Here is a 72,089-nt window from a genome sequence, read left to right as displayed (position 1 = left end):
ACCGACGTGAATCTTTGCTCTATTCCCATTTGGTCGCACCAATCTTGAAACTTAATGTCTTCAAAGTGTTTTCCATTGTCGGATATTAACACTCTTGGCAAGCCAAATCTGCACACTACACCTCACCAAAAAAAATTTTGGACGCTGCGAGCTCTTATTGTCACTAAGAGTTCCATCCACCTAGTGAAGTAATCTACAGTTAACACCAAAAACTTTTTTTGCCCCTTGAATGGTGGGAAGGGCCCCAATAAATCTATGCCTTATTGTGCAAATAGCCATGGGCTGGTCAAGTATCTTAGGTCGGCAGCAAGTTGATGTAGGATGTTCGCATGCCATTGGCACTGTCACATCGCTGAACCAGCTCGACTGCATCTGTTTTCATGGTGGGCCAGTAGTATCCTTGTCATAAGGCTTTCTGGGCAAGGGCCCTGCCCCCTAGGTGCCCTCGACAGAGGCCCTCATGGATCTCGTGTAGAATTTGGTTTGCCTCAACTTGTCTTAGACATCGTAAGTAAGGCATCGTGAAGGATATCTTGTAGAGGAGCTCGCCTACTATTATGTAGCGGGTTACCTATCACTTTATCTTCCGAGCTGCATTTCCTTCTATTGGTAGCATGCTGTGTTTCAGGTAATTGTAGAGTGGGTCAATCCAACTTGTCCCAGCAGTAGTAATGTTGGCAACCTCCTCACTTGCTTTTTTTATTGAGGGCTGTAGTAATTATTCTATGTAGATGGTTCATTTTGTCAAGTCAATCGTGCTCACTAATTTGGAGAGGGCATCAGCCTACATATTTTCTAATCTCAAAATTTGTTGAAGATACCATGATTCAAAAATTGGTAGGATTTCTCTAACTTTGGTGAGGTATGCCATCATAGAGGAGTCTTGAACCTCATAGTTCACATTTACCTAGTTTATGATGAGTTGTGAGTCACTGCATATCAGCATGTGTTTGGCAACTACTTCCCTTGTTAACTCCAATCCTACCAGCAGAGCTTCATTATTTGATGCTCGGAATAAAAACCAAAGTGCATATTCCAACTTTGTTCTGCGGGGTCTGTATAGTATTATCCCAGCTTCGCTTCTGCCCCAATGAGACAAACCATCTATGTGAAGTATCCAGGGCTCCTCATCCCAGCTTGCTATCTCGTGGGGTAGGGGTGCCACACTAGATAGGGTTTCCATTGTTAGCACCATCTGCCCGGGCAACGGCGAGCGAGAGGTACACTCGGCGATGAAATCTATCAAGACCTACACTTTGATTGTTGTGTACAGCTCAAATCGGATATCATATTCACTAATCTCGATTTCCCATTTGGTGAGTCTTTTCGAGATCTCTAGCTTTAGGATAATTTATTTCAGTGGCTAGTTTGTTAGCACCACTATGGAGTGTGCTTGGAAGTAGGGTTTCAACTTCTGATCGGCTAACACTAAGGCGAAGGCAAGCTTCTCATTGTTTGGATACCTCATTTTGGTGGCCTGGAGTACTTTGCTAACATAGTATACTGGTAATTGTATTTTGTCTACCTTCCTAATAAGGACTGAGCTTACCACTTCATTACTTGCAAATGGGGCGAGCTAAGGTATTGCTTCAATTCATCGAAAGCGAGTTGGCACTCCTTGGTCCACTTGAAGTCTTAGTTCTTTTTTATGGCCTTGAAGAAGGGAACACACTTCCCAGCTGATTTGGACATAAACCAATTCAAGGGCGCTATTCGTCCTATTAATCTTTGGGTTTCCTTAACTGTCTTGAGTGGTCTCATGTCTAAGATCACTTGGATTTTTTTCAGGTTGGCTTCTATGCCTTGCTAGCTGATGATGTAGCCCAAGAACTTTCTTGAGGTCACACCGAAAGCACACTTGTTTTGGTTTAACTTTAGGTTGTGTTTTTGCAAAACTTCAAATAGAAGATTTAAATAAAAAACCAATTATTTTGAAAATAGAGTCTTTACAACCATATCATCTACATAGCATTCAACTTTATTACCAATTAATTCTGAAAAAATAAAATTCACTAATCGTTGGTAGGTTGCTCTAGCATTTTTTAAACCAAAAGGCATGACCTTGTAATAGTACAGGCCTATTTCGGTGGTAAATGCAGTCTTCTCCCGATCTTCAGGGTCCATCAGGATCTAGTTGTATCTTGAATAGGCGTCCATAAAGTTGAGTAGTTTGAATCCTGAGGTTGCGTCCACCAAGAGATCGATGTTGGGTAGGGGGAAGATGTCTTTTGGGCAAGCGCGGTTTAGGTCCATAAAGTCTATACACATCTGCCACTTGTCATTTGTTTTTTTCACTAAGATTGGGTTTGCCACCCAGCTCGGATACTAGAACTCTTCTAGGAAGTTCGCAACTAACAGCTTCCCCACTTCTTCATTTACTACGTCCCACCTTTCAAAGGCAAGGTTTATCTTCCTTTGTCGGACTGGTCTAACTATAGGATCCACATTAAGTTTATGAGTTATTAGGTTAGGGTCTATACCAAGCATTTCAACTATCGACCAAGACAAAACATCTAAATTTTTTAATAAAAACCTTACCAATTCAGATCATAGAGGATCTTTTAGGTGGGCTCCTATTCGTAGTACTTTTTCAAGATCAGTTTTGGACTTGTGCTGGTACCGTATCTTTTAGGTGGGCTCCTATTCAGATCATAGAGGATCTTTTATGACTTGTGCTGGTACCGTATCCTCGGTCAGGTGAGCTCTTTCTTTAGTGTTTTCTGGTGGGGGATCCAGGTCGATGTCGACTATCGTTTTACCCTTAGCTTTCAATGAGGCCATGTGGCATTTTCGAGATCCTAGCTAATCACCACGTAGCACTCCTACGCTAATGTCTATTGGAAATTTCAGTGCTAGATGGTAGGTGGATACCACAGCTCACAATGCAAGTAGAAGTGGTCGTCCCAAGATCACATACTACTAAGAAATCATGTTCCAAGCAAACTGTATAAGAGGGGGGAGCCAACTTTAATTGGTAGTCTAATCCTACCAATCGGGCGAGCTACTTCCCCGCTGAATCCTACTAGTGGTATATCAATGAGATGCAAGTTGGCCTTACTCAGTTCCATTCTCTTAAAGGCCTCAATGAATAAGATGTCAGCCAAACTACCTAAATCTACCAAAATCCTTTTTACCTTGAAATCATTGATGAGCAATTTTACCACCAGGGCATCATCATATGAGGGTATTGGATCCATCACATATCATCCTCCGTAAGATAAATGACCTCTTTTATTCGGGGGCATTTGTGGGGTTGGTCATCCTCTTGTTCTAGCTTGCATATTGTGTTTCTCCCAACGGATGAGGTGCATCCTGCTATAATGGAGCCCCCTATGATTACGCTGATCATTCCCTTAACCTATCTCTCTGGCGCCTGTTGAATCCTCAATTTCATTCTTCAAGTTCCAATAGTTCTCAGTGTCGTGCCCATAGTCCTCGTGGAAATGACAATACTTGTTCAAGTTCCTGGTGCTAGGGTCTCCTCTCATCTTGGGAGGCCATTTTACATAATCATTTAACTGGATATGCATGAAAATCTCCTTCTGGTGAGCATTCAACGGTGTAAATACCCTACTGTATGTTGGAGGTGTTCCTAGTTGCTGTCCTATTCTTCTGTTTGGCGATGTGATGTTTTGACGCGATGAGCTGCTACACCTTCTCCTGGGGGATCTACTTTTATGAGGTGATTTACTCCTTCGTTTGGTTCAGTTGGCTTCCTTCTTCATCTGTTGGTTTCCTTTTTCCTATTGTCTCAGTCTCCCTTCCTACTACTTCTTCTGCCCTAATGAATTCATGAGCAACTGTGAGGAATCTTTCCATAGTAGTTGGAGGGTGGAGTTCTAGCTCTCATTTTAGCTTTCGGTGCTTAACACCCTTTTTGGCTACTATCGGTTGTACAGAGGGGTCCAAATCAGGGATCTACAATCTTTCCATGTTGAAGTGTTAGGTGTATTATCTAAATGGTTCATTAGGATTCTAGACTATGTTAAATAAGCGCATAGCTGACTCTGAATGTGGTGTGCTCGTGATGAATAGGTTGATGAAGAGTCTGGCGAATTGGTCCCAATTTTTTATGGATCCTGGGGCCAATCCCAAATACCATAACCAAGCTTCTTCTTTAAAGGTGGTGAGGAATGCTATGCACATGCTGGCGTCATTATCTCCATGAAGGAGCATTAGAGCTTGAAAACTATAACATGTTCCACTCAGTTTGATTTCCTTCGGTAAGATTCCAAGGTAGGTGCCCGGAAGTTTCTAGGGCATGGAGCTCTAAAGATTTCCAGTGCAAGAAGGGTTTCCCTAGTAAATCCTGGTTGTTCAAATAAGGTGATCATTCTCCCTGTTGTTGCGCTACCTTCTCCTAGTCAAGCTTCACCCCTTGCCCGATCGAGTTGTATCTTTCTTCTTGCAAGATGCATTATTTTCTTTCTTCTGGTGCCTTTGGCAGAGCTCACCACATTAGATTCAGTGGGGGCCTCTGCATGGCTTTCCGTTGGTCCTTGTTCATTCGGGGCCATAGTGTCTTCTTTGTTTGGAGTGTGGATTTAGCTATGCACTCATGATTGGGGTAAACCTTCTTGATTCAGATGGTCGGATTGTGGGGGCTGTTGGTTGTTATGAGGCTAACTGTCCCTAGGTGCTGGTAGTCCAAACATTGCTAGGTGTTGCGATGTCTGTAATGAGAAGAAACCCTTTGTTGATGTTTGTAATTCTGTTTGCTGAGATTGTTGGTAAGATAGCTAGGACTGCTGATGGAGCCGCTGTTGAGGCTGTTGTTGATGTGGCTACTACTGGCGTGGTTGATGTTGGGATGGCTGCTGTTGTTGTTTAGTGATAAATGCGAACCGGTTCTCCCATGATCGCATTTGTTCAATCATGGTATTGACACACCATACCAAGTCATTAAACTATCGTACATCACTACTATAGGAGGTGCTGCCGGTTCCTCAGATGAGAGGTTTTATTCACATTTTTCGCTTATGGCAATGGAACATCGATTTGACCAAAGGTGATGGTTGGGATCTGGCCATTGATGTTGATGGTGGAAGGATTTCTTGAAAGTGCCATTTAGAAGGTTCTTTTTCTGAAGTAAGAGATGGTAAAATAAGAGGGAACACTAGCTTTTTCGCTGCATTTCCCATAAATGGCGCCAATTGATGAAGCTGACAATAGGCCCACCAATAGATGAGGTACAAAATATGTTCACTCCCTCGGATCTGATGAGGTGGCTTGGATTGAGTTTAGTTTGCGGCATGAGTCGAGTTGTTGTGCCGAGCTAGGGGTCCGAGCTGAGAGCTGAAAGGAAAGAGAGGTTAGAGTGGCTGGGTAAGTCTTTACCCAGAAGGACACTCCAATGCTTAAGTTAGTGAATAGTTCTTCTAGAGAGAATGTGAGAGAGAGTGAAATCTTATGTGTGCCTACCTTTTGGAGTGATCATGGGGTCTTTTTATAGCTACATGAGGTTCAGGTGCTATTGGGCAATGTCTTTGAGCCTTTTACGAAGCTATTTCCTAAATCTTGGGGTGTACGGGTCAGTTGTTTGCTAGATCCATGCAGCAGTTATAGGTCATCTGCTGGTCTAGAGGTGGTCAACTCGGTGTATTGTTCTCTATGCTGCGGTTACAACGTGTACATAGGTGTTGTCCGCGGGGCTCTTTCAGGCGAGCTGGGGCTATTGGAGGGTCGAGCTTACCCTAGCTTGACCGCATATCTGATGCTGAGCTTGCTCTAGCTCGACTTCATACCTAATGTTGATTGCCACATGTCTAGCTGGAGAGCTATTTTGCTTAGTGGGAAACTAAACCACTGGCAGCATCCATGTGTCCATCATTAAGTGGGTTGACCAAAATGCCCCTCATCAGTTTCATTTAAAGGTCATCTTTGGGAGTGATTAAGTTAAAAATAAGTGCTTATTGAATAAGTGTTTAAAAACAAGTGCTCATTCAAATAAGCATTTATTTGCATTTGGCACCCAACTTTTTCAAGTGCTTAAAATAAGCACTTATTTCATATTGGGCGTTTGGTAGTTTTTTTTCTCTAATAAGCACTTAAATAGGCATTTGTGACTATTTTGTCCTTCATTTTCTTTCAAATTTTCAAAATATACCCCTTGAAAGCACTTTTGTTAAATTACTTTTATAAAAACACTTTTACGAAAGTACTTTTATAAAAATACTTCTATGAATACAAAAGCACTTTTATGGAAGTACTTTTGTGAAAGCTCTTTATAAAAGTACTTTTGCAAAAGTACTTTCGTAAAATTGCTTTTATAAAAGTGCTTACATAGAAGTGCTTTCGTAAAAGTGCTTTCATAAAAGTACTTTCATAAAAGTGCTTTCGTAAAACTACTTTTGTAAAAGTGCTTTCAAGAAAGTACTTTCGTAAGTGTTTTTGTAGTACTTTCATAAAAGTGCTTTCATAAAAGTGGTTTTATAAAAGTGATTTCATAAAAGTGCTTTCGTAAAAGTATTTTTATAAAAGTGCTTTTGTAAAAGTTCTTTCATATTTTTATAAAGTGCTTTAGTAAAATTCAACTAGGGATAATTTTATAAGTGGTATTTTAAAATTCAAATAGGGATAATTTTGAAAGAAAAAATACAATAAATGCTTATTGTATAAACACTTAAAAAAAGCTGGAAATTTGGACTTAAAAAATAAGCCCTTATTTTTGAAATAAACATTTATTCCAGACTTATTTCCCAAATACCAATAAGTGCTTAATGGCCCAAATAAGCACATATTTTGAATAAGCACTCCAAAATATAGCCAAAATCATTTAAGGGAACCTAGAATCCTATTTTGAGATAGCCTCGCCTGGCTATAAACATCAAAGCATCCCATCCTATACAATGTCGATAGGCTTAGCTCAAAAAATAAAAAGGGTAAAATACAAAAACCTCCCCTGAACTTTCTGACAATCATAAAAACCTCCCCTATAGTTTTAATTTAGCAAAAACCTCCTTGCTATTTTTAAAAAATTGACAAAACCTCCCTTCCGTCAATAATCATGACGAAAAACGTTAAACCCATGATCAAATATTTTTAAATACCTATTTTACCCTTTCATACGTTAATGATTTTCCTAATCCTACTGAGACTGACTATAATTTCTATTTATCCAACTATAAAGTAGGTAAGATCTGTCTCACTATCCCCACCATCTTGGGCCCCAAAGAATCATTTGGATTGGCTACAGTCGGCTCTGCAGATGAAGAACAACATCGGCAACAACCTGTGTTCGTGGTTCCAGTCAATCTATCAACCAAAGTTTGCACTTCATTGGAATTTTGTCTGAAGGGAGTGAGAGCCATACATCAATGCAAGACTTGTGACAAGACAGTTCTTGTGTATATCTCATCAGAAACTAGGTGGATGTTCTAACCCATAAAGCTAAAATATCAAATTAAAGAGACTTAAAAGGAAGTAATTATTTTACAAAATCATTAATTTAAAAACCAACCAAAATTCCAAAACATGTATCATAGTCAACTCTTTCACCACAACCATTTTTTTAAGAAAAAAAATGAAATTACAGAGAACAAAATATTGTTCTTCCTTCTCCAATCATCCAATTCCCACCCCAATCACAAAGATATTTTAGAATATCTTAGAATTTTAACACCCCCAATCCCAAAAAAAAAAGATGAAAAACAAAAAAGAGGAGAGACAAAGAAAGAGATAGAAGCTACCACCAGCAGTGAGATCACAGAGTTTGTGATTCACTTCGATTGGTAATAGGAGTTCAGACTGGCATCAATGTGATCACACAATTGGTGATGTACACTCTGAGTGGTGCTGGGAGTGCTAGCGGGCTCTATTCTTCTCAGCATGAACCCCGCCGGCTTCTGTGACGGATCATTGTCGTGGTAGACGTATGCGAAGCCGCCGTGCCGAGTCAAATCCATTCCAGCCATCTCATCCGCACCAGATATCCTCAGCAAATTCAATCTATATAGCACATAGAACAGAGGACCCATGGTGGCACTGACCCACCCAATGATCACCAAAATCTGAATAATGTGAGCTGCAAAGACCTCCTCGACATATGCCTTCCTTGCAAACAAGGCCATGAATATGATCCCCCAAGCTCCACAACCACCATCAACTGCGCCGCCTCAAGTGGGTAGTTGTATTTGTACTTCTCAGTGAGCCTATTTCATCCAATCAAGACCTAAGTAGCGACGAACCTGCAAATGATAACAGCCCATGACTCGACCACTAAGCAGCCGACGGTGATGGCCGCGAACCCACCAAGCAAGCCACTGCAGATGTCGGTAACATTCCAGTGTCCGAGCTGGTCTCGCTTCTGTTGTTGCTTCTGCTCCAGTTTCCCAGGCCGTCTATGATCTACTGTCTCTTTCAAACAAGCAAAACTGTAGCGAACAAGCTGAGGATGAGGCTGTAGAATAAATTGCACTATGCATATTTGCATTTGTACTCCTTCCAAACAGATTCTAAGGCTCAATTTGGAAAGAGTACAAATGTAAATATGTACAGCTTAAATACATACAAAATAATACAAAATATAAGGTTTTACACTCTACATATTTGCATTTCTACTCCTTCCAAACAAAGCCTAAAGAACAAAAGCTTTTTGAATGCAAATCAAGGCCGTCTGATTCTTGGTGGTGGAAAAATGTCCTAAAAACTCAAGAAGATGTTAAGTGGTTCTCTATGCTGGATAATAAGATCATGAAATTAGGTTTCAGCCTTTCACGACCCATGGGTCCCTTGGCTTTCAAATAATTAATAGACCAATTCTCAAAGGAGTTCAAATTCCTGAAGCCTTGGCCTCCCTAGCTAAAAGTCAAAAGCTTTATCACATATGAAGGCTGCTAGAATGTAGATCTACTTAATGAGTTTATTTTTTTTTTTTGAAGAATCCTCAGTCATGGCCATCACCAATATCCCTCTCTCCTACATCCATTGTGAAGATAAGTTATAATGGAAGCACACTTCAAATTAATGGCTTATTTCCGGTCGGATCTGCTTATAGACTTTTTAGTAGATCATCTTGTGAACCGGTCTTCCTCACCAATTAAGTGGACTAATTTATGGTCTCTTCAAACCCCCTTCAGATGTCAGCTCGTCAACTGGAATACTTCTGTTAGGTGCTGTCAAAACCAAATTAAACTTCTCTCTAGACTAAGAGAAGAGAAGGGGACTTACAATGGACCTTCTGCAATCAACCAATGGAAACCCAAGTTCATTTGTTCTTTGAATGTAATTTCTCCAGAGCTGTTTGGATTGACTTTCAAGTGGGTTTAATCCAGATCTCTTTGGTTCAAACAATTCGGCTAGCCATCCATCAAAGCTTTTGGGACATGAGAAATGATATTCTATATAATGGAAAATCTCCTGATTTAGGAGAGGTCCACAATAGGACTGATCTCTACTATCCTCTGGATCCCGTTAAAGCTATATTGTTACAGAATTAAACCCTTCCACATGAGCCTAAACCTCGATGGTTCTCAATAGTGTTCTCATTGGAGAAGGATGCTTTGTTTGGCCAACTCAATAGCTGAAGCTGAACGCTGGACAGTCATTAGAAGCTTGAGGAAATTGATTTCCCTGGGTAGATGCTAAAGAAATTCTTGCAAAGATTAAGGGAACTTCTAAAAACATCAACCAATTGGAGTGAACAACCTCTTCTAACTCAAAACGAGAGGTGGCTAAAGGCTTTGTCATATAGTCAGCAAGCTGATCTCGAGAGGAAACAAAGTGCGCAGTGAGATAACCCTTAGAGACGAGGTCATGAACAAAGTGTATATCAATCTTAATATGTTTTCTTTGGGCATGCAGGACTGGGTTTGCACTAAGGTAGGTAACACCAATACTATCACACCAAAGCACAGGGGAGGACCTAGGAGCATATCCCAATTCCGTAAGTAAAGATGTGATCCAAAGAATTTCAGATGAAGCAAAGGCAACACTTCTGTATTCAGCTTTGGTGTTGGAGCATTAAACAGTTGGTTGTTTCTTAGAGGACCAAGAGGTTAAGTTGTGACCGAGGTAAATGCAATACCCACCATGGACTTATGGTCATCAAGGCAACCAGCCCAATTTGCATCACTAAAGGCATGGAGGCAGAAACCAAGGAAGGAGTAATTGTAAGCCCATAATGAATGGTAGCTTTCAAGTATCAAAGGATGTGCTTAACAGCTTTCCTATGCTCAATGGTGGGAGCACTCATGTACTGACATACTTTATTGAATGAATATGCAATATCTAGGTGAGTGAGAGAAATGTATTAAAGAGCTCCTACCCCGTGGATCTTGTTTAAGCCCATATAGGGACTTACGCAAGAGGCATACATGCTTTGGATAGGTAGGGTCGAGGAAGCCTGGGGGTTGTCACATATAAATGGTCTCTTGTAAATCACCATGTAAGAAAGCATTTTGGACATCCAATTGACGAATGGCCCATTGGTATGAGATTGCAGTAGAGAAAATAACTCGAATAGTCGTTGGTTTGATTACCAGGCTGAATGTCTCAATGTTGTTGATACCAGCCTGCTATGTGAAGCACTTGGCAACAAGCCAGGCTTTGTAACAATTGATACTACCATCTGAGTTCCGTTTAAGATGAAAGACCCACTTGTACTCTACGATGTTGGCATCTTTAGGATGGGGAACTAGATTCCAAGTATGATTTCGGGTAAGGGCTTCATATTCTTCATGCATGGTGGCCTTTCATTTGGGGTGAGAGAGGGCTTGATGAACAGTAGCGGGCTTAGAAAGCAAATCTGGGAGGGGGTGTGTAGTAACATGATACAAGGCTTTGGGTTTGAAAATACCGTTCTTAGAACGAGTTGTCATAGGATGCAATGGTGGATGGTGAGGAGGGCGGTGTACACCATGTTGGAGAGGTGTTGGTGGGACAAAGTTGTTAGTGGGTGCAAAGGTGGTTGGGACATCATGCACATGTGGCAACAAGGTTGAAGAGGGGGAGCCAACACTAGTGGACCATAATGGGCCTAAACTCTAAAGAATTCTGTGAAGGTTCAGTATTAGATATGCTACATGAAACATTCGCTAATGATGAAGTGCAAGTTGCAATGGGCCTAATAACTGAGGGCATGCCAACATCAAGAGGAGGGCCAACATTATTTTATGGTGTTGACCCAACAATAGGTGGAGCACCAATAGAAAGCCCATTAGTGGCAATAGAAGTAACAGAACTTCCTGAAGAGACATGAGATGAAGCAAATTGGAAAGATAATTCATCAAAGACCACATGTCGAGATATATATAGACGCCCAGTAGCAATGTTGTAGCATTTGTACCCATAGTGTGTTGGACTATACTCAAGAAAAATGCATGATTGTGATCTGAATTGAAACTTGCGATCATTATAAGGTCGGAGGCAAGGAAAGCATTCACAGCCAAAGACCTTAAGAGTGGAGAGGTCTAGCATGGATTTGAATAGCAACTCCCAAGGAGATTTATAGTCCAGAACTGATGATGGTAGTCGATTGAGCAAATAGACAATCATTTCGAAAGCATCCCACCAAAAATGTCGGGGTATAGATGCATGGGCAAAGAGAGTGAGGCCCATATCAACAATAGAGTGGTGGCGGTGTTCAATAGTACCATTTTGTTCTGAAGTGTGGGGGCAAATGAGATAATGGACAATCCCATGTTGCTCAAGAAAGGGCTTGAATTCCGAGAATTCCCTCCCTCCATCAGTTTGGAAGGATTTGATGGTAGTACCCAATAAAATTTTCACCATTTGTTTGAATTTCATAAAGGCATTGAGAGCATCTGATTTAGCATGAAGTGGATATATATAAATAAATTTATTGAGACCATCAACAAACGAGATATAGTATTTATATCCTTGCAAAGAAGTAAGAGGGGCGTGTCCCCATAAATCAACAAACACTAAATCAAGAGGACTGGTAACACTAGACTTCTTAGAATGAAATGGCAATTTATGGCTCTTGCCAAGCTAACAAGCTGAACAAAAGGCCAATGATTTATTTTCAGAAGACAAAGGTAGTTTATTTGAGAAGACTGCATGGTGCGCGACACGTAGACAAGGGTGGCCTAACCGGTGATGCCATGTGTCAATAGAGAAGCATTCTCCAACTAAGGCAAAAATGGAGCTAAATTGAGGAAGCCCGCCTAGATCAAGTTGATAGAGTCCTCCTTTATTCAAGCATCGAAGAAGTATCCTCTTGGATTGTAGATCCTTCACAACAAAGGAATCAGCATAAAATTCAAAGAATACATCATTATCGGAATAGAATTGGCCAACTGATAGCAAATTCTTTGTGGTGGAGGGAACATGTAGAATATCTTTCAAAACTAAAGGACACACAGGAATACTCAAAAAGAAAGAACGAGTATGGAGTATAGGCAAACATGCTCCATTTCCAATCTTGATTTGATCAGTGCCAAGACATTCGATGTGTCACTTCAAATTATTAATGTCCAATGTGATATAATTTGTGGCTCCCGAGTTTGGGTACCACACTGCATCATTGTTGGAGATTGTTGTAGATGTTGCATATGCCACCTTATGTTCATCTGTCTTCTTGCTGTAACGGTAATAGCAGTTAATAGCAGTTTGATTTTTGCGCTTACAGATTTGGCATGGGCCATCTAAGCATTGAGAGGTAATATTTGATTGGTGTCCCCCATTTGTGTTCTTCTTTGAAGGAGTGTTCTACTTGTATTCACAAAGCGGTGTTGGTCTTTCCTTGATACTTTGACTTCGCACAACGACATTTGCATTAAACATGTTTGCCTCTAACCCTGTTCTATAATACTCATAGTAAAGCTCATGATTTATAAGCATCCCTTGGAGCTCTTTAGTAGTGAGCTCTTCAGATCTAGTGCTAATAGAAGTTACAAAAGCCTCATAATTCGGGCCTAGGCAGGTTGAGATCATTTTTAGAAATAAGAGCTCCAATTTCAAACAAACTATCAGCAAGTGACTTTGCTTTTTGAAGGTAATCTACCATGGGAAGCATACCTTTTTTGAGAAGTTGAAGTTTGAAGTTAAGTTGCATCATCTGAAGACGTGATCTAGATGCAAAGAGTCTTTCAACTATTTTTCATAGTGTGGCTGATGTAGTGCATCTGATCATTTGTCCAAGAACTCCTTCTGTCATCGTGGACACAGCTAGCTTAGTAGAAGAGCATCTTGTTTCTCCCATGTCAGGTAATCTGGATTGACAACTTGTTGCACACCAGATCTAGTACTAGAAGAGGTCTCTTCAACGCTTGTGAGAAATCATGCAGGGCATGGGTATGACCCATCAATGTAGCCTAGCAACCCTGTACCCTTGAGTGCATTATAGACTTGTGAATACCATAGCAAGTAGTTGCAACGATCCAATTTACAAGCTAAGTAATAACAATACTAGGTAGCTTTGGAGTTTGGACATGTTAGGAAGTTTGGATAAACGTAGATGCATTGCTACTTGACATGGTGGGGTTGTTTATTGGCTCTGATACCATAATAGAGAACACTAATCTTGGGAAGGAAATCTCACACCCTCGATGATTGAGAGAGGGATTATTTATATTAATGAGAAGGAGAGTTTGGTTACAATACATAAAGATATTGATAACAATAACATAAAGAGATATAGATAAGAGAAGATAAGGAAGCCAACTAACAAATAGGCATAGGAGTCCAGGTTAATGAGCTTGTGTCTCTTACATGGGTACAATCCTGGTAGTGTTATCCCGAATACTTACGAACCCCAAAAGATCTTGGTCAGGACTAAAGGCTACAAACCACAACCATATGACCCACACCTAACCGACCAACCGTTGAACAACACTAGGAAGTAAGATTTCACATTTTTATGCTAATGTTTACTTGTTTAGGATACAGAATTAGGGGTGCAAATGGATCGTGATCCCATCTAATCCGAAATCCTGTCCTATTTTGTTAGATTCGAATATACATCAATTGGATTTTTGGATCAGATCGGATAATAACATCTATACTACTTTAAAAGTATGAATAGCCTAATGTATTTTTGGAATTTTGTGATGACAAAACTTACCCTTCTATATTTAAATTTATTGATAAAAATGAGGGAAAATAGGATAATTAGTTATTGATATTAAATGAGTTGAAAAGAGTTAATTTTAAGATATTCAATGCATTCAATTATCTCTCATTAAATCCAACATTTAAGGTATTAATTTGCATTCACCTTCATTGAACCATATATTTAAGGCTCCTTTATTTCTTTTCATCATTAAATTCTATAATTAGATACATACATAATAAATTAACAATTTCAATAACATAAAAAAATTATACTTTTAAAATCTACCTAGAAAAAATAGTGTTTTCATCTAGGTAGTGGTAAGAAATTAAACCATTTGGGTCAAATGAGTCAATCCATGTTGCCACAATTAAATAATAAAATAAAAAAAATATAGAAACTAAAAAAATGGGAACATTTTTAACGTCATATTTTTTACATATTAAACAATAATAAGTATGATAAATAATGTTTTAAAAACCAACCCGGAGGCAACCCGCTTTTGCTGTCAAGTCACAGGTCACCAGTTCAACTGTCAAGGTCAAATTATGTTTCTTAATTCCATTTTAAATTTTTTATTTATAAAAAATATTACAAATTGTAATTTTTTGCAAAAATAGCAAAGCAAGGCACATAATGCCCTTGGAACATATAGATTTTGAAAAGTTACTTAAAATAAGAAAATGATAACCCAAGTCAAATATCAAAGTGCAAAGTTATGCCTTCCAAAAGTTTGCACCTAATTAAGTGAGCAACCTGCAACTTTGTTACTAGATCGAACACGTCAATGGTTGAACCGCCCAAGTTAGATAGTTTTTAACCAAAGGGAGAGGGGTTCAACTGAAGCAAACCTAGAATCAAGGCTGAGTGATGACTCAAATGGTTTAATTAATCGGGTAGGTCAATAACAAGTTGAAAATATTGACTATAAAAAGAATTGCGCATATAATTAATATCATATATTCATTATACTAAACAAAAAATAAGTATGAAATGTAAGAAGTACTTTTGTAAATGATGAAAATAAAATGTCAAAATTAAAATCAACATAGAAATGAAATGATGTCATAGTCAAATAATAAATTAAAAAAAAATACAAAGAATCACAAAAATAAATATTATACATAGGATATAATTTTATCAATAATGAAAATGTAATACAAAATTTAATGTCAACCTAGAAATCAAATTATTTTTCTTTTTGGCTCATAGGTTAGTGGTTTGGATCAAATGGATTAATCAATGATAAAATAGTTGAATAATAACTATTTAAAAAATAATAAATAGTACAAGTAATCAAAAGAATTTATAAAAGTTATATATTAATTATGTGAAACAAAATTTTAGTGTGATAAGTAAAAATTATGTATATTATGTAGAAGAAATATATTATTTAAAACTTATCCAAAAGCAAAGCTATTTTCTTATTTAAATACTGAGTCAATGATCCAACTTTTCAAAGAAATTTATGATGTCATAATTGAATAATAAATATTTAAAAAAAAATAGAACACAAAAGATAAAAAAGTATAGAGTTTTGTCAAAGACATATTGAAACATTTCTAATGTTATATAAGCATCATATTAAATAAAAATAATTGTTAAAATAAAAATTATTTTTATTTAAAACAGAAATTGAATACAAAATTTAGTAGTAGTAGTAGTAGTAGTAGTGGTAATAATAATAATAATAATAATAATAATAATAATAATTAATTATTATTGTAATTTAAAATTTATGCAGGTGCACATTTAGTACAAGTGTTTAAGTTTATTAATTTAATAATAATAATAATAATAATAATTAATTATTATTGTAATTTAAAATTTATGCAGGTGCACATTTAGTACAAGTGTTTAAGTTTATTTTTAACCATGTTGTTATTTTTATTAATTTTAAAATTTATCCTAACTATGATATATCTAAAATTAAAGTAATTAATATGAAAAAAAACCAATACGTGCAGCGTACATGTTTAATTACTGGTCTTATTAAAAATCAAATCAAATTCATATCACCCTCCTATCATATCGAAGCCTCTCTGTTTTCTTTCTATTGTTCCAATCGTTATTTTGGGGAGTTTGAACATCCTCTCTGTTTTCTTTCTATCCATCTTTTCCTCAACGATTATGAAAGTTTCTCTAACGACCCTCCCCTCAATTATTGGAACACCCAAAAAAACTAATTTTTTGCCATCTAAACCTTGATTGTCGGATTACAAAAAATGCACTGCACTTGATCTCATTTTCTGCAGTATTTTATATCTACTCTAGTGCTGTTAACTTGGCAGAATCCCACATCGGAATTAGTCAAATGCTGTGAAGGACTTATTCCCAGGAACTCAGAGAATGTAACGGGAATTAATAGGAGCTAGCATATCGGTGGACACGGGTTTCCGCCATCTTCTGATTTCGCATTATAGGATATGGTTGAGCTCTTGAAAAACTTTACATTTTAGTGCCCAGAAGTTGTGTATTTTTTTTTAACTCAAAAGGTGCTGAACTCTAGAGTGGTGAGAGTTGCAATTAAAGACACAGATCCTTTAAATGTTGAGCTCAAATGCGTTTTCTGTCTTCTTTTGAGTTCGCATCAGAGAAATGTGGATACCCATTTCCACCGAAACACAATTTTCATCATTGCTCGTTTACTGTTGATTCGGCACTAACAAAAGAAAGATTTTGTGACCGAGAACTTTTTGGATGTGGGGCAGTCATCGAAACCGTAAATACAGTTCTAATAAGAACCGATGATGATCGGTTGCTGGCTTACTGCATTGCGAGGTTGTAACCCTTGTATAAAGGAATTAAAAGATCATGATTAGTGATTTGGCCCGACCTCATAAACAGGTGATATGTGTACATGACTCGACGCAGATGACAATTCAGCAAGTATCAGCTCACCACAGAATGAGCTCGGGTATGATAATGTCTCGAGCTGAAGGTACTTCGGCTTGAGTTCATCCCAGTTCACAAATTAAAACGACAGCATCAAGTTCATGGCAGTCTAGACCCTAGCGTGGGCCACCTCAAAGATGACTCACCTCGGGCAGAATCACCTCGACATGCCACCAGCAGCTCGTCACAAGTAGATCACCACTAGGTAGCTCGCTACAAGGTTGCTCGTCATCAAGTAGTCTAGCGTCCCGCGAGAAGCTTCTTGTCTGACAACCGTACATGTCAACCCTGAAAGTTGCACCCACATCCCTTGTTTGGCGGCACATTATCTGCCAAATCTGAGGACTGTGCTCATTGTCTCTTGCCTGGCGGCGTCGTGCCTACCAACCCCGGAGGTTGTCTCCTGCCTGGCGGGACCGTACCCTACAATGGTCGCATTAGCCCACCTGTTCCCCAATCCTAAAGACAACAGTCAATCACTCTGAAACATTACCTGACAATAGACTACCGCGGCAGAGATTTGGAATCAGTCCCACCAAACCTGCCAGAGTGTTAGTATATAAAGACTTTAACCCCCCCAGGGGCCAAGGTATCGCATATTCATCACTCTCTAGCTTTCTCATCTTCTTGCAAACCCACTCTCTTCCAACTTGCAATAGAGTACTAACTTAAGCATCAGAGTGTTCCCACCGGGTGAACAACCCCGGGTTCCTTCGTCTTTCTCCATGCAGGTACCTCTTGCCCGTCGCCAGCTAGAAGCACAATCACTTCTAGCTCAGAGTGGTCGGATTGCGCATCATCAATTGGCGTCGTCTGTGAGAATACGTTTTGAAAGGCCTTTCTTACCAAACTTTCACCAGTATCAATGGTGTCTTCTAGCAACGCCGGGCAAAACAACGAAACAAACGCTTCTGGGGGGCACCTTCAGCTCCAACCGTGCATATCAGTTTATTGTACCCCTTAGCACCTTCAGGATCCCCATGCTGGACCTGCCCCAGGCCGCCAAGGCGGTAAACACCCCATTCCCTCCTGCAGTGAACACCACCTTCATTGAACCCTCCATTGTTCCTCCCGCCGTGGGGCAATACCAGCTGGGTGACCTAGTACAATGCGTGCGGGCCATTCAGGCCCAGATGCAACAAGTCCAGCAGCTTCAACACTACCAACAGCAAGTCCTGTGTCATTTCTATCAGCAGTAGTTCCCAACGCTACAACAAAGCCGACAGCCAGCCCAGTCACGGTGCCCAATAACGAAGCAGAACCAGTAGCCACTCAACCGCCACCAAAGTAGCTGTCCTCGCCGAGGTGAAACCTCCCAAGCCTCGTCCCTTAGCGGGAGAATGCCAGTAGCTCCCACCGCCTCCCGACTACAAGGCAGATCAGAAAGCGCTTGCCTCACCAAGGCCAGTCCGTCCCAGCACGTGCAACCAAAAGCCTCACTGACGGGCAACCGATTCGAAGTCTTGGCCGCGAGCTCTGAACAAGACCCTTCGGTTCACGGAAACCAATACCAGCCCGATTCTCACCAGGCCAAGACCCAGCCTGACAGCACAGAAGCAAGCAGCACCCACACGAATTCCACCAAGAAGCAACGAAGGCGGCGGCCCAAGGCTCACCACGCGATAATTCCTCAACAGCTCACAGAGCCTAGTCAACCCGAGCAACCCAAAGGTAAGACGGGAGCAAGCCCGGGAGTCGCGAAGACCACCCCTCTTCTCTCGGTGGCATCTCCCCTCTCTCCTGATCTCCTGGCAGCTCCCATGCCAAAAGACTTTAAGGTACCTCCTCTAGACAAGTACAATGAGTCGTTTGACCCAAATGATCATGTGGCTCCTTCCAGTCCCAGATGCACATCGCCAGAGCCAGTGAAGCCTGCATGTGTGTAATTTTATCCACAACCTTTAGGGGAGTAGTGCGCACGTGGTATCGGAACCTCCCATCCGGAGCAATCCGAAGCTGGCCGCAGTTCGTACAAGCATTCACCTCGCACTTCATTACTAGCAAGAAATGTCCAAGGTTGTAGGAAAGCCTTCTTAGCATAGTCCAAAAAGAGGGAGAATCCATATGGAGTTACATCAAGCGCTTCAATGACACCTGCCTTTTGATCCCGAACCTAGATCCCTCAATGAGACTTGCCACAGCAAAGAGGGGAATCACTCATCGGGAGTTCAAGTGGCACGTAGTGGTGAACAAGCCCAAGGACATAACTGCTTTCCTTAAGCTCGCTGACCAATTCATTGAGATTGAAGAAGAAATGAATCAAAAGACTGGAGCTCCAGTGGAGAAGAGGAGGAGAGACGATGATCGGATGCATCATAGAAGCAGAAAGAGGAAGAAGAGTGTGTCCTCGACTAGGGGAGACATCAAGTCAGGTTGGCACCCCCGGACTCCTCTGCCCGAAAGGACAAGTTACACCCCTCTCAACATGAAGCGAGGGGAAATCCTAATGATGATTATAGATGCTCCATTTGTAAGGTGGCCACCCCGGATGAAGGAGGACCCCGCTACCAGGAATAAAAATGTATATTTTCATTAACATAAGGATTGCGGTCATAGTACCAAAAATTGTAAAAGCCTCTGCGATGAGATTGAGGAACTTATCCGTTGCGGATACTTAAAAAACTTTGTACAAAAGAGTAATAAAAGTCAAGCTGATCGACAAGGGAAGCAGAGGAGAGATGCCCCCGAGTCCAACAACACGATTACTGGTGAATCCATCGTCACGGGTTGCACCTCGACAGGTAGGAAGACCTTGGTCTGCGAACTGGAGCGTGAAGGGCAGAACCCGCCGAAGCGCCCACGGCCCATGGACCCCATATCCTTTACCAAGGATGATGCGCGAAGAGTGCAGTACCTCTACGATGACGCGCTGGTCATAAGGATGAAAATCAATGACTTTGAAGTCAGACGCATCTTGGTGGATTTAGGAAGCTTGGCCGACATCCTATTCAAGAGCGCCTTCAACAAACTACAGCATAGGGAAAGTGACCTCCAGTCCGCAAGTACCCCCTGGTGGGCTTCAGCGGGGAAGAAGTTAGGCCCCTCGGCCAAGTCTCGTTGCCTGTGGAGATTGGAACTTGGCCCGGCATTGCGAGGTTTGAACACGCCTTCTTAGTAGTTGCGACGCCTTCCCCACACAATGCCATCATAGGACGGCCCATCACCCACCGCGCTTCGTGCGGTGATATCAACCTACTACCTGACAATGAAGTTCCCCACGGGCTTCGGGATAGGGGTAGCCCGGGGCGACCAGCTCGAATCCCGGACGTGTTACATCGCAGCCCTTAAAGGGAAAGCCAAGCTAGCGGAAAGCATTGAACTCGAACGACCTGTAGAGTATCTTGAAGAGCGAGCTACCCCGACCAAGGGAACGATTCTCATCCCAACTTCAGAAGATGATCCAACCAGGACAATCCAGATCGGAGCAACAGTCAAAGAACCTCTTCAAACTCAACTGGTAAGTTTCCTACTAAAAAATTTAGACATATTCGCATGGTCCGCGGCAGAAATGGCCAGCATAGACTCAAGAATAATAACTAACAAGTTAAACATTGATCCCCTAGTCAGGCCCATTAGACAAAGGAAACGCAACCTCGCCCCAAAACACTGGAGGATAGTCGACGAGGAGGTCAGGAAACTTCTCGCAGTCGACTTCATCAGGGAGGTCCATTACTTGAGCTGGGTAGCTAACCCCGTTTTGGTAAAGAAGGCCAACGGTAAATGGCGCATGTGCGTCGACTATACCGCCTGAATCAGGCCTGCCCAAAGGACTGTTTCTCGCTCCCCAAGATTGATCATCTAGTGGACGCAACCTCAGGGCATGAGTTGCTGAGTTTCCTAGACGTGTACTCGGGCTACAACCAAATCAAGATGGACCCCGCCGATGAAGTAGCATCCCAATTTTGACTTGACCTGAGGAGGGTGATGTTTTAAAGCTGTACCTCTCCGCGAGTGACAAAGTGGTCAGCTCGGTACTAATAAAGGAAGTAGATCGGGTCCAATGACCTATCTACTACATGAGCAAAGTTTTGCAGGGAGCCGAAACTAGGTACCCAGAGATTGAGAAGTTGGCATATGGGCTGATCACAACAGCTCGAAAGCTTCGGCCATACTTTCAAAACCACACAGTCATCGTTCTTACCAACCAATCCTTGAGGCAAGTCCTGTTCAAGCCTGAGCTATCCGGAAGACTGATGAAGTGGGCTATAGAACTCAGCGAGTACGACATTAGGTACGAGCCCCGAACAGCATTTAAGGCCCAAGCCTTGGCTGACTTCATGGTAGAATGCACTTTCAGCACTATAGCCTCCGAATTGATGGAGATCGAGCACGTGAAGGAAGCCTCAACCAGCACAGAACCAATCTTGATTAGAACAAAGTCGACTTGGGACGAGGAGCCCTGGATCCTTCATAGACGATTCATCGAACCAACAAGGAAGCGGGGTCGGAGTCATCCTGTACAGGCCAGGTAGTGCAGAATTGGAATACGCACTCTGGTTCAAGTTCACAGCATCCAACAACGAGGCAGAATAGGAAGCACTAATAGCTGGGCTCATGCTAGCAAGCGAAGTACAAGTGAAGCACCTCATCATCTACAGTGACTTGTAGCTCGTGGTCAACCAGGTAACCGACGATTATGAAGCTCGCGACCTCACCATGGCCGCCTATCTGGCCAAGGCTAGGGAAGCTCTACGCGGCTTCCAATCGTACTTCATCAAACAAATTCCAAGATCTAAGAACGTAGAGGCTGATGCATTATCCCATTTAGCCAGCACAAGCAGTAACTCCATGAGGACCGTGTTCGTAGAGAACCTGCCTCGGCCTAGCATTCTTGGGGGGGCAGAGGAGGTAGCTCTTATCGCACAAGTAGAGTCGAGCTGGATTGACCCACTTGCGAGCTACCTACTACACGGGACCCTCCCTGTAGATCGCAATGCAGATAGAAGGGTGGAGCGACAAGCAGCCAAGTACGTCATGATAGACGGACGACTATACTGAAGATCTTACACGCTCCCCTACTTACGTTGCTTACGACCCTCAGAGACCGAGCTCATTCTCTGCGAAACTCATGAAGGGCTATGTAGCAGGCATTTGGGGGGCAGGGCCCTTGCCCAAAAAGCATTACAACAAGGATATTACTAGCCCACAATGAAAGCAGATGCACTCGAGCTCATCAAGAAATGTGATAAATGCCAGAGGCACGCCAACATCTATCATCAACCCGCTACCGACCTGAAGTACCTCACCAACCCATGGCCCTTCGCACAGTGGGGGATCGACATTCTTGGACCATTCCCACCAATGGTAGGACAAAGGAAATTCCTAGTGGTAGTAGTGGATTACTTTACAAAATGGGTGGAGGCGGAACCCCTAGCGACAATCACAGCTCGAACAGTACAAGACTTCTTCTATAAGAATGTAATATGCCACTTCGAACTACCCCGTGTACTTATCTCTAACAACGACAAATAGTTCGAAGATGTCAAGTTCCAAGATTGGTGCGCTGAGATGGGGATACAATAAAACTTTACTTCGGTGGCACATCATCAAGAAAACGAGCAAGCGGAAGTCATGAACAAAGACTTACTCTGTGCACTGAAAGCCCGCTTAGCCCAAGCTAAAGGACTATGGGTAGACGAGTTGCCCAGCGTACTATGGGCCTATCGAACTACCGTCAAGACCGCCACAGGTGAAACCCCCTTTAATCTCACCTACGGCATGGAGGCAGTAATTCCAGCCGAAATCGAGGTACCTACATTACGGCTGGAAGTGTACGACAAAGAAATGAACGATGACAAGCTCCGCACTAACCTCGACCTGATAGAAGAGATATGGGATCTCACGTATATCTGGATCACAGCCTACTAGAAAAATGTAGCTCGGTACTATAACAACTGAGTCAGGAAGTGGCACTTCTGTGTTGGTGACCTGGTCCTTCGAAAAGTAATGGTGCTTGAACCCGACGAGGGTAAGCTCGAACTGAATTGGAAAGGTCCCACCAAGTAAAACGAGTGCTCGGGAAGGTACGTACAAGCTCGAAACGTCGGAAGGAAAGCAAGTACCTCGGACTTGGAACATTAGCAATCTAAGGCAGTACTACTACCTGTGACCGTTGAACCAAGGAGGCAGACTAAGAGTCACTTCCAGAAAGCCTAGGAGTGGACGAGTCGCTCCCAAGGTCCAAGGATTAACAAAATCGTCACTATGCAAGTCCTAGTCGCCTCCTCAACATGGGCACCCAAGTCCCAGTCGCCTCCTCGGCATGGGCACACAAGTCTCAATCGCCTCCTCGGCATGGGCACCTAAGTCTCATTCACCTCTAAGGCATGGGCAAAGCTTAGGAGTGGACTCCGAGTTGCTTCCAGAACCTAAGGGCCAATGTGCCGAACTGATAAAGACCTCAGCATCGTACAAGAAAACCCTAGTTGCCACTTCGGCTTGGGTGAAATCTAGGAGCAGACTATGGGTCCCTCCCTAAGCCTAAGGGGAAGACTCCAATTGCCACATCGGCATGGGTGAAATTAAGGAATGGACTACGAGTCCCTCCCAAAGCCTAAGGGCCACAAAATGCCAAACTGACAAGGACATGGTGATGAGAGTAGAATTTATCATGTTTTTATCCCCAATTATTCTGTCTTTTATACTAAATTAGCATCTAATTGGACTCATATCTCTTGTATTTTGGTCCAGGGTATGAAAGAAGGCATCAAGAGCAAAGAAAGACAAATCGGATGATTTTTCATAGTTTCGACATCGTTCAGTGATCTAGGCCTAACTCGCATCTCCGAACTCCGAATGGGCTGATTCAAAATTCACTGGAAAGATAAGAGAAAAAGCCACAACTTTCACATTGGGATTTTGCAGATTCGGCCTGCATCAAAGTTTAATCTGGGCCCGAAGTCGGGGCAATTTCGTAGGAAGGCCCAATTCCCAGCTGAAGCCCAACTCGCAGAAAAGCCTGGCTGAAGCCCAATTCGCAGAGGAGGCCTATTACGAATCCAAGAACAAGAAACTAAGAAAAATCCTTCTAGATCTAAATTCTTGGTGTAATCTTAGAGTGAAAAGGGGATTGAGTTCAAGAAATAAAGAGATAGGGTTAGAATAAGGATAGGACTTTCTATTTCTTGTAAAGATCAACTTCAAGAGAAAGGAGGAGACCACCCTCTCCCCTTTAATCTATAAGAAGGAGAGGGTGGACCAGCTAGAGGTATCACTTGATCACTGAATCACTCAATTTCGGATTTGAATCAAGAAGCATGGAGCAATCAGTCAAAAAGGGTTCAAGAAAGGTTCAAGAATTCAAGAAATCTCAAGAATAAGGTGGCGGCAAGAGGAGGAGATCTCAGCACCATGGGCGAATTCAAGAGTTCTTTCTTTCCCTTTATTTGCTTTAATTATTCTATTATGAACTAATTTGTTTCTTGCTAGGGCTATGGAAAGCCTAACCATGTTAATGAATATATTTTTATCTTCTTGATTTATCCAAGATTGTGATTTTCATATAGTCTATGAATTATTGTGCTTAATGCAATTAAGAGCTTGGCCACCTCTTAATTGATGTGAGTTATGTGAATGAATTGAGAGAGAAATTCACATAATTGATAGAATAATTCATAGTGTGAATTGAATGGTACATAGAGATATATATATACATGATTCATCTGAATTTAATGGTTTTCTAGGACTTAATGCACTTCCATCTTGAGAGCTCTACTCGAGAGATCGAAGGGTTACCTGATGGGCATAGGTTTAGTATATCTTGAGAGAGAATATTAAATAAATTTGGGAAAATCTCAGTTTATGGGAATGACAATTAGTCTTGGATAATCGGATCCATCAATATTCATTACATTGGTTAGGTGGACCAAAAGTCCTAGCGATTTTATCATTTGCATATTCGATTAGTGATCACCCTTGTTTTTTATTTTCTTTTTCTAGTTTTTATTTTCAATAGTTCTTGCTCAATTCTGAAATTTGATTGTCCAAATAATTAGGGAAGACAGTGATTCTAATACTTATTTTGTTAAATCCCCGTGGGAATGATATTATTATACTACTTGAAAACTAGTGCACTTGCTAGGGTTATATATTTATAACTATCAAGTTTTTGGCATCGTTGCTGGGGATTTAATCCTAAAATAATATTAGAATTTATTAACCTTGATTAATTTAGACATTTTATTTTTGTTACTATTTTCTTTTATTTGTTTTTATTATTTTTATTTATTTGTTCGAATTCTGCTGGTTCAGATTTACTAGTGCATGACATGCACTAGACAGGAAGGGTTAGCTGAATTTGATCCAGAAATTGAAAGGACCATTCGCTTGTTGCAAAGGGCCAACAAAGGAAAATCAAGAGAAGAGGTTGTTATTTGCAAACCAGCCATAGAGATAGAAGGAGAGATGGTAGAAGGAAATCGCACCCTCTTGGATTATGCTTGTCCAAACATTGATGGGGCGACATCCAACATTTGCAAGCCTATCATCCATGCAAACAATTTTGAAATAAAACCTGCAATAATTCAAATGATCCAAACAAGCATTCAGTTTAGTGGGTTACCAAGTGATGACCCTAATGCACACATTGTTAACTTCCTTGAAATATGTGATACATTTAAACACAATGGAGTTAGTGATGATGTGATTAGGCTAAGATTATTTCCTTTTTCATTGTGTGATAGATTTAAAGATGACTCAAATCACTCCCTGTAGGAAGCATCACCACTTGGAATGATTTAACCCAGAAATTTTTGGCTAAATATTTCACACCCTCCAATACAGCAAAATTAATTAATGATATTACCACTTTTGCTCAATTTGAGAGGGAGTCTCTATATGAAGCATGGGAAAGATTCAAAGAGATGCTTAGGTGTCCTCACCATGGGATACCAATTTGGTGACAAATACAGACTTTTTATAATGGTATCACCCCCTCTAATCGATCCATTATTGATGCAGTCGCAGGTGGTACAATCATGAGAAAAACTCCAGAGGAAGCATATGACTTAGTGGAGGATATGGCATCAAATATCTACCGGTGGAGTAATGATCGAACCAATTAGAGGGGAGTACACCACATTGATTCCTTTGCATCCTTATCTGCGCAAATAGCCAATTTAAATAAAAGACTGGATAATTTTAGTATTGCAGCCATTAATACAACACCTAGCATCTCATGCGATTTATGTGGACAAATAGGACATGCCAATTCTGATTGTCAATTAAATAGTCCTTTTGTTTCTCATGAGAATGCTAATTTTATCTCTCATGCTGGCAAGACAAATTACAACCCATATTCAAATACATACAACCCAAGGTGGAGGAGTCATCCCAACTTCTCTTGGAGCAACAATCATCAAAAGGCACCCATGGGATTCCAACCACAACCGCCCCCACAAGAGAAAAAGAGCAATCTGGAGGAGATGATTTCTAAGTTCATCAACACTGCTGAAGCAAAATTCCAAAGCCATGAAACAACAATTAAGAACTTAGAAGTTCAAATGGGATAGGTTGTGAGCATGTTATCAGAGAAGAAAGAAGGAAGGTTGCCCAGCAACATAGAAAAAAATCCCAGAGAACATGTGAATGCCAAAGCCTTAAGAAGCGGGAAGACAATCGACGAAGCCCCAGAAAATGACAAGGAAGCTGAATCGGCCAATTTGAAAAAGGAGAATGAGGGAAGTACCCCTAAACTAAATTTACATGAAATCCAACTCCCTATTCCCTACCCAAGAAGAGTTTTGAAGGCCATATTAGATAAACAATTTGAAAAATTTTTGGAAGTATTTAAAAAGATTCACATTAACCTTCCTCTTCTTGATGTGTTATCGCAGATGCCCAAATATGCAAAATTCCTAAAGGAGGTGATGTCTAACAAAAGAAAATGGGAGGATTGTGAGATAGTAAAATTAAACGAAGAATGTTCAGCCATTCTTCAAAATAAGCTACCACCAAAATTGAAGGATCTAGGGAGTTTCTCTATACCTTGCACCATAGGAAATGCTGAATTCGATAAAGCCATATGTGATCTTGGTGCTAGTATAAATTTAATGCCTTACTCTATTTTTAAGAGACTTGGATTACATGAACTAACATCTACCACCATTACCCTACAACTGGCTGATCGAAGCATCAAATACCCTAGGGGAATAGTGGAAGATGTCCTAGTTAAAGTAGGGAATTTCATCATCCCTGCTGATTTCATTGTGTTGGATATGGAGGAGGATAGATCGATGCCATTAATTCTAGGGAGACCCTTTCTTGCAACCAGTAATGCTTTAATTGATATACAAAAGGGTCAACTTACTCTTAGGATTAATGGAGAAGAAATGATATTTAATGTTTTTCAAACCCTGAAGTATCCCAACACTAAAGAACATGAAATTTATGTAATCGAATCCATTGATGTGGTGGCAGCAGAAATTAATAAATCAAAGATAGATGACCCCCTTGCAAACTGTCTCATTAATTCTAGTAATAACATGCAGGTAGTGGAGGACGAAGTAGAGGAGGTAATAAACTATTTAGAGGCTGGCCAAGAAGAATGCAATCCAAGAAAAGGGAAGTTTCTACCATTAGATGGGTCGATCCCCTCTAAACAACTATTACCCTCCATCAAAGCACCTCCAGCTTTGCAACTCAAACCCTTACCTTTTCATTTAAAATATATGTTTTTCGGAGATAGTTCCACCTTACCTATAATCATCTCTTCTGATTTGACAGGCCTCCAAGAGGAAAAGCTTGTGAGGGTACTCAAGCAACACATATCGGCCATAGGATGGAGCATTGCAAACATAAAAGGAATCAGCCCGTTGGTATGCACACACAAAATTCTGATGGAGGAAGGCTACGGTCCCAAGGCACAACCACAAAGGAGGCTGAATTCAAAAATGCAACAGGTGGTAAAGGCATAAATTCTAAAATGGTTCGAAGCAGGTATTATTTATCCAATTTCAGATTCATCATGGGTAAGTCCCGTTCAAGTCATACCAAAGAAAGGTGGGATGACTGTAATCATAAATGAAAATAATGAATCAACTCCCACAAGAACAATAACTGGCTGGAGGGTGTGCATAGACTATCGAAAATTAAATGAGGCCACCAGGAAAGATCACTTTCCACTGCCATTTATTGATCAGATGATAGAGAGATTTGTAGGGCATGAATATTATTGCTTCCTGGATGGCTACTCCGGGTACCTTCAAGTACCCATTGCACGGGTAGATCAGGAAAAAACCACTTTTACTTGCCCTTACGGGACCTTTGCCTTTAGGAGAATGCCTTTTGGACTGTGTAATGCCCCTGCCACTTTCCAACGGTGTATGATGTCATTATTTGGTCACTTCATCAATGACTTCATGGAAGTCTTCATGGATGATTTATCTATTTATGGATCATCATTTGATAAAATGCTTAATTAATTTGGAAAAGGTACTCCAAAGGTGTGAGGAATCTAACCTTGTTTTAAACTAGGAAAAATGCCATTTCATGGTTAGAGAAGGAATCGTTCTAGGGCATAAGGTGTCCTCTCGGGGCATCGAGGTTGATAAAGCTAAAATAGAACTAATTGAAAAATTACCTCCACCACAATCAATGAAAGGTGTTAGGGGCTTTCTCAAGCATGCCGGTTTTTATAGGCGGTTCATCAAAGATTTCTCTAAAATCGCCATGCCCCTAACAAATCTGCTAGTTAAGGATGTGCCTTTTGATTTCAATGATGATTGTTTGCATGCATTCAACATTCTTAAAGAGAAATTGGTTCAAGTGCCGATTGTATCAGCCCCTGAGTGGGAACTACCCTTTGAAATAATTGTGATGCAAGCAATGATACCTTAGGTGCAGTTTTATGGCAAAGAAAAGATAATAAATTCCACACCATTTACTATGCAGGTAGGACCATGAATGAAGCACAAAAAAATTATTCCACTACCGAAAATGAATTACTTGTAGTAGCATTTGCTATTGAAAAAATCAGATCCTATCTGCTCTTATCTAAAGTTATCATATTCACTGACCATGCTGCATTGAGATATCTGCTTGCTAAGAAAGATGCAAAACCTAGGCTGCTATGATGGATCTTGCTGTTGCAAGAATTTGATTTAGAAACTAAGGACAAAAAGGGTAGTGAAAACACAGTGGCTGACCATTTATCAAGGCTGGATGAAAAGTATTTTGAAAATATTGATAATTCAGCCTTACATGATGAATTCCCAAATGAGCAACTCTATGTGATTAATGATAAAAAAGAACCTTAGTTTGCTGATTTGGCTAATTTCTTGGCAGGGAATGTGATGCATCTTCACCTGACATATCAATAGAGAAAGAAATTCTTCTCTGATGTGAAATATTACTTGTGGGATGAACCCTACTTGTACAAAATCTGCAAGGACGGCTTGATAAGGAGATGTATTCCTGAGGAGGAGGTACAAAGTGTCATACAATTTTGCCATGACAAAGAAGCCAGAGGTCACCATGGAGCATCAAAAACTGCTTCAAAAATTCTTCAAAGCAGTTTGTATTAGCCATCACTCTTTAGGGACATATTCAAATATGTAAGTGCTTGTGATCATTGCCAAAGGACATGTAATATCTCCCGAAGAAATGAGATGCCCTTGAACAACATACTTGTCTGCGAAGTATTTGATGTGTGGGGCACCGATTTCATGGGACCTTTTCCAAAGTCTGTTAATAATTCTTATATACTTGTGGTTGTGGACTATGTGAGCAAATGGGTGGAAGCATGTGCCTACCCTACTAATGATGCTCGAGTTGTCAATAAATTCATGAAAAAATTCATATTTACTCGTTTTGGAACACCTCGATCCATCATAAGTGATGGGGGAAAACACTTTTGCAATAGGCAATTTGAACAACTATTAAATAAGTATGGTGTTACACATCGAATTGCAACCCCTTAACATCCTCAGACCAGCAGCCAAGTAGAGGTTTCTAATAGGGAATTAAAGCAGATTTTATAAAAAACGGTTACCACATCCAAGAGATATTGGTCCTTAAAGTTAGATGGTGCACTTTGGGCTTACCGTACTACATTTAAAACCCCAATTGGTATGTTGCCCTACCAACTAGTTTTCGGCAAAGCATGCCATCTACCCGTTGAGTTGGAACATAAATCATATTGGCCTACCAAATTTTTAAATTTTGAATTAAGCAATGCAGGTGAGGCAAGGAAACTTCAGCTCAACGAGTTAGATGAATGAAGGAATCACGCTTACGAGAATGCCCGCACCTACGAAGAAAAAACCAAGGCATGGCATGATTCTCAAATTACTGGGAAGGAATTCAAGGAAGGAGATAAGGTGCTGCTCTTTAATTCTCGCCTAAAGCTATTTCCTGGGAAATTGAAAACCAGATGGAGCGGACCTTTTGTGGTGGCTAAGGTATTCTCGTATGGAGCGGACATTCAAGGTAAATGGACACCGGTTGAAACATTATATTGAAGGAAAGCAACCCATCCACCAAGGGTTCATTCTCTCCTTGAAACCGTCATGAAAGAAAGGTGAAGGTCAAGCTCACGACTTAAAAAGAGCGCTTAAGGGAGGCAACCCATTTTTTTCTCTTATGAGTGTGTTTTTCTCTTCTTCGTATCTCACATCTGCAAGGTCAAGCTCACGACTTAAAAAGAGCGCTTAAGGTCAAGCTCACGACTTAAAACCGTCATTAAGTTTAGTTGCTTATTTGTTCAGTTTTTTTCTCTTATGAGTGTGTTTTTCTCTTCTTCGTATCTCACATCTGCAAGATCTCAACGAGGCATTCAAGGAAGTCCTCTTAAATCTCTCTCCTTGTTCTTGTCATGCATATTCCATACATTGAGGATAATGTTTATCTTAAGTGTGGGGGAGGAGTAAGGGGTTAATAAATTTTTTTTCGAACTCTAGCATGCTTTGATCATCATTTTTTACCTTTCCTTTTGGAATTTCTACTCCTTAGAGACTTGTTTTTGAATGATTGCAAACCACCTTGAATCATGTGCTTAGGGAGGATAGACAAGAAAAGATGCAAGCAAATCTAGCTGAAATTTCTGGCTAGGGAAGGCATCTCAGTAGTTTGAATGATCAACAGGCAAGATGCAATACAGAGTTGACCCTTATGAGCATTTGGTTTTTAACAGACAAACAGGGGTTGATTATTTTAGAACTTGTCTTATTAGGCATGTTGAGACTACGATAATGAGTTCATGTATTGAAACGTGTTATCCAAAAAAAAAACAAAAAACCCGTGTATAATGGAGCATAAAATGCACTCACACCGAGAGAAAAAAAAGTTAGTGTGAGATGGAGCATAAAATGCACTCACACTAAAAGAATAAAAGGGTGAGATAGAGCATCACTCATCCCTAGATCCCAAACCCTAATTCACCTTTTGATGCATTGCACTCATGATAAATGGTGGAGATGTGATACATAAACAAGCTTAGGGTAATAACATTCCTTGTTTCGTTCTGAAGAATCATGAGAGGGTATTTTTTTGAATCTTGCCACATATGATTATGAAAACAAAGAGGGCTTACTCTAACCCTAAATTATTCATGCAAAGAGATGCTCGCTTCCCTTGATTGTCGATCTCACTTGGGGATATGAGGATTGGCGATTTAAGATTATTCTTGGACAAATTAAAAAGGAAAAGAAGTGGATGAAGAGAAGAAGCATGGATACTAATCAAGGCTTGCAAGAGGACAAATACCCTGTTGAGAGAAATCCAAAACAAATCTTTTAGTTATTTTGTTCTTGTTTTAATTTTTTTTTGAGTTTTGTCTTGCCCGAGGACGGGCAAGAGTTTAAGTGTGGGGGATTTGATGAGAGTAGAATTTATCATATTTTTATCCCCAATTATTCTATCTTTTATATTAAATTAGCATCTAATTGGACTCATATCTCTTGTATTTTGGTCCAGGGTATGAAAGAAGGCATCAAGAGCAAAGAAAGACAAATCGGATGATTTTTCACAGTTTTGACATCATTCAGTGATCTGGGCGTAACTCGCGTCTCCAAACTCTAAATGGGCTGATTCAAGATCCACTGGAAAGACAAGTGAAAAATCCACAACTTTCATGTTGGGCTTTTGCAGATTCAGCCTGCATCGAAGTCTAATCTGGGCCCGAAGTTGGGATAATTTCGTAGGAAGGCCCAATCCACAGCTGAAGCCCAACTCGCAGAAAAGCCTGGCTGAAGCCCAATTCGTAGAAGAGGCCTATTACGGATCCAAGAACAAGAAACTAAGAAAAATCCCTCTAGATCTAAATTCTTGGTGTAATCATAGAGTGAAAAAGGGATTGAGTTCAAGAAATAAAGAGATAGGGTTAGAATTAGGATAGGACTTTCTATTTCTTGTAAAGATCAACTTCAAGAGAAAGGAGGAGACCACCCTCTCCCCTTTAATCTATAAGGAGGGGGCGGACCGGTTAGATGTATCACTTGATCACTGAATTACTCAATTTCGGATTTGAATCAAGAAGCATGGAGCAATCAGTCAAGAAGGGTTCAAGAAAGGTTCACGAATTCAAGAAATCTCAAGAAGAAGGTGGCAGCAAGAGGAGGAGATCTCAGCACCATGGGCAAATTCAAGAGTTCTTTCTTTCCCTTTGTTTGCTTTAATTCTTTTATTATGAATTGATTTGTTTCTTGCAAGGGCTATGGAAAGCCTAACCGTGTTAATGAATACATTTTTATCTTTTTTATTTATCAAAGATTGTGATTTCCATATAGTCTATGAATTATTGTGCTTAATGCAATTAAGAGCTTGGCCACCTCTTAATTGATGTGAGTTATGTGAATGAATTGAGAGAGGAATTCACATAATTGATAGAATAATTCATAGTGTGAATTAAATGGTATATAGAGATATATATACATGATTCATCTGAATTTAATGGTTTTTGGGACTTAATGCACTTCCATCTTGAGAGCTCTACTCGAGAGATCAAAGGGTTACCTGATGGGCATAGGTTTAGTATATCTCGAGAGAGAATATTAAATAAATTTGGAAAAATCTTAGCTTATGAGAATGACAATTAGTCTTGGATAATTGGATCCATCAATATTCATTACATTGGTTAGGTGGACCAAAAGTCCTAGCGATTTCATCATTTGTATATTCGATTAGTGATCACCTTTGTTTTTTATTTTCTTTATCTAGTTTTTATTTTCAATAGTTCTTGCTCAATTCTAAATTTTGATTGTCCAAATAATTAGGGAAGATTGTGATTCTAATACTTATTTTGTTAAATCCCCGTGGGAACGATATTATTATACTACTTGATAACTAGTGCACTTGCTAGGGTTATATATTTATCGCTATCACCTGAGCGCTACGTAAAACCTGGTTATCTCTAACCCCTACGGGAAAGATAGCTCGGGTATGAACCCTACGGTGTCTATTCCACCCCTATTGCTCTTACTCGGCTTGGTAACCCGATAGTCCGAGGTAACCCACGCAGCCCGAAGTGACAACTTCGCTTTCAGTTATCCTTACTCATTGCTGACTCAGTAGCTCGACAGTTCAGGTAACCTATACGCTAAATTGCCCGGTTCGAAGTCCACTCACACTTAGAAGTATTTTTTCATTCAAGAATACTCAAAAGAAACTATATTTCATTAATAGAAGAGAGTTTGGATACAAGATTTTTTACCCAAGCTCAAAGGCTCGGGACAATACATCCACAGTTCAAAAAAGAGAAAAAGAAAGCAAGGAGCCATCATGCAGAAGGGTTCACCACCTCGACCTTAGTATCACCCTCCTCCCCTGAAGAGTCAGAATCTGCATCCGCTGCCTTGGCCACTTCGGGATCCAAGCCCATCATCGTGATCCCACCGAGATCAAGGCCGAGGAACTTCTGGCAAACCAAGTACCCACACAACTTAAACCCAACGCGATAGGAGTCCAATCCATATTCAAACTGTACGGCCTCGAACTCCGAGGACTCTTTGAAGCTCTCAACGGCCTTGACCCTCTCTTCCATGATAGAATCCTCAAGGTCCGTGATCTCCCGCTCAAGATGCGCCTTCTCCTCGGACAACGAGGAGATCTGCCCCTCCTGGGACAGTATTAGCTCCTTTTGGGCCTCAGCCCCCTTCTTAGCCCTGAGCACCTCGCTTCGATCTAGATCCAGGTTGCGGTGGAGCTTCTGCATCTCCGTCCTAGCATCGATGGCTTCCTTCATACGGATCGCTACTTGGCAAGCCAACACATGACCAACAGAGTTAGCCTGCCAACAAGAAAGCCGAGATCTATTAAAAAAATGGGGGAGGGGGGGAGAGAGAGAGAGAGAGAGGTAGAAAGCTCACCACCATACAATGCTTGGCAACTAGTCCCAAGAGAGTGGCCGGAGATAGCTCAGCCCACTTCAAGACTTCATCTTCGAAGATGGCGTCCCAACTCTTGCGTAGGGCTTTAATGTGGTCCACGATGCTATCTTTCACAACTGGAAGATAGCCTTCTGTTCCACCCATAGGTACAGACGAACTCCCCGACTCTTGAGAACAAACTCCCTCACACTGGACCTCCGTTGAAGTGGCCTCAGGAACAGCGGGCTGGGCCTCCTCCTGAGGAGGTGCATAGGAGACTGGCTCCATGATTGAGACTTCGGGTGAATGACTAGCTTCCTGGCGCGGTCTCTTCGCAGCCTTCTTCTTCCCCTTCTAGGAGCTCCTTAGAAGGCTTTCGGCATTAACCGGCATGATAGCTGCAAAAAAAAAAAAAAAAAGATTAGCCATGAACTAAATAGGATCTTAAGAAAAAAGCCCAAGGTGACCTACCAGGACTCAAGCCGGCCTACACGAGTTTGTCTTCAATAAGATAATCCGAGCAAAGGAAGTCGAGCTCTGCCCAAGACTTAAGCGTCTCTCTCATCTTCAGGCCCGGTCTAACATCGGGAACCTGGACTGCCAGCCTCCAATGGGTCGGGAAAGGCCACCCCTCAGGGTTATGAACTACGAAGTAACCCCATTTCTAGGTCGGGTTCTTGTTGGGAGTGTGTGTAATAGCTTATACCCCAGGCAAGGGGACAGCTAGTAGGTTCTCCTATGCTTGGGGAGAACGCAGGAAGAGTTTTCCTTGATGGACAAAATGGTGGAAAAGGTATCGAGGTCAAGGGGAAGATAGTACTCATAAAAGAGCGAAATGGTCCCTACCATGTTACGAATAGAGTTCGGATGTAACTGATCTAGGGTAATGTCAAAAGACTTAAGGACCTCAATGATCAGAGGATGCAAAGGAAGGCAAAGACCAGCCACGAGCTACTCTTCGAAAACCACGATCTCATTATGATCGTGCTCCCAAGGGAAGTTACCCGAAGGGAGACTGTCGATAAGCCCCCTCGGGAGGTTATACCGACGTACCAAGGCCCAGAGCTTGTCCGGGATCATGGAGGAAGGGCCGAAGTGGTCTGGCATCTGACCTCGACGGGAAGTGAATGATAGGTTACCAGAGGCCTCCCGAGCCTCTGGGGGAGACTGCCCCTCAGGAAGACCACGGGCTACCCCCAAGCCCGAGGCAGCTTCGTCCTGGTTACCAACCAAGGCTGAGGTACCCACCTTGGCCTCATCCAAAAGGCTATTAAAACTAGACGTAACTAAAACCGAACTGAAATGAAAAGCAAAGGAAGACTCACCAAAGAAGGATGACCGGACTGAAGAAACGACGCGAACAGGGAAGACCCGAGCTAGCAGAGCAAGAGCGCGACCCTCGAGATCAATGGTCTAGATCAAAGCAATCTGACAGCTGACAAGAAAACCGGCTGCATGACCCTCGAGACTGAAGACAACTTAGCACATTTTTTGGTGTCCGTGGGACTTATAGTTCGGGTGACGTCTGCGCATAAGCCACACGCGATTTGACGAGGCGGCCTGAACTTTGAGACAAATCCACTTGTCACATCATGAACTCCCTGCACCACGTCAAGACCCCTAGCTTGGGGAGTGGGGGGCAATTGATGAAGGGTAATTTGGCCCAACCTCATAAACATGTGACATGTGTACATGACTCGATGCAGATGACAACTCAGCAAGTTTCAGCTCACCATAGAATGAGCTCGGGTATGATAATGTCCCGAGCTGAAGGTACTTTGGGTTGAGTTCATCCCAGTTCGCAAACTAAAACGACAACATCAAGTTCACGGCGGTCTAATCCCTAGCGAGTGGGCCACCTTAAAGATGACTCACCTTGGCATGGCACCAACAGCTCATCACAAGTAGCTCACCACCGGGTAGCTCGCTACAGGGTTGCTCGTCATCAAGTAGTCTGGCGTCCCACGAGAAGCATCCTGTTTGACACTGCACCCACGTCCCTTGTCTGGCGGCGCAATATCTGCCAACTCTAAGGATTGTGCTCATTATCTCTCGCCTGGCGGTGTCGTGCCTGCCAACCCCGGAGGTTGTCTCCTGCCTGGCGGGATCGTACCCTACAACGGTCACATTAGCCCACCTACTCCCCAGTCCTGATGACAACAACCAATCACTCCGAGACGTTACTTGACCTACCAGTCCCACCAAACCTACCAGAGTGTTAGTATATAAAGACTTTACCCCCCTAGGGACTAAGGTATCGCATATTCACCACTCTCTAACTTTCTCATCTTCTTGCAAAGTTATTCTCTTCCAACTCACAACAGAGTACTAACTTAATCATCGAAGTATTCCCGTCGGATGAACAAACCTGGGTTCCTTTGTCTTTCTCCACACAAGTACCTCTTGCCCATCACCAGTTAGAAGTGCAATCACTTCTAGCTAAGAATGGTTGGATTGCACATCATCAATTGAGATTAGTATATTTCCTTCTTATTATGCAACTTCAATTAATAAATATGAAAACCACATCACCTCACTCACCTCATATGAAAAGATTGCAAATAGTGGCCGGGACGGGGTGGAATGCGGCCATGGCCCCACTCTATTACAATTACTAGTGATAAAAATGATATGTAATGCCAATTTTAAGTCGTTAAAAGCCTTTCACATGATTTATTTATAATATATCGAAACATATATATTTAGAGTGTACGGTAGAGGCATTTAGTAAAAAGTGCCTCTATAGAATATGCAACCATGAGAGGCATTTTTGGGATTAAATACCTTTAATATTGTATTCGATACCACTAAGGGCATTTCTGGTATTAAATACCTTTAATATTCTATTCGATACCACTAAGGGCATTTTTGGTATTAAATATCATTTACGACACCACGTTTTATTCCTTCATTTTAATGCCCAATTGCAAATCTAGCTGAGACGTTTCACTTCGTTTTCTTCTCTCCGCTTACCTATCGAACCAGAGAACAGACGCGACAGTCGTAGCGGACAGTGGTTGCGTCGCTGATTGTTCAAGGCCCCTCTCAACATTTGATTGATATTGGCGTTGAAAGCAAACAATAATTGAATCACATTGTAAGGGTTTTTGAAAATTTGAAGTAGCCCTAACTGATTAGAAGAACACAACAACTCCATTGCAACAGGTTAGGGCTTTGAGATTTTAGATTTTTCTTTCTGACTAGTTCATTTGAGCTTTTTTCTGTTTAAATATAAAACAAATTGTTTCTAATCTCTTCTCCTCCTCCAAATAACCCTCCTCACCTCGTCCCACTCCTTTATTCTAAATGATTCAATGGATCCAAATCTCTAAGGCAGAGCAGTGTATGAATGCTAAACAGATCAGAAGAATGACAATAGTTGTGGTTTAGTATTCCAAGCCTCGGATCCACAGACTTCACAATTCTTTCGACGCATAACTCTAAGAAGTTTCGTGAGTTTCTTCAATTTTCCATCATTCTTTCACATTTCTACACTGTTTGTCTGCTATTTCTGACGATTTCATATATCAATTACTAATTTTCAAATTCTTATTCCAGATTTACTATTTTGGCATACTGATGCTATTTATTTAAATATTCTCGATGGAACATGATTTACTGATGGTATATGAAATAGAAAATGAGGCATTAAATAAGTGAAGGAAATGAAACAGTTCTTCCGAGTTGGCTGTATTTGTCATCCAGGAAGCTACAGTTGGATGAATTTGAGTCATTTGACCTGTTAAAACCTGGTTTTGATGTTTTGGATTATTCTGTCTCTGTAAGATCAACACTTTAGTCTTTCCAATTCCAAACTCCCCAGTTCTAGAGAGTAGGGTCAACCTAGTAATCTACTGAGCACTCTTGAGATCTTTTCTTGAGAACCAAATGATGGCCCATACATCTTACCATAACACGTATTAAATTTCTCTAAGTTTGACAAAGCAGAGCACCATAAGCTGATTGTTTGTAAAAAAAAAAATCCTGAACCAGTCCCATATCACCATTAGAGATAGTAAAGGACACAAATTAAGAAAAACCTCAAGTAGAGTCCTATAACATCTTTTAGTTTTGTATCCTTGTGTTGGGATTACTTGCTAAACCTCTAAGTTGCTCTAGAAACTGAAGTATTTTACACCTTTTCATAATTTCTGATTACTCCATATCCAGGTGCACCTGGATTGCCCAAGTAGCAACTATCGATGTTGAGTTGTGGAGTTCCTGCTTTTTCTCATTAAATACTTTCATTCCTCTTATTCCATATGCCCGAAATGATTGCTGGTCTATTCCATATGACCTTCTGATCCAGGTATATTTGATCACCTTTGTGACCTAGTTACTTTGAAATTTCATTGAAGCAATTCAAATTTGGGTTTATAGGTACCTGCACTTGAGTAAATTGGTGACTCTCCAAGGAGCATCAGGTGCTTTCTTACGCCTTCTCCTTGATCAGGTGATTCTCTCTTCAACTCGAGATAGTACTTGCGATAACATGTCTTTGCTGTTTTATAATGAATAATTGCTGCTTTGGAACATAATTTTTTTCTAAACTTGATACAGCTCATTTTCTCTCCTATTTTCATTGGGGTCTTCTTATCTACTCTGGTTACTCTAGAGGGGAGGCCATCACAAGTAGTGCCAAAGCTTCAACAGGTGCAGTTTTATCATTTCTGTTTTTATTTTTTGCATTAGTTTCTTTCAAGGAAATTTGCCTCTATTTTATACTTATATTTTGTATGTTCACCATTTGTAGGAGTGGTTTTCTTCAGTATTGGCCAGTGTTTTAAAATGCGGAGGCGTGACGCAAGGCATTCCACTACCTAGAGGCGTGAGGCATAGCTCAGAACATGAGAGGTGTAAGCGTCCCGAGTGCAGGGAGGCGTAAGTCTCAAGTATGTATCTTTTTTTATAATTATAGTTGGTAGTAATAAAAGATAGATATTTTAAGCATAAAAACATATATAACACTAAAATGACTTAATTAAATTGCAGCACCTAATTAAATAAAAAAAAGAGTATTAGTTAAAATTCACAAATTATAATTTCTATCATTCACTTCAAATTTCTACTTTCTATGAGCATTCAGTTTCTACTTTCTACAATTCACAAGCAAAATCAATAAACCATTTATCAAATTCAAAAAAAGCAAAATTTATCAAAGTCAACATTGCAAAAATTTGAAGGCTGAACAGATGAACTGATGAAGTTACAGCCAGCAGTTGGGTCTTGTCCAATTGGCCTATTCAGTCCATTAAACATGGCTGTGGCATTATTTATTCATGCAGCTCTGTTCAAGAAGGCTGAAATAGAGCTACTAAAATCAAGAAAAAAAAAGAAACAAATAAACAAAGAAAAAAAGAAATGGAGAACATAACAACTAACCATTGAAGCTTATTATCCAAAAAACCGTTGCAGCTTTGTCACAGTTCACAGCCGCCCAGGTTGGTTGGTTGGTCCAGCAGCTCCAAGCCTCCAACCTCTATTCGATTGCAATTGAAAATAGAATAAAAAAAGACCACATCTGAGAAATTTCAGGTTGCTCGAAGAAGAGGAAAGAAAGAAAGAAAGAAAGAAATTGCAGGTTGCTTGAACTTGTAGGTTGTAGAGTGTGGAAGAAAAAGAAGAAAGGAAAAGAAAAAAAAAAACCAGATTGCACGAACTCAAAGTTGAAGATTGAAACTTGAAATTGAGTGAGTCTTGTTCTTCGTAGCCTGTAGTTCGCACATACACAGTTCAGAGTCTTCAAAGTTCTCTTTCAAGCCCTAATGTTTGGGTTAGAACATAATCGAAAGAGGGATATTTCCCCCTCCTTTACACTTAAAAGATGATTGTATACAATAGGGACCATGATATAATTGTGGCCCCACCAATTAGAACATAAAAACAAATAACTCGTAAATGTTTAAAAACGCCAAATGTTTAAAAGGCATACGCCTCAAAGGTTTGACTGCTTCTATCATGCGCCTCTGGGCGTTTTGGGGGCGCCTTGCTTGGAGGCACGTCTTCAGGCATACGCCTTTTAAAACATTGGTATTGGCAAATTGGTTCAAAACTTAAACCTGGCTCTGATATTACTGAAGGGATGGGAAATTCATCATATTGATGGTCGAACCTTGCAAGAAGGTTGGGCGAAATTTCAAAAATTTATTTACTCCCATTTAGGAATCGTATTCCTAATTTAAAAAACTACATTTTCAAGATATGTTCTTGTTACCAATCCGGACCAAATTTGAAACCAAGATTAGGAAAAGGTATACCTGATACGGAATCCACGCAAAAAACTCTTCCCAATGCAAGTGTTCACGTCCAAAGAGTACCAAATCTTTCTTCCACCGAAGATGACACATCATAGGATGAGGCAAAATCAACAGGTAGTTTTTTCAACAAGAACTTTCGATTCTTCAGTAAAAATCGAATGGGGTAGCGAGTACAGTTTTAGAATTGTTTATTCTAATAAGAAACAATATCAAGATCAAATCTTGATCAATTCCAAGAAATGGAGATCGAATAGGATAAGGCAACAAGAGCAGAGAGAAAAAACTAATGGCAGAAACAGTCAAACTGTGTTGTGCATATTTTCAGATATGCCCTGTTCTTTATTTATAACCCTTAAAGAGATGATATCCTAATCTGGTTAGGAGTTTTTTTATCCAAATCTTTATTTGGATCTGAACTCTTTAAGCGATAAGGATAATCCATTATCTTATCAACAGATTAAGATCAATTACTCTTAATCAAATTAGAAGTTTTCTGATCCAAATCTCTATTTGGATCTAGATTCTTTAAGTGGATGAGAGTTATCCTTTTATCTTCATCTGTTGATCCATACTTAGATTCGTCTCTAATTAATTAATCCAATTAACTCAATTCGAAATGGGCTTTAGGCCCATTAAGCTTTCAGGCTCACTTCCTTTTAATGCTTACTAGTTTGGCTCTCCTTGTATGGCATGAGACCCTATCATTGATCTACATATTATCCACACGGGTTCAGCACAGTTTTAGTTACAAGGCCTGGCCAAATTCATTATACGACACAGTGAACCCCTGAATCCATCACCATGGGTTCTTAATAGACCCAACATTTACACTAAATGGTCATTGAGTCCAGTCATCTTATGAAAGGCCAAGGACTGCAGGCAGGTACAAGATTAACTCATTAAGTATAACCCTCAATGGTCTTACACTTAACCTCTCATTTCATAACGATTTGATACTACCCAACAAGAAATGACCTCTCCCTCGGTTGTAAGGTAAGGTGTTGCACTCTTTATTCACATGGATCCCGATAATTAAAACATTTTGCAAATAATTTGTAAAAACATAATATATAAGTATATCTCTATATAAATATATTTTGTAAAACCAATTTTCAAACACATTTGAAATTTATTACTGGTAGTTTAGGTTTCTATCAGAGAGTGCAGTTCTTCGACCATTCATTTTATCCGACAAAGGGGTTGATCTTATCACTATGATAGGATTATAGTGATACTGATTGACACATCAAAGACATTCTAATTCGATACCTAGTGCAGTACCATAATCGAGGGTTGCAAGAAAACCCACACTACATGTACATCATGTCTCATTCTAGTAGCTGTGAAGATTCTAAACTAACACGAATTTCATATGTATCTAGTTTAAAGATATTACACAGAAACACACCATAATAACATGAATCAAATATGTACTTTATTCGTTTACAGTAAATATCATAATTTACATCATACCAATTGAAGCTAAGGACATACACTGTCTAATAATGCTAAGGATAGTTGGCACATTTACATATATGATTAATCATTGATATACATAGTTTTTTTTGTTTCATTATTAGGATTGACCCTAAAGTTTCTTTAATAATGCAGGGGGGGAAGAGTTCACCTTTATACAACATCCACGATTTTATTTTTTGAGATGTTTGGCCCCTTGTAAGCTAAATAGAGTTCACCTTTATACAACATCCCCTTATGGTTTTGTTAATGGTGAATGATAAATCTTAAGCTAAATAGAGCTGTCATGGGTTGGGTTTGATCTTGGACGAGACTAATCCATTATTCTAAGTCTAGGAAATCATTTTTATTGAATTGATTTTTGGGCTGATTTGGTATAATATTTGGATGGTCTATGTTGGTTGAAATCGCAGTATAAATGTTTGAGATCAATATATTGATCTTAGTAGACTATTTCAATGGTTTAGATTTGTTAATCTAGGTCTTGCAAACAATATATCAAAGCTTCAAATAATCTTGTCCAATCAATCAAATTAATAAAGTTCTTGAAAAATATGTCAACTAGAGTGATTTAAAAACATGCAGAAGATTTGTACCATAAGAATGGCCTCTGAGATCAATTAATTGATACCAATTCAGCCCATCCAAATGAGATAACAAATAAACAAAATAGTATTACATCATTAATTGGGATAGCAATGGTGGTGATAATGGGTTATTGGGCAGTGCCATCCCAGACCCTGGGCCTATGCCTTTAAATAAACTGGCAAGTCTTTTTACGAATATCTTCCGATGATCAAGATGGACAAAAGGTGTGGTGAACTTTTAGGGGTATTTGATCAGCAAAACTGTTAAATGGAAGATTTTAGGTTTGGTAAGAAAGGGAATTTCATTAGATGCTTTCAAAGTTCAAAGTATCAGAAAATACTATGCGTTTTGGAAAAGAAAATTTAAGAGACGTATTGGAATATGTCTTGGATATGCATAGATATGGATGAACAATTAAGATACACATGTAAATACATGAAAATGCTATAAATACTCCAATAAATCATAAATAAATATCAAAGTCACTAAATATAAGATATAAATGAGTTATCTATGCATAAAAATAACATGTTTTAGTGGGCTTTATTTAAAAACATATTACAATCAATATATGAGAACAAAAACATACTATCTAATAAAGTACCTAATTCATTCCAATCTTTCAAGTTACATTCTAATTTTATAAAATTGTATGGATTTATGGAAATAATAGATTAAGTAATTATTTTTCATGTTTCATTCTAATTTTCTAAAAATAAATAATTGTTTTTTATTCAAATAATTATTTTACATGTTTTATTCTAAAAGTTAAATTAAAATCAAGAAAAGCAAATATGTAACAGAAAAATTGAATGGATTTATGGACATAATAGACAAATAACTATTTTGCATGTTTCATTCTATTTCTCTAAAAACTAAATAATTATTTATTTTTATTCAAATAATTATATTGCATGTTTTATTATAAAAATTAAATTAAAATAAAGAAAAGTAAATACGTAACAGAAAAATTGAATGGATTTATGGACATAATAGATCAAATAATTATTTTGCACATTTCATTCTAAAAAACTAAATAATTATTTATTTTTATTCAAATGAATATTTTGCCCGTTTTATTCTAAAATTTAAACTAAAACTAAAAAATTAAATATGTAACAAAAAAATGAATTGGTTTTTGGACATAATAGATCATCCATATAAATATTTATTATTAGAACTTAGATCATTGCAAAAGATTAGAGAAATAAATAAATAATTATAATCTAAAAATAAAAAATTAAATTGTTCACATGATATTTGAATATATTGTTGTATGGAATTATGGACCATGTTAAATTTGTCTTAGCTCTACAACATACTCAACCTATACGGTTAGATCACATCAAATTGAAGAAATTATATATATTATTCCAACAATTAAAAAACATAAAAAATCAATTATTTAGAAGCAATTTTGATTGAATTTAGATCATCTATTGATATATAATATAATCAATTTTTAGAGGTAGATCATAAGAAAAACCTAAATTTTTTTTCAGATATTCACAAAGATCTACGTGGAGCAGTAAAATAAGTGGGATTTTTTTGCACAAGAATAGCTTATCAATATATATAAAGGTGTTTTTTAGCATCCAAACTAAAACAAAACCCAAAAAACATTAGCTAAAAATGTACAAAAATTTGAAAAAAACATACTATTTTCGTTATTCCTATCACAACCTTGAAAAACTCGTTGAATCTTACAAATTTATGGATATTTTGGTGGATTTTTGCAAGATTTGAGTCTTTACGAAAGTTAAAATGCTTTATGGAGAGTTTGGGGAAGAAAGAAGGCTTCTGTAATAAATTTAGAAGCCATCTTTCGAAACCACTTCAATTTGTGTTTCCGCAATAGAAAAGTCGTGTATCGGTCGATACGCTACCATATTGGTCGATACACGACCGAAACTTATCGATATTGCATTGATACACCTTCAGCACAACGAAAAGAAACGATAGCATTGATTTGGGACCATTCCCCATGCCAAGAACCTGAAGATACGATATGTATGCGTGATGAAATTTTAAACCATTGATGCTTCCAAATTTTTGGCCATTTTGGGCTTCCATGAGCTTTTTAGGGCATAGGTCTTTCTAACTTCCTCTCTTTCATTATTATCAAATAGAGAAAGACTAAATTTTGGTCTTCCAAGCATTATAAAACCCCAAAAGACCACACAAAAAAATCTTGCCAAATGCTTCCTTATATTATATAATACATATATATGTATCATATAGAATAAAATATGTTATAATATGTATAAACATAAAATATTGTATATAATATTATGTCATTTTATAATATTTATACCCGTGTTTTCAACCTGCTATTGACCTGGTTGATTGAACCGGTCAAACCATCACCCAACTTTAATTTTGGGTCTAATTTTGTTGAAACCTGATATTTTGTCCAAAACTGTTGACTTTGTCAAAAACTGTTTGACCCAAATGATTATTAATGCTATTTCAAGTTCTACTGAAATAGTAGTTAACTTCTAAGAAAGCTCTTCATTTCCATTTGAAAGGAATACAAATAGAAGCTCAAAACCTTATATTTGTACTCCTTTCAAACTGAAACTTCATATTGTAGTTGAGTACTACAAAATCTCTTTGTAAAGAAGTCAGACTACTGAATCAGATCGCATATCCGACATTATTAACATATTCGAATTGGAATATGCGTTTGTAAGATCTGATCAGATATTCATATGGGCTATTTGTTTTATAAGATCGAATTCAAATATACTCTATATTCGAATCCGATCTTTGCGTTAATAATGCTTTTTTATTCAAGACTCTCTCTTTCATCTAAATTTGCACTCTTCTCGAACCGGAGAGCGTAAAGAAAACAGAACAGAACAGGAATAGAAACAAGACAAACAACCACAAGCACAACAACTGGACAAAACACGAATAAAAACAAGGCTACAATTAAACTTAAAACAAAGGCCTCTACTATCAAACGAGCATGTACCATATCCACCTAGGGAAGGCTCCAACAAACTGAAACTCAGCTTCTAAGTTTTAAACATGCATTACCAAGGATTTGAGCTGCACCATTTGAATCTCTTGGACACCCCTTTAAATTTAATCTCTCCAACCCAATAAAACTCGTAGGTCATGGATGAAAGCATCAATGTAGGAAGATTGCATGTTTTCATCTAACAAAAAGTCCCTCCACTTAACATGATTGGCCTTCACTTCTTTTCTGATCTGGTTCTCTCCGTCCATCACCAATCTTCTCTCTCTCCTCTTCCTTGAACCCATCGGGCAATGCCTCCTCTATTGTTGATGCTCCGTGTGGTGGTTTCAGTGCTACCAAGAAGGGTAGTCCGGTCAGCTCAAACCCCAACACCAGTTCCTGGAACTGGTCCTTTTGAAGTATGCATTCGCTTCCAAATGCACAATACACCACCGATCCCTCCTTGAAATTGCCGAGCCACTTGGACCAAGGCTCGTCCAATAAACTTGTGTTTGGTTGCTGATGATGAGCAGGTAGAATTAATGACCCCGTCAATAAGACTGCCTTTCCGTATTGGGTAGCCATGTAGTCGCAGTAAGGCCCCTCGATCTCTCGGCAAGTTCGAAAGCAGATGGCGTCGGAATCTCCAAACGAGGTCGACAACATATCGTAGAATGTTAACCCATCACCCCTGTCTTGGAAAGCTAATAATGCATCGCGAGTCTCGTAGCGACGAAATTGAAATGGAGAAGATGATGGGTAACCCATTGGAGGTTGCATCAGCTCCTCCTGGGTTAATTGTTTGACCCCCGCGCTGGGCGGCATACGTGCAGGTGATGCGAGGTAGGAGGACGCTGCAGAACTGACGACGCTGTAACGGATGGATTTTATGCCAAGATGTCGTGCCAGGGCCGGAAGCCAATAGGCGAGGTCATAAAAAACTAAATCAGGCTTAAGATCAAGTAGAGCAGCTTCAACATGGTCCTTGGTCAGGTCTAGGGCAGTCATGAGGAGGGGAACCATGGGGCTAGACACATCAGCAGTGGTCTCTGCGGTCGGCGGGAGGCCGTCCACGCGAGCGATAGGAATTGTGATGAAGCGGATGAGATGTGGGTAGCGATTCAAGTGCTCCAACTTGGACTTTGTTTTGGGAGGCAAGAAGGAGACTCGGTGGCCTTTCTCGGCTAACTGGTTGGAGAGGTGTGGAGGTAGGGGGTGATGTGGCCAATCGCAAACCAGGGGTACATAGCAACATGAAATATACGTCTACTGGGACTAGCCATCATCACTTCCGGTTCCGGTAGCTTGTTGCTGAGACTGAAAGGAATCAGGTTGACAATGAAACCAAGAGAGATATATACTTATACTAGTAGGAGAGTAGAAGAAAAATCCTCTATACCCGTGGTTTTAGCCTTGAGCCTCTTTTGATTTGGAATCAGAGAGATTGACATGTGCCTTTAGCTTTGTGTTTGCTCTTGCTGCTCTTCCAGTTATCCATGTGCCATTTTTTGGTTTCCACTGTACCTGTCGTTTTTTGGATGTCAGATATGTTTTAAGAAAGCAGGTGGCGGAGAGTTGTTAAAGAGAGACAAAAACTTTCAACGGAGCAACAAAGTACTTTTCCCTCTGGAGAATTTAATTAGATTGGAATAAATTAGGGCGATATTAGGTCAGCTCCCCTCACAAGTCGAAATTTCAATTAAGGATGTACTGAAACCCGATTCAATCCCACCCCACCTAATAAATTTAAAATTTATTCCAGCTCCCCCCACCACTTCAGATAAGTGAAACTTTCGATCCCATTATACTTCTTATATCTGAACGGTAATCTTCTTCATTCGAATCGAATACAACAGATACACCAGCGGCCAACGGTAATCTTCTTCATTGAAATTAAATACAACAGCGGCCAACGGTAATATTCTTCTTCATTCGAATCAAACACACCAACAACATCCCCGTCGTCTTTTTGCTCACCCTCTTCTTCCTCATTTGAATTGAACGCAGCAGCATCACCCCATTCGGCCAACGGTAATCTTCTTTTCTTCTTCATTCAAACCGAACAAACCAGCGGCGTCCCCGTCGTCTTCCTGCTCACCCCAGGCGAAACATCTTCGATCGTCGACTTCTGAGGGGAAGCAAACCAAACCAGCCGCGTCTTCTTCTTCCTAACCGAATGCAACAGCGTTTCTGTCGACTTCTTGCTCACCCCAGGCAAAACATCTTCGATCGTCGACTTATGAGGGGGAGCTAACAGAATCAGCAGCGTTTCCGTCGTCTTCAATCAGTCTCCTTCCTCATCCAAATGGAAGGCAACAATTTTAGTATTCTTCCTCATTCGAACTAAACGCAACATCTTATTGACTGAAGCTAAAATTTCGAAGCTACTACAACGCCTTCTTCTTCCTCATTCGAACTAAGAGCTCTATAGCATCTTACTCACCAAAGCTAAATTTCAAAGGTCAAGCATTTTACCACAACGTCTTCTTCTTCGTCATTCGCACAAGGACCGCCTGTGTTTTCGGCACAATGCCTGTGTATCCAGTTCATTTTGGTTTGGCCACCCGTGCATTTACTTTGTTAGATTTTTTCCCTAAGTGGTTGCCGTAAGGACCTATGTAAAGGAATATTTGAATATTAAATAATCTAAATTAGGTATTTAATGTTGATTAAGATATGAATGTCATTATCATGGGTTATTGAACATTTGTAGGTGTGAACAGCTAACATAGTGTCGGGAATGAATGTCCAAGTAGTTTGCAATATGATACTAAGTATTGCTATTGCAAATGAAAATGTATCCTCCAAATTTTTATAACTCGGAATAACCCATAGAAGTTATTTTATAGTTGTCAATTAAAATCTGAGGTAATATTTTTAGTTTGATGATATTATTTGTTAACATCAATATAAGGCATGTATGTTGCTAATGACATGTGTTGCACTTGCAAGAGTAGGTGTTTGATAGCCCAGCAACTGAAAGTGATTCTATTGATGGTTGCAAAATTTTTGAGTGGGCAATTCCTCGAGGTTGGTCCGATGAGGTTATATCGGAAAATCATCATGGTGATATTCTGAAACACCTTGAAAAAGTGAAGAGAGAAGTCGATGTTTGCATAAGGCATATTAAGTCTATGAAATCAGTCCATGAGTTAGCTAATAAAGGGATGTCTATAGTTAAGCAACTTGTTTTTGTTCTTTTTGTTATTATTCTCCCGACAATGGTGTCTTGGAAATAGTTAATCATTGATGGCGAATACGTAGGTTTAGTGTTTTTAATATTGCGTTCAAAAACTCCCGCTTTTGTTTCCATGTTGTTGAACTATTTTTGTATCTTATTGTAATTATTTTGACTTTTTAATTATCAGTATATAAACATAAATTGCTTATAAGATATTCTTTTCTTGATAAAGAAGTATCTCTTAATTCATCTAACATACCTTCTGACAAGAGGCAGAGAAGATCAGGCCCACCGGGAAGTCCGTTGGGTCAGCCTTCGGGCGATTCGGCCAATTCCTAGAAATGGTCCCGGAGGGGGGGGGGCACGGGAGTAGTTAGGCAGCGGAACCACCTCCATGGGGTGGGGGGAGGTCACCTATAAGTACCCAGATGAGGCGGAGATGCGCCAGTGCAATGGGGAAAGCTGACAGTGGGAAACGGTGCTTTTGCAGAACCACCGTTCTGACAAGCCATCGGGCCGCTAGATTAGTCAAGCAACGGAACCATCTCCACGGGGTGGGGAGAGGTCCTCTATAAGTACCCAAATGAGGCGAAGACGCTCCAGGCCAACGGGGAAGGCCGACGGTGGCAAACGATGCTTTTACAGAACCATCCTTTCCCACCATCAACACAGGTCGTTAGGCCGACTGGCAATGAGAAGGTGTTGGGATGCTTGGTGGGTAAGTGGCAGTAGGGGTAGTGGGTTTGGTGGCCATTGCACCCCTCCGCACCCGTCGGTTGGCCTTCGGGTGATTCGGCCAATTCCTAGAAATGGTCCCGAAAGGAAGGAGTAGGGGTAGTCGAGGGGTGGAACCACATGCATAGGGAGGGGAGAGGTCCCCTATAAGTACCCAAATGAGGCAGAGATGCCCCAGGCCAATGGGGAAGGCCGACGATGGGAAACAGTCCTTTTATAGAACCATCGTCGACTTGAGCCATCGGGCCAATTGGAGATCGAAAGGTGCCAAGATGCTTGGTGGGTGAGTGGCAGTAGGGTGGAGTGATTTTAGTGGCCATTACATCCCTTTGCACCTTCCATATCGACCTTCGGGAGATTCAGCCAATTCCTAGAAACGGTCACGAGTGGGGGGCACGGGGGTAGTCGAGCAGCGGAACCACATGCACAAGGAGGGGAGAGGTCCCCTATAGAAACCCATATGAGGCGAAGATGCCCTGGGCCAATGGGGAAGGCCGACTTTGGGAAACGGTGCTTTTGTAGAACCACTGTTTCCCTCCATCGAGCTGATGGGCGATCGAAAGGTGTCGGGATGCTCGGTGGGTGAGTGGTAGTAGGGGTGAGTGGGTTTGGTTGCCATCGCACCCCACCGCACCTGCCAGATTGGCCTCCAGGCGATTCAGATTATTCCCATAAACGGTCCTGGAGGGGGGTAGTTGAGCAGTAGAACCAACTCTACAGGGTGGGGGAGGTCCTCTATAAGTACCCAGATGAGACGAAGATACCCCAGTCCAAAGGGAAAGGCCGCCAGTGGGAAATGGTGCTTTTGCAGAACCACCGTTTCCCACCATCAGGCTAATTGGCAATTGGAAGGTGTCAGGAAGTTTGATGGGTGAGTGGAAGTAGGGGAGTGGATTTGATGCCCTTCGCACCCCTCCGCACCTACCGGATCAACTTGTGGGTGATTCAGCCAATTCCCATAAACTATCCCGAAGGGAGGGCATGGGGGTAGTCAAGCGGCGGAACCACATGCACAAGGAAGGGAGAGGTTCCTTGGACTTACCTAGATGAGGCGAAGATGACCCAAGCCAAGTATTAAAAGTACGAGTAAATATCACTAATGCACAAGTACTGTCACTACAATTTCAGATAGGGATGATGCAACTACTAGCATTAAAATTTTTAGATAAGTACTAAACATAAGGGTGGAGTGGACTACAGAAGGGACAATACAACTACTAACATTATAGATTGTTGCTCGATACACTGCTATCGACACACACTCTCATCTCTGTGACTTTACATCAAAGCTCCAAATTCTGCTGGCACAAAGCCATATTCTCCTACACCAAAGTGTCCACGTCTCTCTGTAGGATCCCACTCTACCTAAGAGTGTTATGGTATTATGGGTATGTGATATCCACCACACGGACATGGTGGTCTTCTCTGATATGACGAATTCCTTTAGAAGCTGTTGTTTGTATGCTAGCTCCCATCGATAGACATAGTTTGCTGGTAAATGATACCTCGTGACCACACACGTTAAAGGCCATGGTTGCTTGGTAAAGGCCGTTTCCAAAACTCATGATCCACTCAACATCTGGTGCATTCAATTTGCGAAGGATCAAGTTGAGCAACTCCTTCTGTGGAAGAATGACAATGTTAACGTTATTCTGCTCCATCATGGACCTAAAAAATTGAGTATAATTTGGTTAGACTATGAAGTGTGTTAACCAAACTGACCTTTTCCACTTCATTTATAGATGTTTTAAGAGCCTGAGCATGTATGACACCGTAGTGCTCATACTTGCAACCAATTGCCCCTTGGTTGTTAGGTTGTAACTCGTATCGCCATAGCCTTTACACTCGAGGGTCCATCGGTCATCGACCTGCATGGGCGGCCAAGTCATGGTAAATCATTAAACAAGTCTGGCCTATACCTCCAACCTATGGTGATTTTTGTCAACGGGTCACCCACTGACTGGTTGACATGCATCACGCTATAGTGCTCCTGCTTTGCAATGGATTGCCCCTTGGTCGTTGGGCTGCAATTCTTACCGCCATAGCCTTTCCACTCGAGTGTCCATCGGTCATTGACCTGCATGGGCGACTAAGTCATGGGTCAATCTCTAAATAGGTATGGCCTATACCTCTAGCATATGGTGATGTCCATCAATCGGTCACCCACTGACCGATTGACATGCATCACACTATAGTGCTCTTGCTTTACAACGAATTGCCCCTCAGTTCTTGGGCTGCAACTCGTACCGCCATAGCCTTTCCACTCGAGTGTCCATCGGTCATCGACCTGCATGGGCGATCAAGTCATGGGTTAATCACTAAATAGGTATGACCTACACCTCCAGCCTATGGTGATGTCTGTCAATGGGTCACGCACTGACCGATTGACATGCATCATGCTATAATGCGTGTACTTTGCAACGGATTGCCCCTTGGTCGTTGGGCTGCAAGTCGTACCGCCATAGCCTTTCCACTCGAGTATCCATCGGTCATCGACCTGCATGGGTGACCAAGTCATGGGTAAATCACTAAACAGGTCTAGCCTATACTCCAGCCTATGGTGATGTCTGTCGACGGGTCACCCATTGACTGATTGACATGCATCACGCTACAATGCTCAAAATACCCCCTAATCCTCCTATTTAAACCCCACCCCCATCGGAAGCAGCTATCTCATAAGCATCAACCCCCACCACCAAGGTTGTTGGCGATCCACCTATCATTTGGCTAATACACGGTATTTTATTCGTTCTTCTAACAGACGTTTTCTACCCCCATTTTCTATTTGCACTAGTAGTTATGACTGATGATCTATATCTTTTTTTGCAGGTGTGTCTTCCGTTCACAAACACATATGGACTCCGTAGCAGATAATTCAATCTTATGCATTTGCAACTTCAACGGTGAATTAGTTGGCATCATTACAGATGAGACCAAAGAATTTGATTCATTTGTGTTGGACATTTGTAGTAGTTTTAGGATCAATCCACGTGACGCGAAGATATGTTACACGATCCAGTGCAAGGAGAAATGCACCCTCAAACTTCGTAACCAAAATGACGTACAAACACTTATCTGGTTCAACACCAAAACATCGAACATTACAGTCTTGTTGAATGAACCAACGAGGGACGTGGGCTATTGGAATGATTATGGAGAACTTGACTCCGACGATAATGACCATAACATGCATACGCGTGTTGGCTCAAATGGTATGTCTGACAGTGGTAGCATGGCAGCAACAATGTCGCTTGGTCTTATAACCAGAGTTGGGCAAGTGTTCGACGGCGCGGCTGCATTTCGGACTACCTTGTCTAAATACTCTGTAGCTCATTGATTTTTGTATACATATAAACAAAATGACAAGACACGCATTCATGCATAGTGCAATATGGACAACTACTGGTGGGAATTTTGAGCTAGTGCACTGGGAGGTGGGCTTATGGTCCGAGTGCATACATACCAACCTCAACACTCACACACCGCACCAGCATCATCCTCTATAATTCTGCAATCCATCATACAGGGCAACAGACATCGTGAAGGACATCAAACGTGACTACGCATTGAAGTTAACATATCAACAGGCTTGGAGGGGGAAAGAGGTCACAAAGGTTCTAATCAATGGCAGTGATGATGACTCATACTCATGTATTCCAAGGTTCTGTGAAAAGATTCTCAAGTCCAATCCAGGTTCGTATGTCACTTATAGTATCGATGAAGATGATCATTTCAAGCGACTCTTCTTAGCATTCTATGCATCTATCCATGGATTTCGCTATGGGTGTCGGCCACTACTATTTGTAGACGGGGCACACTTAAATGGGAAATATCAAGGGAAGCTTCTAATCGCCACCACAATAGATGCCAACAATGGAATGTTCCCTGTCGTATTTTCCATCATCCCCACAGAGTGCCTTGAGGATTGCACTTGGTTTTTGGGACATCTTAAAGTAGCAATAAATGATGATAGAGATGTTGTGATTGTTTCAGATAGGGGTAATAGCTTGGTGGATGCGGTCCAACAGATTTTTTGACCCGATCTACATGTCTTCTTTTGTCGATACCTCATGGTGAATCTAAAATCGTTCATGACGACTTTATTTATCGAAGGAGTTGCATGATGCAATAAAGTCAATAATGTTCAAACTCATGTATGTAAGATCTACTAACAAGTATGAGGCACTAATGGGGAGGCTTTTTATATTGAATGAACACGTTGGCAGCTGGGTAAGGTCCACTGAACCTGAGCATTGGGCAAACTCCAAGTTCCCAGGAATGCGGTATGACCAAATGTCGTCCAACGTTGTAGAGATGTTCAATGTATGGGTGTCTGACATTCGTGATCAGCCTATAATGACCATGTTGAACACATTTTGGTTGAAACTGATGGAACACCTTTGGAGGAGACATTACGAATCCCAGGACTGCACAACACTGGTAGGGAAAAGGATAGAAGAGAAGTTGCATGTGGCAATTCGCAATAGCATCCAGTTCCAAGTTGTCTATGCATCTACTCATAAGTTTGAGGTCACAAAGGGGGAAAGGCGGTATACTATCCAGTTGGACCAGCAGATGTGCCAGTGCAAGGAGTGGCAAATGAGTGGCCTCCCATGTGCACATGCATGCATGGCCATACATACACAGGGTGGAATGTGTATGAATTTGTTGACCTGTACTACATGATTGAAAAACAAAGGGTCATTATACTCTCAGTCGATACACCCTATGTCGTCTGATGAGTTGCATCCAACAACTACGTCATCAGTCATGAGTGCAAACATCGATACTTCATCATATGCTACACTGCACCCACTGAAGACAAAACAACCACTTGGGCAACCCCAGACCAAACGAATTGAGTCCCAGCCTATTAATAAAAGGGAGGTTCATTGCGAACAATATGGTAACACAGGACATTATAGGAGCACGTGCAAGGCACCCATTGAGTAGGGGTATCGTCCCTATCCCACCCCACCCCCGCACAACCTTCCCTTTGATTTATGTTTAGTACCTATCTGGAAATTTTAATGTAAGTAGTTGTATTCTCCCTATCTGAAAATGTTAATGTTACTACATGTATCCTCCCTATCTAGAAATTTTAAGATTTTAATGGTAGAAAATATGTACTTTTGATACTTGTCGGTACATATAGGGGACCTCTCCCGTCCATGTGCATGTGGTTCCACTGCCTGATTACCCCCGTGCCCCCCCTTTGAGACCGTTTTTAAGAATTGGCCGAATCGCCCAGAGGCTGATCTGGCGGATGTGGACAGGTGCAATGGCCACCAAGCCCACTCCCCCCTACTACCACTCACCCACCAAGCATACCGACACCTTATGATCGCCTGTATGCCCGATGGCCCGGGACAACGGTGGGAAACGGTGGTTCTGCAAAAGCATTGTTTCCCACCATTGACCTTCCCTATTGGCTCGAGCCGTTTGTGCCTCATCTGGGTACTTATAGGGGACTTCCCCCCATCCCATGGAGGTGTTTCCACCACCCGACTACCCCCGCGCTCCCCTTCGAGACTGTTTCTAGGAATTGGTCGAATTTTCTGGAGGTCGATCTAGCGGGTGTGGAGGGGTGTGATGGCCACCAAACCGACTCCCCCTACTACCACTCGCCCACCGAGCATCCCAACACCTTCCGATCGCCCGTTTGCCCGATGGCTGGGGACAACGGTGGGAAACGGTGGTTCTACAAAAGCATTATTTCCCACCGTCGACCGTCCCCGTTGGCTCGGGCCATGTTCGCCTCATCTGACTACTTATAGGAAACCTCCCCCACCCCGTGAAGGTATTTCCGCCACTTGTCTACCCCCACTTCCCCCCTCCGAGAGTGTTTTGGGGGAATTGGCCGAATCGCACAGATGCCAGCCAGCAGGTGCGGAGGGGTGCGATGGCCAACAAACCCACTCCCCCTTACTGCCACTCACCCACCAAGCATCTCAACACCTTCCAATCACCCATTAGTCTGATGGCCTGGGCCAATGGTGGGAAACGGTGGTTCTGCAAAAGCACCATTTCCTACTATCGGCCTTTCCCGTTGGCCCGATTCATCTCCGCCTCATCTAGGTACTTATAGGGGACCTCCCCACCCCTTGAAGGTGGCTCCGCCGCCTGACTACCCCCACGTCCCCCCTCTGGGACCATTTCTAGGAATTGGCCAAATTGCCCGGAGGTCGATCAGGCGGGTGTAGAGGGGTGTGATGGCCACCAAACCTAGTCCCCCCTACAACCACTCACCCACCGAGCGTCCTGACACTATTTGATCGTCCATTGGCTCGGGTCAACAGTGGGAAATGATGGTTCTACAAAAGCACTATTTCCCACCATCAGCCTTCCCCGTTGGCCCGGGCCATCTCTGCCTCATCTGGATACTTATAGGGGACCTCCCCCCACCCCGTGAAGGTGGTTCCGCTGCCCAACTACCCCTTGTGCCCGCCCCCCTCCGGGACCATTTCTAGGAATTGGCCAAATCGCCCGGAGGCCGATCCGATGGGTGTTGAGGGGTGCGATGGCCAGAAAATCCACTCCCCCCCTTCTGCCACTCACCCACCGAGCATCTCGACACCTTCCAATTGCTCATTGGCCCGATGGCCTAGCCCGACGGTGGGAAATGATGGTTCTACAAAAGCGTTGTTTCCCACCATCGGCCTTCCCCATTCGCCCAAGCCGTCTCTGCCTCATCTGGGTATTTATAGGGGACTTCTCCCCACCCCTTGGTGGTGATTCCGCCGCCCGACTACCCCCACACTCCCCCTCCTGGACCGTTTCTAGGAATTGGTCGAATTGCCTGGAGGTCGATCCAACGGGTGCGGAGGGGTGTGATGGCCACCAAACCCACTCCCCCCTACTGCCACTCACCCACCGAGCATCCCAACACCTTCTAATCACCCATTGGCCCAATGGCCAGGCCCAACGATGTTTCTACAGAAGTATCGTTTCCCACCGTTAGCCTTCCCCATTGGCCCGGACCATATCCGCCTCATCTGGGTACTTATAAGGGACCCCCCTCCCCCCATGGATCTTGCATATGCATCATTGAGGCTGTTATTTAAAAAACTATAGGCTTCGATAGTACAATCGACAAATTCACCACTAGTAGCTGCCAATGTGAGCCCTCAGATAAAGGTATTAAAACCTTATCACACGTCAATATTTCTTCGGGCTTCAACCATTGATAGAGAACATCGTTGCAAGCATTCGATAAATACAACTACATTACAAACAAATAGCATTGGGATTATATCATAAAATGAATCACAAGCATATGGATTTCAATCACATTGCAATCAACAACCCATACCGATGTTATCGAAGACACATAACATATGGTCATGGTGTCGGTGTTTCTTGCCTTCAGCAAAATCCCATACGAATCAATGACCTACACACACATCAAATTAGCTACATTGAAAATTAGCCTTGTATGACAAGCAACACTCCCCTAAACCAAAATGATACCGTATCATACACCCATGCTTTCGGGTCGAAGAGGGGCAACAGACAATCTGGGATAAAAAACACAACACCATCAGTACATACCAATTGATCACTACCATAACCATTAATCAACCTCATTACACAATAAAAAAAATAACAATACAAACAAATTCTAGTTTAAAGAAAATCACTTAAATAGACACAATCTACTAAATAGTCATGTGCACTTCCCCTTTCTTGTGGTTCTTCAAGAACCGTTTCACAACTTCAAGGTCCTCCTTTGGGACCAAGTTCTTCATCTTAAAAGAATTCCACAATGCACATGCATCCACTGACTGCAACAAATGTTCATTTTATAAACTAATAAGAAAGTCAAATCAAACCAAAACAACCCTACAAATAACCCCAAGACAACACCAACAGTTATCATTTCACCTGTCTTCACTTCTCTTTTAGACCCTACAGCAATAGCAAACTCTTTCGCTACAACCCTACACCACCATGCTACTTCTCTTTTCTTCTCTCCTTGCCCGAGGAAACTTACAAATTTAAGTTTCGGAAATGAAGGGCAAGCCATTAAGAATCTCGCAGGATGGGGCAGCAACACTAGTCCTTTTAAGAGATTGTTCTACCCCCATGGTGCCACATGCAATTCCAGCAGATAAGTCTACACCATAATCTTCATCGTTCGGCAAGTAGTTTGCCAAACCTTCATGCCCATCACTACATGGTGCTGCATCAAGGTCTAGCCCATTATTTCTCATCATTTTGTGAAGCTTATTAACTTCATCACGAAGTTCCACGTTCTGCTTTCTTGTCGAGTTATACTCTTTGGCCTCCGTAAGAGAATTTGATGTTCCATGGATTCCTTGCAAGATTTGCAAAATTCCTAAAAAATCAATTTAGAAGTAATTTAACAAATCTCAACATTAGTAGTAAGTTAACTTGTATATAACTCAAAACATGTATGATACGCAAATCATACCTTTTGCCTAGGCCAACGCCACCCGTGATCAGCATCTTCTCCATCATAAAAAGGTTCCCCACCCATACCATGGCCCCCTCGGTCCACAAACTACATATCAACACTAATGGTTAATAACTACCATGTACTTAGATCACATAAAGGACTCCACTATAAAGAAAAAAATTAAAACTTACACAGCCCTCCAACCGAACATCCACTAAGTCCATCTCCTCGCTAGTAAGGTTCAAACCCTCAATAACCTATAATAAGTTTATAAATCTATATGAGATCTTTAGTTTCCACCAGAACTAAATAAATAAAAACTACAAACACCCCAAGTAGAGGAGCGGAAGTGAGAACCATTTCCGCCCTAGTTTTCTTCAACAAATCAGCCCTCTTTGACTTCCACTGATACCCCATATTCCCCCACTTAAACAAACGAGGACTAGCATTAGGAACTGAAGGACTAAATAATGTTGTGTGCTCATAAAACCATTCCTACAGAAAAGAAATCAGCCAATAAATGATCATCAATTGTAGGAGAATAACATAAAGAATAAATAAAAAAAAAATTTGAATGTCATCCACACTAACCATCAACACTGCACTGCATCCAAATAGACAACCGCTATACGAGGATGAGCCTCTGTTCGATCCAGAACCACAACTAGAAACAACCTGATCAAGACCACCGACCAAGAATTTATGTACACATTTACCCTAGGCATAATCACCGATACGTTGTAAATCGTCAACGTATCCAATCCAGAAGGGGCTCATCCTCGAACTGCCTTGGGGAAACAACACATAACCGAACAAGAACAGAATAAACAACTTTACCACCTCCTCAACGTACTCCTTACCATCTAATTGTACAATCTTCTTTAGTCTACGCCACACAAGATCCAGCTCTATAGAGGCAAAGTGATTTTGATCAAAGCTAAAAGATATTTGTAACAATCCACTACCAACAACACCTTCCGATAGGGAAACTATACTACCCGAGAGGCCAAGACCCCTTATCAGGGCAACATCAGTCTCGCTGAATTGCACAGTCCTTCCACCAACTATAAAACAATGCCTAGTCGAGTCCCACAATTTCACTAAATAACTTAATAGGGAAGTCTCTACAATCACCTATGGCAAATCCAAAAAGTGTCCAAAGGGAGTCTCTTGGACCCTTCTCTTGTGCTCCAAACTTAGAGACAAACTCTAAAGCACTCCCTAAACCGTTTCGAGGAGAACCTAGTCCCAACTTTGTCACCTAACATTTTTCTGTCGGGAACTTAACAACCTATTGTTAGCACAAGTAACAAAAAAAAAATAATAATACCATTTAAATTTCATATATAAAGAATGACAAAACTCAATTAGCACTAGGGGTGATCATTTCACCCCGACTCGAAAATTCTGAGCTTTAGCCTGGGTTTTGTGTTCAGGCCCGACCCAGGCCCAGGCCCACATTAGACCCACAAATTTTCAGGCTAGGCTTGGGCTAAGCCCGGTCCGCATATATTTAAACTTATACATTTTGTGTATAATGTATACATGTGTATACATGTTATTTTACATTATATTATATTTTATATATAAATATTATAAAATGACATGTATAATTTATATACTATATAATTTATATTATATTAATGTATAAAATAAGTTTATATGCATTTTATGTCATTTAATGTATAGATATGTAATGTTTTATATATGGGTGACATTAGCTCGGAATCAGGCCCGACCCAGCTCGGACCTGTATAGACCTGGGCTAGGGCTTATGTTTCAGGCCCAGAACCCTGGGTCAGTCGAGACCTAGGCCTAAGCTATAGCCCTTATCAAAAGTGCAAAGCCCAGTCTGGGCCCGGCCTGTCCTGGCCCATGATCACCCCAAATTAACACTTAACAAAACCAAGAAATCATCAAAACCAAAATCAATGAATTGTGCAGAATGCAGACACAACTAGATGCTTACCGCACTCAAAGCACTGGAAAACACGTACCTCCGGTGATGAGAGATGAAGCTCCGAAGCTCCGGTGATTAACAACTATGAAAAATGGGGAAAATGTTGTAGCTTCGACAATGAGAGATGGACGTCCGGTGATCAATGACTATGAGAAACGGAGATTAACGATAATGAGAAATGGAGAAGAGGGTAAATGCTTTAGTTTCAAAATGGGGAAGAAGAGGATGGAAAGATATTATACCTTTCGGCTTTGAGATACTGTGAAGAGGGTGAAACTGCTACATTCGGTTAAAATGAGGAAGAATGGTAACTTTGAGGAAGAAGAAGACGATGCTGGATTGGTTCTTCAAGGAAGAAAATGTTTTGCCTGGGGTGAATTGACTGAAGACAACGGAGACGCCGCTGCTGCGTTCGTTATAATGAGGAATGGGGTGAGCAAGAAGACGACGGGGATAGCACTAGTGTGTTCGGTTCGAATGAAGAAGAAAATTACCTTTGGAAGATGGGCACTAGTGTGTTCGGTTCAATGAAGAAGAGAAGAAGATTACCGTTAGGATATAAAAGGTATAATGGGATCGAAAGTTTCACTTATCTACGTGGTGGGCGGGGGGGAGCGGGGAGCCGAAATAAATTTTACATTTATTAGGTGAGGGTGGAATTGAATCAGGTTTTCATACATTATGCGCCCCCAATAAATTATTTATGTTTCACTCTGTGTTTCTATTTCAATTACGCATGGCATGAACAACACATGACTCGACAAGAATTCACATATGCGCCCCCACAAGGACAAAATCCTTTTTTAGTTCTTCGGAATTCGGAAGGCTAATAGTGTTGGGGTTTTGTCTTATTTTACTATTGATAAATTAATTCTAATATAATAGTTGGTGTGGTTTTTCTTTAACCTTAAAAGATTTTACATATAAAAGTTTTTTTTGTATGTAGGGTTACAATTTTTTTAGAGAGGTGTGAGAGAAAAATACAAAGTGTTCTTAGTGTGAGAGTGTAAAGGGTTGGTTGGGACTATAAGCCATAAAGCACTTGTATTGTTTCTTAGTTTTTTTTTCGTAGTGAATATCAGGTTTCGTCTCTCCCATAGACGTAGGCGATAAAGCTGAACCACGTAAACCCTTCTCTTCTTTGTGGTACTTACTTTTTATTTGTCTTTGCTTGGATTTCATCATTTTTATTGCTATTAGATTTTTCGTAATTACTATTTCAAATACCTTATGATTTTATACTGTGATGATTATTGTGAGGCCCCAACAAATAATTACTACAAGCGAAAAACATTTGAACCCATATGCTTTGTTCCTCTACATCCAACTCAGTTCTCACTCATTGGATCTGAATACGTTTTGTACTCAATCCACCCGATTGTTGTTGTGGATGGATCATGGAACACACATACACACAGCTTATTCACTGGTCTCTTCGTGTTTGGCAGAGTCGTAAACAACAGTTGAACTCTTGACAATTATAAGGGGCCTACAAAAGCTACAATGCATGGGCCATGGAAATGCTTTTTTGTTATCCGATGCCAAATACCCTCTTCTGAATCTAAAAAGGAATCGACAGAAACTTTAGTTGGGAATTGCAAGCTCTCTATGATTATATCCAAGAACTCATCTCTTTTTTTAAGCATAAAACTTCTATATGTAAATAGATCAGTGGTCAAACCAGCTCATGTAATCGCAAAGCAAGCTAGACTCAGGAAGTCATATGCTAGTTACACTAACCCCCTTTCGTTCTTCCTTGGGCATCAAATGTATCCTTTATGTTTTTAGTGATTCCTTTTTTATGAAAAAAATACCCCGCAGGACTTCAATACTAATAGATCAAAACAAATTTGAATCAGGGTATATTCGAATTGATCCAATATTATTAAGAATTAATCTGATCAGATCTCATAGTATGGATTCGAATTCGAATCTAATGAAGTAGTCGGATTTTCGGATCTAATCCAATACAATTTAAATTTCTTAAAATATTAATAAATTATTAAAAAAATAAAATATAATAATTAAAAAAAATAAACAAAAAAAAATACAAGTATCTTTTCAACTATTTTCATTATATATATATATACAAAAATACAATCCAATAAGGGTGATCCAAATCCGATCTTATTTCTGACCGGATCATAGTTTCTGATCTGATCCAAAGATCTGAATAGAAAAAAATCCGAATCCAATAGAATATGATCGAATTGGATCAGAATTTGATCCATTTGCACTCTACCAATAGAGATCGGCTTCTATCAAGACAAATCTGTGCCCACACCATTCTAACTACCTTTTGCAATCTTGAGAATATCTCCCCATGAAATAAAGTACACAAATAGGGTGATATTCTCAATGCAAAACAGTTAAAGCTGCCCAAATAAGCTTTGCCCCGACTGAAGCCGAACTCCTACCAATAATGCTTGCTTATATGCTTATGCAATAATGCAGTTGGATCCGAATCCAACAAAATGTACTCAATGCACGCCTGCAATGTTCTGTGAGATCGGTATGAGGCGCGCTATGTAAAGAATATATTCGATTTCCATGGAAAGAGCCTATTATTCAATACATCATTTGAATGCCATTGGATTTGAAGATCCCGAGTTGGACTCAGATTCTATTGGACTTTGATTTAATCTCACTCGGCTTTGATCTGATTTGAATGGGATCTGATTTATTCTTCATTTCCTAATGTCAATTTACTTTCATAGTTAATCTGTTGGAAAAATTAATGTTTTAAATCGTTATTGACCCAAATAATTGAACCGTTTAACCCCGAGAGCCACCTATAATTCCGTTTCCACGTACCTTATGATCCAATGTTTAAGAAAAAAATATTAAACAGATCAACAAACTGCCGATTTCATTGGTTCAACCGTTAGACTGTTCGAACTAGACTACAATCACTGAAGCATTTTGTTAGAAGCAGATCCGATCTCAGGTCTCTGGTGATCAACAACAAACATTTACATCTCCTTCAGGTCTTCTAGTTTGAACGTTGAACCATCAAAACCCTTCGTATATATATATGGATTTCATTTAATACTAATAGTGTATACGTACGCTTAAGGCGTTCAGCTATGTTTGGCTAAGGAAAAAGTAGGAACTAAAAGAAAGGAAAGGAAGGAAACCTTTACAAATCTTATATAAGTAATCCTTCCTTTTTCTTCCTTTTCCTACTCTTTCCTTCAAACCAAACATAGTAGTGTAGGAGATCTGGATTCCAAAATGAAAGCCAACTAATTTTTTTATTGTAGGGTGAAGGTGGGCCAATTTGGTAGGAAGTCAGCTCAGAATGCAAATCTAGAAAATCAAGAAGGCAATTAATACCTAAATGGACCCAAAGAAATCAGATCAGAGTAATCACTTTAAATGGACCAAAGAGAGGAAAATGGTGTTGTGCATACCTTTGCGAAAGCTTATCTGATTTCACAATACTTTTCCGTTTTCATTGGCAACCTATCTGATTTCAAAAGCTGTTGTGTTTTGGGTGTTCTTTCCTTTTAGCGGGTGTTCTTTTTCTGGATTTTGAGAAAGGAAAAGTTGGTCAATGTGATTTTGACTTCTATTGACCATGAATCCCATATTTTTTGTTTTTTTTTTCAGATTTATGTGGGGGCAAGGGAAAATGTATTTTTCTGGGTATCACTTATCCGGGGTAAGTGATACCCCAAATCCTAGGTGGGTAAATAACTTTCCCACCTTGGGAGAGAGTTGTCAACACTTGAATGAGACAAAAATGCCCCTTGCAATAATAGATTTTTATGATTAAAATGGCTATTGCTTTATTTACATGAGAAATAAAAGAACATGAGTAAATGCACTTACCTGAGTATCTGCATTTACCCGGGTAAGTAACTCACCGAAAAGCAAACGGGGCCTTAGTTGTTCTTGGGTTCTAGTCATTGTTGATTGTTGCACGGTTTTCAAAACCGGAACGAACAGGATGATCAGATAGGATATTTTTCACCCAAAACCAGAATTTTGCCAAAAAGCATTGATTTGGTCAATAAATCGCTAACTTGGGCGGTTGAATTGTTCGAACCGTTTAATAGTTTTGACTGTTTTTTATTTATTTTTATTTTTTGTCAAAACGGGCCATCTGTTCGATTCGAACAGTCAGACTGTTCAACCTGAGAGCTGGACCCCTGTTGTTTGAAATGATGTTTTTTATTACCAAAATAATAAATGGGAAATCTTTTTTTTAATTACCCCTAAGGAAATGGACTTCTACTGTTTGTAAAATCCTTTAAAGTATTCCTAGGTTTGTTGACATTAATGAACTATCTCCCTAATTACGGTTGATCATCAAAAACCAAATTCAACCAACAAAACCGAACAAAAAGTTTCAATTATATATGTATATATATAGTATTTTATATTATATATTTATTTATAATATATATTATAAATATAAAAATTTGAGAAATCGATAAATCAAATTTATCAAAAATTGAACTAATCCACTGATTAACTGATTTACTTCGATACATTTTGAACAAGGTTTAAGCTAAGCGTAAGAGCTTGGCAATGGATAGGAAAATCATTTGTAATGGCTCAACTGAGTTGATTGTACGAAAGGTTGATTCTTTTTTTTTTTTAAGAATTCCTGAAGGAATAATGCTCCCTCATAATCCATTTTAATTGAGTTTTAAAACTTGTATGCTTGCATGGGAGCTGAGACAAAGAACCCCTGACTATTCAAAAGATGTTAAATTACCAAAATATGCTCTATATAATTCAAGGGTGTAAATGAAAAATTTTAAACGAGGAAAATGGGAAAAAGTCATTCTTCCATTTGTCTATTCCTCGTACACTTATTGATTTTCTCCTAAACCCTAACCTGCCGAATGTTTTTGCCACTATCTCACCAATGAAGAGTTGTCTACTACACCACTACCATATACAAGAGCTATTCAGTATGCCATCACCATATACAAAATTAAGAATCTCCAAAATGCCATCTCCGTTGCCTGAGAATAAGAAATATTTATAAAAGTGTAAAATCATCCGACGAAATAATAAAAATGACAGCTTTGGTTGTTTAAAAGCTTTAAACAACCAAATTAGAATCTTTTCCAAACTTAACTGATGGAATGCTAATGAAGGGGTCTTTATCACAACATAAAAGTTCAAAGGGTCTTTGTTGCAAATAAAGATACAAGAGGTATTTGTCATTAATCCCATAGTAAAAAGGCATCTTTGTAATTTATCTTTATTTTCTTAAATATTTTTAGGTGGAGATTTAGGTGGCATTTGATAACACTTTTTAGATGTCTAAATCAGAAATATCTGCTTTTCAGATGCAATGCTTATTTGGTGTTGCATCTAAAATATGATCTGAAAAGTTTTTTCAAATCTAAAATTTTAAGACTCAATCCCATCACTTAGCGTGCTCAAATACGTTTCAGACATGGTCTAAAGTTAAAAATATCCCTACCCCATTCGACCTCTCTCTCTCTCTCTCTCTCTCTCTCTCTCTCTCTCTCTCTCCATGCCTTCCCGCCGACATTATTATTAATTATAAATTATTTTAACATTTTTTTAAACGTTAATTATTTTTTATTAATTTTACTTGTGTTATTTATTAAATATTAATTATTTTTATTAACTAGTAATTTTTAATTATTTCATTAATTTTTAATAATTATTTTAATTTTTATTTGTGTAAATTATTAGTTATTAATTATTTTATATAATATTTTTATAGTCATTAATCATTTTTTTATTTTAATCATTTCATTTATTAATTAGTAATTTTTAATTATTAATTTATTATTTTTAATTTGTATTGCATTAATATTATTTTAAAGTTAAAATTTATTTTTTATGAGACAATGCAAATTGAACTCAACATTTTCAAATAGTATGTTCTAGGGATAAAATAGTAAAATCAGTGAATTTCAAATGGTAAAGGGTTGATCCAACACAAACAAACTTAAGGATTCAGAGCCTCTAAAAAGTATAAAAGCACCTATGCTTCTTTCTAGATTTCATACACAAATAATATCTTTTTAACTTTTTATATATGAAATTTCAAATTTATCAAACACCACCTTAATATCTAGAATTCCCAATGGCAACCATCTATGAACTTGCTTCAATGGTATAGGCATATCCCACTATTGCTAAATTGGGCAGATTACTCACTATTTGTGAACATAAGGCTATGTTTGGTTGCAGTGCAATTTTATTTGTACTAGTACAAATGCATGAGAGTGCAAATGAAAAAAAATGCAATTTTTCATTTAGTTTTATTTTGTGTTTTTCTTTATTCTGCTTCATGTCTTAATTTACTTCATTTGCAATGTAATCAAACAAAATAAACTAAAATTTAAAACGAAAGTAGGTCAGAAATTACACTCAATCATTTGCACTGCCACAGTTTCGCATCATTGGTAATTTATTTGCATTACAACCAAACACAACCTAAAAGAAAAACAAAAGTACATTTTGGGTCTGACTAATTTGGGGTGAACAAGGGTATGGGCTGTTGGACAACCTGACTTGCAGCCCTAGGCTACTAGCCCATCCCAACCTCAAATTCAAAGTGAACAATCAACAAGGGTGAAATTTGGATGGGCCCTTATCCAACATTTGTTAAAATTTCAAGGGATTATAGTGTGAGTTTTTCTCTTAACAATAAATAGTTATGACAAGTTTGCTAGAATATGCTATTGGATTTTAATCTCATTAGAGATTAAATCCAATGGGGTTTGATTGGTCAATTACATGACAAAACACACCTGTACACATGTTTTAAAAAAATAGGTTTTCTCTTACTAAAACCAGTTTTAAGTTGTCCCACATTAAAAAATTATAAGTTTTGTTTTGAGATTTTTAATGAGCCACTTTTGGTGCGATGCGGACCGTTGATGTGATCAACGGCCATGATTCGATTGGGTGTGATCAAGAGATACAATTCAAAGTTAACACCTTTTAAAGAATCACAATGTTTGAAATTTTGGCTTTTCAAGGTGCCTTTCTCTGAACCAACACCTTCCTTTTCTTCATAACTCTTCAGAAACTATTTAAGGAGAATGAATCAAGCATTTCACACACAATTTCAAAATTCACTTTCTTTCTCTCTCTCAGTCTGGTTTGCTACTATCTCACATAAGGTTTTTGTTAAACAGTTTTGTATGCCCTTAGCTTCAATCAAGATGATGTACTTTATGAGTTTATTGTAAATGAATAAAAGTGCATGTTTGATTCATGTTCCTTTGATATGTTTTTGTGTAATACCCTTAAAATAGACACCTAATGAGACTCGTAAGAGTTTAGAATGTTCATAGCCAGTGGGTCGGTCTGGGGAGACCTATCCTGACAAGGCTGACACTGTGGTGCCAACAAATCGGTTGGGGTGGCCTGTCTCAACTGCCAGGGTGAGACCCTAGGCACATAAAATGTAGGATTAAGTGAATCTATGAATTGGACCAGATTTTCAGTATTGCCCTAGACCTTGGAGATTGATGGGAAAAATTGAAAAGTTACACCCGACCCCTAGACTCGATTATGATACTGCACTGGGTGTTGGATTGGACTATCTTTGATGTACCAATCAGTGAGATCCTTAGTGGGGGGTCAAAACCTAGGTATATTGGGACAATCTGAGAATTCATCTGAGTGGGTGATCATAGTGACAGAATCAGGCCCTTTGTCGGACAAAGGTAATGATCGGGGATGCACTCTCACTAATGGAAACCAAGACTGCCAGCAGCTGATTTCAATCATTGAGATTTGTTTTGCAAAATATTTTATATGAGATATAAAAGCATATATATTATGGTTTCGAAATGATTAACAAAAGGTTTTAATTCCCGAGATCCATATAAACAGAGAGTGCAACACTGCTCCTTGCAGCGGAGAGAGAGGTCCTCTCTTGTTGGGCAGTGTATGATCATTATGGGCTGAGAGGTCAAGTGTAAGACCATTGAGGATAATACATGATGGGCTAATCTTGCATCTGCCCACAGTCCCTGGGTGTTACAAGGTGGCTTGGCCCAAGGATCACTTAGGGTAAGTGTTGGGCCCATAGAGCCCATGAGATGGGTTTCAGGGGGTGCGCTGTCCATAACAGTGTATTCAGCCAGGCCTCGTAACAAAGGCTGGGCTGAACCCATGTGGCTGATGTGTAGATCAATGTTTGGGTCCCATGCCATACAAGGAAGCCCAACTAGATAGCATTTTGGAGGGCTAAGTGAATACACAAACTTAAATGGGCCTTAAGCCCATTTTGAACTGGGCTGATTTGATTAGTCACTTAAAGGGGCGAACTCTGAGATGAATCAGCTGATAGAATTGAGCCCATACCCTATCCACTTAGAGAGTCCAAGATCTAAATATGATTTAAATCTGGAAGCCTCCTAATTAGATTAGGAGATACCTGATCTGATCTGCAGATAAGATAAGGGTTATCCCTTATCATTTAAAGGGAATTCTAATCCAAATATGATTTGGATCTCCAACTCCTGTCTTTAGAGCTGAAATCACAAGAAGAGAGAATTTCTGCTCCCTACGAATACTCTCTTGCTGCCTCCTTCCTGCAGCCGCTGCCTCCAGCAGTTTGATCTCCTACTCTACAAGAGTAATCAAGATTTGATCTTGATACCAATCTTTTGGGGAAAATATTGATTGGAGTTGTATTTACAAGCCATCCTGTTGATTCTTGCGAAGGGTCAAGTTCTTTTGGAAGAACACTACTGATTCTACTCCATCCTGCATTGCGTCATCTTCAGTGGGAGCAGATTTTGGATCCTTCCTTGGGCGTGAACACCTCCATTGGGAGATATTGTTTCTCTGTATCAGGTACGTCCTTTCCTACTCCTTTTGGTTCAGATCTGTTTCAGTTTATGGTTCAAAAATGATCATTGAAAATATGATTTTCTAAATAAGGAATGTGATTCCCTATTGAAGGGAGAGAAAAATTTTTGAAATTCACCCCCTTATTCCGCAATCTTTGGGCGTCCATGTGATGGATATCCTATCCCTTCAGTAGTATCAGAGCCATGGTTCAAATCTTGAACCAGTTTGTTTCAGATCTGAACCTACGCAAATGGGCAGAAGGCGTTCTACCAGATTTGCGCAGATATGGGTTTTGGGAAATTTGTTCCCAAAATTGATGGGCAAATAATCTGAAATTATTTTTATATAAATCTAATTATTGTTTAGAATAGTTCTTTATGATTTTCGTGATTTATGGGTTGTTCATACAAGAGGAGATCGAATTCTTGGTTTGCGCAGGGAACCTGCAAGATTTGCAGTTTCTCGAATTATTTGGTCTGTAAATAATTTTTATTTTATTTTTTAGACTGAGTGTATAGGTATCCGATCTGATGTAATTATTAATAGAAATAGGATTTCTATTTATTTTATTTTTGGATCGAAGATGGCGACGCAGAAAGGGAGATTTCGCAGAGAAGAAGATTTCGCAGATGAGAGAAATACAGTTTGCGATTTGTAGTTTATGAAATTGCAAACTATGATCTAACCTCTCTTTTGCAGAATGGATTGTACGAACAGCCCTGTTTGACTGATTCTTGATTTTCTTTTATCAGTATTTAATTTTAGATTATTTTCTTGAATTAAAGATTTAATTAAAGATCAAACCCTAGACCCATTCGAACCAAGATTGGTTCAAACTATTTGGACCAAATCTAGGGTCTAATCAAGGCTGAAAGTCAGCCCTAATTTTCCCACAAATGGGTCTGATGATTGATATTTAATTAAATGGTTAATTCGGCCCAACCTGTAAAGGCCCTGTTTTAAATAGTTAAAACCGCCAAAAGCTCACTTCAAAGGATAAAGCTATATGGGCCGAATTGGGTAACCCTAATTCAGCCCATATACCAAGATAATATTAATGGTTAATATTATGGATTTAAAATGGGCTTCCAATGGGCCTTACAGATGATTAATTGATTGGATCAATTTATCCCTACATGAGATGTATGGATGTGTGATGTGTTACGTACATGGGCCATAAGTGCTTGGCCCATGCTCAATCGACAGTGGCTCTTGCGCACACCATGGCTGAATGCACATCATTGCCATGGCGTCCCTTTTGGTCATTGGATGACCTCTCTCAGTGGTGGGCCTCACACCTCATCGAGAGGTTACGTGCGGAACCCTAGGCCCACTGAAATCTAACTTTATGAAAGTCAATGGGAGCCACTTTGGTTTGACCTAAATCAAACTAGGGCATAATAACTATTCCCTCCAACTAATATGAGTGCATGTGATAGGGAGATTCATATGATGAACTCTCTAAAGGCCTTCCATCATTAGCATGAGGATGGGTCCTTCAGTAATGAGGAAACGCACCAGAAAATGGACTATCCATTTACTGTCGGGCTTGTCTAAGTGTTTCATAAGATGATAGGGGCGTCATAGACTGATGTGGGAGGGGCTTCACCAGAAAATGGGAACTCTCTCACGGTACCTTGGCGTTCACGAACGTGATGGGTAAGCACTCACTGGACAGAAAGGTTTACCTGAAAACGGCTCTGAACCTTGTCTGACAGAGGCAAAAGGGAAAACTCATATGATGAGTGGAGATGATCCTTCACAGAAAGGTGGTGGGGTTATGCAGCTGAAACAATTGGCTCCATGCACCCTATGTGATTTCCCACATTTCTAGAGACAACCCGTAGTCTCCAACACTGAGAAAGGAAGGAAATCTCTGAGATGAATAAATGGAAATGGAACGTAGATTAAAATCCATATCTATGTAATGAACATGAATCAAATTAGGTTGTAGACTGATGTTTGCTCTTTTATCAGAAAATGGCAAACGGATCATTTGCAAAGCTTCTTGATGACAACAAGCTTAAGGGTCCAAACTATGCTGACTGGTACAGGAACCTTATGTTGGTCTTAACCTCTGAAAAGTTGGATAAGGTAGCCAAGAATCCTGCCCCGGATCGTCCGGGAGATAGGGCTTCTGAGGCCCGTAGAAGAGAATACCAAGAATGGGAGGAGAAAAACTCCCTTGCCCGTTGTTATATCATTGCCTCCTTGGACAATCCAATTCAGAGGTAGTTCGATCAGATCGAACTTGCCAATGATGTATTGGATAGTCTCAAGACAATGTACGAAGAGCAAAATCATTCTACTTGGTAGAAGGCCTTGAAATAGTTCATGACCGCGCAGATGTCCAAGAGCCAACAAGCTCACGACCATTGTCTCCGGATGATGGGTTATATCAACGAACTGGAGGCTCTTGGATCCGAGCTAGATCTGGTAACACAGATCGATGCTATTCTCAACTCTCTGCCTCCATCCTTTAATCCATTCATCATGAACTACAACATGAACAAGCTGAACATTAGCTTGCAGGAACTCAGCAATTGTTGTAGAGGGCCGAAGAATTGATTAAAAAGGATGGGCCCATTCCCATGCTTGTTGAAACTGGCGAATCAGGCAAGAAAAGGAAGGCAAAGAGAAAGCCCCAGAAGAAGGCTGCCAAACCCAAGAAGCAGAAGAAAGACAAAGCATCGGATGCCTGTCACTTCTGCAAGAAGATCGGCCACTGGAAAAGGAACTGTCCTGCCTACCTGGAATCCAAGAAAGGTAATTTCGAAACTTGTGTTATAGAAACCAATTTATTGGTAGCTTTTGCGTCCTGGTGTATTGACTCCGAAGCTTCAACTCATGCGTGTAATTCACTACAAGGGTTCAAAGTAAGCAGAAGGCTGAGTCAATGAGGAGTCACACTCTACTTGGGGACTACTGCAACTGTTGCAGCCACGACCATAGGAACCGTGGAGTTACTTTTTAGAGAAGGAACTATTGTACTGAGAGATTGTACTTATGTACAAAATTTAAAGAGAATTTTGATTTATGTCTCAAAACTGTGTGTAGATGGTTATTCTGTCTTCTTTAGTAATACGATTACTATTAAAAGAAATAACAGATTCATCGCATATGGGGAACTGGAGAACGGTCTCTATGTTCTACATCCTTCTCTAGAAACTAACATAACCGAGACAACGTCGGCTGAAATCCCCAAGAAGAGAAGCTGTGATACAATTAATCCCATGTGTCTGTGGCATTACCGACTTGGCCACATCAGTGTTGACCGAATCACTAGGTTGGTAAAGGATGGTCCTTTGGATTTTCTAACTGTAGAAGATCTTCCCACCTATGAGCCTTGCCTACAAGGCAAGATGACAAAACGGCCATTTAACAGTAAGCCTAAAAGATGTACAGGCACACTTGACCTAATACATACTGATGTATGTGGTCCCCTGAGTGTTAGGACACGAAATCAACACATGTATTTCATCACCTTCACA

At 40.3% G+C, this 72,089-nt stretch overlaps 1 protein-coding gene, 2 long non-coding RNA genes, 1 other non-coding gene and 1 pseudogene across 8 annotated transcripts; 2 read left to right on the top strand and 3 right to left on the bottom strand.

The window, feature by feature from the left end:
• Positions 1 to 25,689: 25,689 nt before the first annotated feature.
• LOC148876016 (small nucleolar RNA R71) lies at positions 25,690 to 25,793 on the bottom strand. Its single transcript, XR_016106366.1, has one exon. It is a non-coding gene; the product is annotated as a small nucleolar RNA R71 (small nucleolar RNA).
• A 631-nt stretch (positions 25,794 to 26,424) lies between these two features.
• Positions 26,425 to 27,819, top strand: LOC148876015 (uncharacterized). The gene has a single exon (XM_088966115.1). It carries the CDS (start codon positions 26,425 to 26,427, stop codon positions 27,817 to 27,819), a length of 1,395 nt encoding a protein of 464 aa, XP_088822241.1.
• A 9,293-nt stretch (positions 27,820 to 37,112) lies between these two features.
• Positions 37,113 to 60,669, top strand: LOC148876012 (uncharacterized). 5 transcript variants are annotated; one of them, XR_016104948.1, is made up of 7 exons: positions 37,133 to 37,371; positions 37,567 to 37,658; positions 38,377 to 38,515; positions 38,587 to 38,659; positions 38,767 to 38,859; positions 38,960 to 39,098; positions 59,772 to 60,669. It is a non-coding gene; the product is annotated as an uncharacterized LOC148876012 (long non-coding RNA). The 5 variants fall into 5 exon arrangements; XR_016104934.1 differs by lacking the exon at positions 59,772 to 60,669 and adding an exon at positions 42,075 to 42,319; XR_016104960.1 differs by lacking the exon at positions 59,772 to 60,669 and adding an exon at positions 39,622 to 39,926.
• Positions 45,409 to 47,028, bottom strand: LOC148876014 (cyanidin 3-O-galactoside 2''-O-xylosyltransferase FGGT1 pseudogene; annotated as a pseudogene).
• LOC148876013 (uncharacterized) lies at positions 56,956 to 57,954 on the bottom strand. Its single transcript, XR_016104987.1, has 2 exons — positions 57,843 to 57,954; positions 56,956 to 57,746 (listed from the first exon to the last, which is right to left on the bottom strand). It is a non-coding gene; the product is annotated as an uncharacterized LOC148876013 (long non-coding RNA).
• Positions 60,670 to 72,089: the final 11,420 nt, after the last annotated feature.

This window comes from Nelumbo lutea, chromosome 1, assembly GCF_056320005.1.
Source record: "Nelumbo lutea isolate HS-2025 chromosome 1, American lotus-T2T, whole genome shotgun sequence".
NCBI lineage: Eukaryota > Viridiplantae > Streptophyta > Magnoliopsida > Proteales > Nelumbonaceae > Nelumbo > Nelumbo lutea.
Note: the sequence above shows the minus strand (reverse complement) of the source record. Positions and strands in the feature narration are given on the sequence as shown.

What these genes read in the sequence shown, in the direction of transcription:
- LOC148876015 (XM_088966115.1), top strand. Translation starts at nt 26,425, where the DNA reads ATGTTATCAGAGAAGAAAGAAGGAAGGTTGCCCAGCAACATAGAAAAA.